The sequence below is a fragment of the Silene latifolia genome, chromosome 5, assembly GCF_048544455.1.
Source record: "Silene latifolia isolate original U9 population chromosome 5, ASM4854445v1, whole genome shotgun sequence".
In the NCBI taxonomy this organism is placed as follows: domain Eukaryota; kingdom Viridiplantae; phylum Streptophyta; class Magnoliopsida; order Caryophyllales; family Caryophyllaceae; genus Silene; species Silene latifolia.
Window position 1 is genome coordinate 7,798,853 of NC_133530.1, and position 60,948 is coordinate 7,859,800.

General features: G+C 35.6%; 6 protein-coding genes and 1 long non-coding RNA gene across 11 annotated transcripts; 2 read left to right on the forward strand and 5 right to left on the reverse strand.

Moving 5' to 3' along the window:
• Positions 1-6,055: 6,055 nt before the first annotated feature.
• Positions 6,056-9,562, reverse strand: LOC141655867 (dehydration-responsive element-binding protein 1E-like). The gene is made up of 2 exons (XM_074462891.1): positions 9,164-9,562; positions 6,056-6,652 (listed from the first exon to the last, which is right to left on the reverse strand). The coding sequence occupies exons 1-2, from the start codon at positions 9,556-9,558 to the stop codon at positions 6,064-6,066; spliced, it is 984 nt and encodes a 327-aa protein (XP_074318992.1). The 5' UTR covers positions 9,559-9,562; the 3' UTR covers positions 6,056-6,063.
• Positions 9,563-16,050: 6,488 nt separating this feature from the next.
• On the reverse strand, positions 16,051-16,659 carry LOC141654753 (dehydration-responsive element-binding protein 1B-like). The gene has a single exon (XM_074461870.1). It carries the CDS (start codon positions 16,630-16,632, stop codon positions 16,051-16,053), a length of 582 nt encoding a protein of 193 aa, XP_074317971.1. The 5' UTR covers positions 16,633-16,659.
• A 3,723-nt stretch (positions 16,660-20,382) lies between these two features.
• LOC141654754 (dehydration-responsive element-binding protein 1B-like) lies at positions 20,383-20,991 on the reverse strand. The gene has a single exon (XM_074461871.1). The coding sequence runs from the start codon at positions 20,962-20,964 to the stop codon at positions 20,383-20,385; it is 582 nt and encodes a 193-aa protein (XP_074317972.1). The 5' UTR covers positions 20,965-20,991.
• Positions 20,992-26,980: 5,989 nt separating this feature from the next.
• LOC141654755 (dehydration-responsive element-binding protein 1A-like) lies at positions 26,981-27,592 on the reverse strand. The gene has a single exon (XM_074461872.1). The coding sequence runs from the start codon at positions 27,563-27,565 to the stop codon at positions 26,981-26,983; it is 585 nt and encodes a 194-aa protein (XP_074317973.1). The 5' UTR covers positions 27,566-27,592.
• Positions 27,593-29,313: 1,721 nt separating this feature from the next.
• Positions 29,314-32,991, forward strand: LOC141656592 (uncharacterized). 2 transcript variants are annotated; one of them, XM_074463540.1, is made up of 7 exons: positions 29,314-29,821; positions 30,966-31,107; positions 31,224-31,312; positions 31,663-31,737; positions 31,817-31,924; positions 32,054-32,149; positions 32,619-32,991. In XM_074463540.1, the coding sequence occupies exons 2-7, from the start codon at positions 30,990-30,992 to the stop codon at positions 32,886-32,888; spliced, it is 756 nt and encodes a 251-aa protein (XP_074319641.1). In that variant the 5' UTR covers positions 29,314-29,821; positions 30,966-30,989; the 3' UTR covers positions 32,889-32,991. The 2 variants fall into 2 exon arrangements, with proteins under 2 accessions (XP_074319641.1, XP_074319640.1); XM_074463539.1 differs by having other exon boundaries at positions 30,980-31,107.
• Positions 32,992-35,524: 2,533 nt separating this feature from the next.
• LOC141656593 (serine/arginine-rich splicing factor RS41) lies at positions 35,525-40,694 on the forward strand. 3 transcript variants are annotated; one of them, XM_074463543.1, is made up of 8 exons: positions 35,586-35,639; positions 37,480-37,596; positions 38,517-38,607; positions 38,719-38,815; positions 39,023-39,135; positions 39,244-39,473; positions 39,568-40,167; positions 40,426-40,694. In XM_074463543.1, the coding sequence occupies exons 5-8, from the start codon at positions 39,040-39,042 to the stop codon at positions 40,460-40,462; spliced, it is 963 nt and encodes a 320-aa protein (XP_074319644.1). In that variant the 5' UTR covers positions 35,586-35,639; positions 37,480-37,596; positions 38,517-38,607; positions 38,719-38,815; positions 39,023-39,039; the 3' UTR covers positions 40,463-40,694. The 3 variants fall into 3 exon arrangements, with proteins under 3 accessions (XP_074319642.1, XP_074319644.1, XP_074319643.1); XM_074463541.1 differs by lacking the exons at positions 38,517-38,607; positions 38,719-38,815 and having other exon boundaries at positions 35,525-35,639; XM_074463542.1 differs by lacking the exons at positions 35,586-35,639; positions 37,480-37,596; positions 38,517-38,607 and having other exon boundaries at positions 38,633-38,807.
• Positions 40,695-48,074: 7,380 nt separating this feature from the next.
• LOC141656594 (uncharacterized) lies at positions 48,075-50,330 on the reverse strand. Of its 2 annotated transcripts, XR_012548538.1 has the most exons (5): positions 50,113-50,330; positions 49,879-50,015; positions 49,481-49,568; positions 49,286-49,363; positions 48,075-48,160 (listed from the first exon to the last, which is right to left on the reverse strand). It is a non-coding gene; the product is annotated as an uncharacterized LOC141656594 (long non-coding RNA). The 2 variants fall into 2 exon arrangements; XR_012548537.1 differs by having other exon boundaries at positions 48,081-49,363; positions 50,113-50,320.
• Between the last annotated feature and the right edge of the window lie 10,618 nt (positions 50,331-60,948).

Here is a 60,948-nt window from a genome sequence, read left to right on the forward strand (position 1 = left end):
TCACCTTATGATACTATTATATTCACGTTGAGTTAAATGAATATGATAGTGTAATTTGATGAACGTGTGTTATGTAATGTGATATTCATTTTATGACACTATTATATTCACTTTGAATTAAGCGAATATCGGTCTAATTTGATGATTATGAACTGTAAATTTGATAAAACGTGAATACAAATAGATGAAAGAAAACTACGAATTTAATAAATTCAATAGGATTTTAAATTTGATAAATTGAGTAATTTAGAAAAGAAAAAGAAAAAGGTACTGTGAGAGATGTAGTGGGTAGTTTTTTTTTGTTTTTTTTTTTATTTTTTTTTCCCATAACTACCATGGGTGTATCTTTCTCCCTACTCCTGGGAGTAGGATATAATTTGCCGTGAAATGGTCTTTTTTCTATTCTACTACTCTCTCCTATTCACTCATTTCCTCCTTCTTTCCGTTTTCATGATAGTCGGATTTTCTTCCTTCTTTCTTTTTTTGGAAGGTTTTGACTTAGGGGTGTTCATTGGTCCGGGACCGGACCGGACCGGACCAAACTCTCTGGACCGAAGACCAAACAAGGGTTAAGAGGTGGACCGAGGACCGGACCATATTAATAATGGTCTGGTCCAGTCTGGACCATAAAAATACGTGGACCGGACCGGACCGGACCAGGCTAAATGGACCAAAGTGGACCAAATATTATTGTCATTGACATGTTTTAACATATAAAACTAGAACTCGAGAAGTTCGTAACGATCAAAATAAACAACATTATTTTCTTACTAGATTTAACTACATAATTACACATCTTATAATACGTGTAAACAAAGTAGAAAAAAAATCAATAATATTACAAATTTAAAAATTCTTTTATTACATAACTTCGGTCCATGGTCCGGTCCGCGGTCTATTCGATTTGGTCCGGGACCGGACCGAAGACCAAAGTAGAGTAAATAGGTGGACCGTGGACCGGACCAAACAAAATTAGGTCCGGTCCGGTCCGGTCTGGTCTTTGGTCCGGACCACTGAGTGAACAGCCCTAGGTTTTGTGTGGTACAAAATCAATTGTGTGTGGGATAGAGTGTTTTGTGTGGTCCAAAATCATTTTCTTTTTTCTTGTGCAAAATGAAAGGGGAAGAAATGAGTGAATAGAAAGGAGTATATAAAAATAGAAAATCATTTATTTATTGCTAATTATAACACAAATTCTCCCTTATTACGGAGGGTATCCGTCACAAACTTGTGACGGGTACCATATTGTCTCACAAAAAATCCATAGGGGTGAGAGAAAGAGCACATGGAGTGGGTGCCCACCTTGTCCCCTCTACCCATTTCCACTCACAAAATAACCGTCGCAAGATCCGACCCGTCACAAGGGAGACCTACTGTAATTATAAAAGAGCAATCTCTATAAAGTGAGGTCTTAAAATTTAAACCGACTATCCGTTTCACACTATAGTTTTAAACTTCAATTGGTCTCCCTTGTGACGGGTTACCATTTGTGGCGGATATTTTGTGAGTGAAAATGGTAACAAAATGGGTTAGTGGAGAAAGGGGACCACGTGAATAGTGTTGCAGAGAGAGAAAAAGTGGGTACTTTATGAGGTAAAATGATATCCGTCACTCAAGAGTGGCGGATATGTGCCGTCACAAACAAGAATTTGTGTTTAAACTTTTGAAGATACCCCATATAGTTACTGATTACTCAAATACAGTATTTGAGTATGACACTTTGTCCCAATTTTGTAAAACCGTGCATTGTTTACGATAAAATAAATCACAAAATATTATTTAAGTCGGAGATATCTACTTTATAATTAAAAAGAGTCTAGTAATAATCATTTGTACGGATGAAGATAGAAGAAAATATTTAGAAAATAACAAAACTTTATCCCATCTATCTAAATAGTGTATTACTAGTTTAGATCCCGCGCATAAATGCGCGGTATTTATAGAGTTTTTACTTTTATATTACTTAATAATGCTAAATTAATACCTCACTAATTTTTTATATTTCATGTAATTATTTTTTGATATGAGAAAAAAAAATTGAACTGTAAAATTATTCAAGAAAACCGAGTAAAATTGAACTGCAAAATAATAATGGTATTTAATTAATTGTTCATTTTCTCGTTATTATATATTTTTTCGAGAAAAAAAAATTAAAACTGAAAATTAGTCAAAGAGAATTGAGTAACGTCCTGAAATGTATTTTTTAAAAACTATTTTTTTTATACCACAAAACTAATGATTTCAATTTATTAATTCTCTTATTTGTTTTTGTCATGTAAGTAATCAAAACGATTTATAGTTTTGTTTATACATAGTATTAGTCAAATCATTCTCAAATAATAGCATCAATAAAAGATTTAATAGTTTATAGCTTTATATTATTTATATTTTAATTAAAATATTATAGTTTAGTGTTTAGTAAAAATTATAAAATTTGATGAAAAACTTAATATTAAATGAAAAAAATTATATAATAAAATACATTATAATTATTAATTACCTTATTTAGTGAATACAATTAAATTATCAATACTTTCCTTATTTATAAAGATGCTTTTTGGAGGGAAAATTTTGGAGTTCACATATTCATTTAGTAAATAGGGGATGTGATCCATTTTAGTTATAAAATGAATGTTTACCCTTATATACGAAGTATTACATGAAATTGTTTACGACAGACTAATAAAAATGATCACATTTGACGATAAAATAAGGTTTTGGTTATGCTGAATAAGAAAAACAAATTTTAAAATTATTACCGGCACAAAGTTAAAGAAAATCGACCATAATGAGTAATTCTACCGTCCTCCCGGAGGACGGTAATCCTCACACACAAGCCATTATAATATTTCACTTGGGTGGATTGCATTTGTGTGTGAGAAGTACCGTCCTCCCGGAGGACGGTAGAATTTTTGAGTGATCAAATATCCAAAATACGGATATTACTTTAAGAGGAATATGCCAAAATCACGTTCCGTTAAAATCTCTTTATCAGCCATAGGATGATAGGAGTAGCAAATATCTAACCAATCACTATCACACTATATTTCAAATCTTCCCAATTCTCAACAAATCTTACATCATCGTTGGTTATTTGGTTCAATGCCACGTGTCGTGTGGCAATCAACCAGTGCGAGGCCACTAGTACTCCACTGAAAAGGCATATGGCTCCTTTAGTCCTTTGTGATGATAGGAAATTGAATAAGTCCATTTTTAGTTGTCAATCTGTGGGGGTAACCGAGTCGAGTTGAGTCGAATTCGAGCTCACTTAAGATCAAGCTCGACTTATATATATAAATATATTTGAGTCTGAATTAGAATCCGAATTCTTGAATTTATGATTCGGAATTGGCACATATGATATTTTACGAGTTTGAACCAAAACTCGAGGTTTGATCATTTTTTTTTCAAGCATTATTGACTTATTGTACTTTTAATGTAATTTTAAGTTACAAATTCCAATTAAAACTAGTATTTTTTTTTCTATTTATTAGCTTAAAATAAGATTTCCTATATTATTTCCTTTTCTAAACAATATCTTAATTAATTTATTATAAAATTGATACGGATCGTGTAACACCCCACGTTTATTTTAATTAAACTAGTGTGTTTGGGCTGAGCTTGGATCGTGTAACTAAGTAATATAAAAATTAAGTAACTAAGTAATAGAAAAAATAACGACCTCAAATGAGCTTTCGAGTCGAGTCTTAGTGTGTTTGGGCCGTAGTGTGTTTGGGCTGAGCTTGGATCGTGTAACACCCCACGTTTATTGAAAAGATGCATGAATAAGCTTAAATAACTAGTGTTAAAGAGATTGAAATTACTATTTATGTCAACAAAATGTACTATCTTTTGTAAAAGCCCATAATAAGAACTCCAGTTAAGCCCATGATTGAAATTCCTACTCATATCATAAAAGTTAGATTAATTGTTTACATGTATCTATAGAGTATGTTTATTATAATTATATAATTTTTTTATGGACAAAAATCGACTCTTTTAATGAAAAAATTTCGAATAATAATAATAATTTATTTAAAAAAGTAGTTTAGTCCACGATTTAACACCGGTTGGATCATAGATCGGAACAAAAGAAACATAAACGGTCTACTCGATCCGAACTAATTATGTCCAATTTGATTTTTGTTTTTGATTTGGACCATTAAAGTGATGAGCCCCCTAAACAAGGCCAACAAGTCCTTATACCACAACCACTTAAATTATCGGTTCCCCTTTCTACATCATCCAACAGTTAAAAGCGTATGGGCCATCTTTGTGTATGATTAAACAGTGAAAGTTTACCCTTTTCCATCATCCAATACTAGAACACTAGAAGCCTCTATGTTGACACTTATTTCAGATATTTTTCTTAGTATTCACCAATCACATTCCCATGTTTTCCATGGAAAATTCCATTTCCCTTTTGTTTATTTCATTGTTTATGAGTGCAAATGTAGACTTGTGATTTGTGAATAATAAATGGGTTGTTCCTAAATTTATTAAACAAAATTGGAAAACAAAAAATGGATCAGGGTGTTCTTTAAAGCCTTGAACGGTTATATTTCAATAGTTCGTTAAAAGTGAAAAATGATGCGATTTTAAAGCCTTGGACGGTTATATGTAATCAGTTGGTGTTCTTTAAGACAGCCATGCCTGTTTTAAGGGTAAAAGAGGTCAAGGATTACCCCATTTACCCTCAGCTCCAAATAAACTATGATCCGAAATCACCTAGAACTGATTTTGACCCGACTAGAACCGTACTCGACTCGAAATAGCACAAATCGATAAAAGTGGTCACAGAAATGAAGTAAGTGGATATCAAACGAAAACCGAAACTAAGATCTATCCGACTAAAACTGAATCGATTTCACCCGAATCAAAACCGAATTGAATAACCCATTTACCAGGTCTAATTATAATAAAGAGAAATGTGCAAAAAGTGTACCATATTTTGTGAATGAAAAAGAAATGTGCAAAAGTGTACCATATTTTGTGAATGAAAAAGAAATGTGCAAAAAGTGTACTATGTTTTGTAAATGAATGTGTTCCATTAAAAAGGAATAAAAAAAATGAACAATGAATTTAGCCAAAAATATCCCATTGAATCCAAAATAATAATAGAAGTGGGGTAGTGGGGTTACTAAATAAGACCCATCTAGAAAAAGCACCATAAACTTTGGTCTTAGATTGAGACATCAAGGAGTCAAACATTTGACACCCACACAATTAGTTATATTAGACTCATTTAAGTCATCACTTGTTAGTTGTTACTAAAAAAGGATAAGACTAATCCACACTCTTTACTCCACTCATACACTTGACACTTCTATATATTGACAAAAATGCTAAAAGTATAAAAGTGGGACCCCCATAAAAAACCTTAACCAATCAATGTCTTAATCATTCATCAATAGTGAAAAGTGTTGGCTAAAATGTAAAAACATCAATACTTTGTTTAGATATTTAGATATTTCTCTTCCTCTGTTTTTATTTCCCCCCAAAAAACAGAGTATTATGGTTTCACTTAGTACTCGGTAATGTTCGTGATCTGAGTTTGAAACCCTTCAGCATCAATTTGCGAAATAAAACACACACATAAGACTTTCAATTTAAGAATTGAAGAAAGAATTGGAGTGAATTTCAATATTTATTTAATGAAAAATAAATACTTACACCAACAAAAAGAAATACTCCCTCCGTTCCGGTCAATTGTTGTCCTTTGGTTTTGGTACAAAGACCAAGGAAAGTAGAGGGGACCAATTACTAAATGACAAGTGGAACAAATTGAGTGTGAATGATCAAATTGTTCATTAAGTTCATTCTTAAAATAGAAAGGACAATAATTGACTGAAACACCCCCAAAATGAAATAGGACAACAAATGACCGGGACAGAGGGAGTAAACAATTTGATAATTTGATCATTGTTTGATTCTTACCACACAACACCAACTCATTAATAAAAGAATTAATGAAACCAAAACTTTTTTTTTTGTTGTACACACATAACAATTAACAAACTCCAATAATAATAATAATAAAATTACAAAGTGAACAAACTTTCCTTAAAAAGAGTGGCTCCAAAGTGACATGTCAGCAGCTTCAAAATCCACATCATCAAGATTATAACTGTAGTTAGTTGAACTACTTGGCTGATGTGGCGGTAACATACCGAGTCCCTCGTACATGTCAGCCATCAAACCCGGCATATTAAACACCATATCCTCATCCATATAATCCATACTCTGATCCACCTGTTCCACATTCTTGTCATTCTCCGGCTGCGGTTGAGGCGGCGCATTGAGCAGCTCCACCGTGGGACGAAACGCCTGCGCCGCCTCAGCCGCAGCTTTCTGAATGTCTTTGAGATCAGAGGAAGCCGGAACAGGAAGTCGCCACACAGAGTCAGCAAAGTTAAGACAAGCACCTTCTTTGCCACGTAACGCTATGGCTGCCACGTCATGAGCACGTGCAGCCATTTCAGGTGTCAGGTACGTTCCTAACCATAATCGGTTCTTACTATTAGGCAATCGGACCTCACTGACCCATTTAGTAGACCTCCGTTGTCGGACGCCACGGTAAATTGGGTGGCGAGTTTCCTTAAACTTTTTCCTACCTGCCCTTTTTTTTGGGTTGGCTGATGCTAACATCAGCCCACTCGAGTCCTCGTCATCAGACGAGGGACTCGAATTGTAATTGTAACTCATTATGTTTGGATGATGTATGGCAGTTGGTTATTTGTTTAATTTTAGTTGTGGAAAGTTGGAGAGTAAAGTGAGTATATTTATAGGAAAATAAAATAAAATAATCCAAAATAAGTAAAGAGTGTTAAGTAACGGAAAAAGGGAAAGAACGCGCGGCGGTTGAAACAGCTGGGAACAAGAGTATGATGTGGAGGAGAGAGGAACTTTGTTTGTGGTTCTTGTGAGCTTTCTCAGGTTGAGTGGGTCCCTCTTTATACAATTATGCAATTTTTGAGTTTTACACGCTGTACTGTTTTCTTCGTACATCTTCTCATTTGTACTGCAAGTAAAATTGTAAAATTGTTTCTAGATTCCTCTTCAATGGTTTAACTTTCTACTTTCTTGATGGGGCATGCCCACGCGACCTGACCCGACAGTTTTATAGCCACTGGGGAAAAACAATCCTAGTTACTTGCGACCAGGGCCGTCTCGGGATTTTGGAGGCTCGTGTGCGAACTCTAGATATAGTCCCCTATATAACATTTTAAGAAACGAAAGAAAAAATAGTACATAAATGTGTATTTAGTGTACCGTACTTATTTATTTTTACTTTTACTTTGATTTCTGACACAAAAAATTAGGGGTCCTGTGCAGCCGCACGGGCCCACAAACGGCCCTGCTTGCGACAAATAAAATGACTGGGACACCGGGAAAAACAACCTTAGCTACCTTAGCAATGTGAATGCTGGATTGACTCGTCTACGTCAATAAAAAAAACAAGGATAAATTATTACCAAGGAGTAACCTTTCGAGATCTGGGTGCGGAATCCAAGGATATAACGAAAATATACTTACCTCACTGCGGAGAGGCCAGAGAGACGAAGAAAATGATGCAAAAATCATCCAATTCCGTTAAGAAATGAAGGAGATATATAGATATTTGAAGTCAGGTATTCGAAAAGGTTCATTTCCAGCGAAGACGAAGAAGAATGAGATTTAATTGATCAAACACGCCTTTTATTGTAAAAGTGTCACCAAGAGACAACGGGTCTGGGCCGCACCCAAATGAAGGAGAAAGAGTCCACAACGTAGGTCCAAGAGGGCTCCACACTAAAACCAATTGGCGATAGATGGAGTAACCCTTGTCTTATAAAGTGGTAATTCTTCTCCTCTTTTCACACAGTCTGGACAAATTCAACTGAGCAATTTTGCTCGTCCGACTGCAAACTTTGGCCCATGAAAACCCAGGTCTTTAGCCATGGGCTCTGATTTTTTTTTTTGATTAAAGACGGGTAGAAACCCGAGACCTACAGAGAGTAGGGTCTCAAAACAAAATACAACAATAAGACCAAAGAAAACAACTATCAAACAACCAAATATGACGGTCGGTTTCATTCCTAAATGGTTCCATTCTTTCCACCCGGCCAATCTTCAAAATCATACATTCCAGCATTAATATTTTGCTTCCTTGGCCTTTCCCCTGGTTTTCTTCATTGTTTGGATTATTCTGCTTTGACTGTGTTGTCCTCCGTTGAATCACAAGGCTTTTCCAGGATTTTTGCATCATATTCTGACGAACCAATAGTTCAATTTCTGATTTTGCAAATGTGTCTCCATTGACTTCGGAGGTTTCGTCTTGAAGTCTTTATCTTTTTCTTCTGGTTTTACAGAAACTCAGCAGAATCCCTCTTTTTCTGACTCTTGACTATTTAGAGGAGTTTTCGGGTTCATAACAGTGACTTGATCTTCTAGTTTTTCAGAACTGTCTGTAAACCCTTGATCCACGGCTATGTTCAGATTCTCCATAGAATTTTGACTTTCAGAATTCTCAAGAGTAACAATATTATCTTTGGCACTATCAGTTGGGCATACCCATGCCACACCCCCGTATTTGCCAAATTTAAACCACAGACTTCATGAGAACTGACAGTGTAGGCGCAGGTGGTTTGCCGTCTCCATGTAGACCCCTAGAAAGGGGTACCTCATCTCCTCCCAAGTTGGTATCAACCACTTTAGAGTTATATCCCTGCCAATCCACTCAATTCAAACAAAATCCCAGGAGCTTATTATTGAACCACTGCCAACTGTACCATACAACCTTGTTTCGACACATTCCACGCCACTCACCTCACTTTCCCTAAAAAAAAATTATAATAATAGGTCTTCAATGGAGAGCTTATCTCCAACACCCAACCCCAATGACCTGCCGATCTCCTTGGATTTTATTTCTTCCAATTCTGGATCTGACTCAAAATCATCATCAGAACTTAGTTCTTTTACACCTCTATCCACTTCAAAAACGTCTTCAGACCAACACTCAATACTATCGTTAAATTGTGCATCTGCAATTTCATCACTGGAGTCTTTCACCTTCTTCTTCGATTTCTTGGTAGCACCTCCAGGATTTTTATAGTTCCCAAATTTCTTAAGCTTTCTTTTGGACTTCTTGGTATTTATGATTTTTTGGAAGCCCGGAGGGCAGTCATCATCAGACAATATCGTGTTGTTTGAATTTCCTAGACTAGCATTAAAAACCTTCTTATTTGAAATTAATTCAAACTCCTCATTAATGTCATAGTTGACATTTCCAATACAAGTAATAGTCCTTTCAGAACCATTTGGCTCTTCCCTTCCTACTGGAGATTCTTCCACAACAGTCCCTGACACCCTGGCACACCCCTCCACAGGCGCAAGCTGTCCAGACTGAGGTTCATGTCTTACGGACAAGGTATCATCCCACTGATCAAAAGACACAAGATTGCGCACTGGTTGATTGATGTAGCATGTAGTTAGGTTTGTCCCCTCCCTAACAAATATAGATTTCCCGATAAAATGCTCATTGATATTAATGTACAACACTTCAGCAATATAAGACATGATATTGGTATCAATCATCAAACGGCAAGTCACAAAAGCCTGCGGATTTTTCGCAGTTCACATCACAACACACAAGCACACCAAATTTGGCCGCAATTAACTCAAAAGTTTTTCTGGACCAAACCTGAGGAGGGATCCCCATTACCTCAATCCAAATTCTTCTAGTATCTCCTTGTTGATAAATATCCCAAGGAAAGACTTGACTAAAGTATTGCATAAGAAGTGATTCTCTCTGATACCATGTTAAATTGCACACGGGCCTGAGCCGCACCCGTCGAGAAGGAGATAGTGTCCAGTTTACAAGGCCAAGGAGGTTCCATCCCAAAACCAATTGCCGATAGAGGGAGTAGCCCCTTGCCTTATAGAGTGATAATTCTTCTCCTCTTTTATCAATGTGGACAACCCTCACATATGGAACTTTTTGTACATGAAACAAGACTTGGACGATGCAGGGAGGTGCTTCACCCAACTAACAAGGTGGGCAAGCTGAGTGCTAAACCGGTCTACTATTCGGCCCAAAAACCGTTTTGTGATTAAATCGGAACATCTCGTGTCACAGTCTATTACTTTACGATGATTAAATTCCGTCTCTATTCGAGCTAAAGCGGCAATTATAAAAAAATTCGGGTCAATTTATATACGGTCTTAGACTAAAAAGCACGTTATTTTAGTTTTCTAAAATAAAGTGTCTGAAGTCTAAGATGGATATTCCAATCTTAAACAAGAATTTATGTTAACTTCATGGGTTTTGGAAAACTAAGGGAGATGGGCTATTGAAAGCCAACTTGGGTCCAAATTTCGGGTTTCACAAAAGGAAAATGAGTTAGCGTCACCCTCTCACAAGCAATAAATGTGGACTCCCAAAATAATGGATAAATCACATAGTATAAGTGGGGACCCCAATAATAAGGGGTGGCGCCGAGATTGGGCGCCACCCAGTGGCGCCGTATCATTTCCTTCACAAAACATCTTACAATTGACTCGATATTTAATGTATAAGATTGGTTTTAAGGATTTTATAACGAAGATGATTGTATTTTTGAAATCGAAAATATAATATAAATTTTAAACCGAAATACTCCCTTCTAGTCTGAGTGTTGGTTTCTCTTTCCATTTTCATGCTAGTAGGGTGTTGGTTCCTCTTTTCTTTTTTGGTAAGTTTTGTGTGGTCCAAATTCAATTTCATGTGGGGTAGGGTGTTTTGTGTGGTCCAAATTCATTTCCTTAATTTTGGTCCCCAAAAGAAAGGGAATCAACACTCAAACTAGGAGGGAGTAGTTTTTGTAATATTAATGGTGTAATTACACAATATGACTCGATTGCTTGAATAACTAAGGTTACGTATGAGGCGATAATAAGCGTGTAATAATATAATGAATAACATATTAAAGTCCTATAAAATATTACTTTAAGATTTGAAAAAGGAGGAGTGTTACTGTTTACCTTATACAATTACGAATTACTTGATTCTCTTACTGAATTTTTTTGCCCCAGCTAAACGCAAATCCAAATTGTTACAAAAGAAGCAAGAAAAGACAAAAGAAAAACGTAACGAGAACAACACGCGAATTTAAGCGGTTTAATAATGGTGTGTAACTATATATGTCTACATGCAGAAAGGAGCAAAGTTTATTTGAAGGAGAAATTACTGATTTCAGAGTTTGGATTCAGAATAATTATGATATTATTATTGTAGGAGTGAAACTTATAGACCAGTACAAAATGCCCAAACAAAAACCCTAATCCATTCAAAATATTATATTAGAAAAACCTTAATCAAATACAATTTAGGTTTCCCCCGAATCCTTATCATGAGGTTTTTGGACCTAAAAATGGAAGTTGGGTCGTGTCTCGTGCAAGTTTATCCCATCTGGATAATAAATGGCACGGGAAGGTAGGTTTTGTGTCGTGTCGTGCGGTGAAAATGATGGCCCACTCACAGCCTATGATATGGTGTGTTGACCCGTTTCTTGCATGGGAGTGCCAAAACAATCCCCCCTACTTCAACCTTATTTCTTTGTATTTTGAACGTGCCCAAGCGTGTTGTGCTGAGGTGGGCCTTGATCCTGCTCTGCCTGGATTAGGCACAACTTTATTTTAAAACTTCGGACCATGCACACCCCCGAGCTCATGGCGCATCATGTCGTGCCGCGCTGGGCCTTATTAATCAATCTCATGTCGTGCTAAAATGGCAATGAGGGCATGTCGGCCCAAAGGCCCACGTGCCCAATTGCCTTTCTAAAGAGTATAGTTGCCCAATGAATATTCTAGAGGGAAGGTGAATGAATAGAGGTAAATAACATGAAATTTTTAACGTGATTCAGCCCAATTCAAAAGCCTACGTCCACCCCTTCTTTTATTAATCAATTACCAAGATCGTCTAATCGGGCCTAGCTTACAATAATCGATTAAACCCCCGCGACTAATCCTAATCATGCTATGAGAGTTGTTAAGCTCTCAAGTAAGGCATGTTATGTTAGGTTCATATACCTATTATTAGACTCCTCTAATAGTGAACTAATTAACTTGTTAATTATATGTTCTTTAGATCTAGTGCATGCATAACAAAATGAAAGATTTATAAGAAAAACAATGTTCCTTACATTGTTGGTTGGTTCGAAAATTTGGGCACAAGTAAGGTCACCTTCCTTCACTTGTTCTTGAGCTTATAATGATGGATGATCCTCCTAAGACTCCAAGTTTAGAAGCCACTCCAATAAATTGCACCCAAGATGAATCCCAAAAGTCTCTACTAATATTAACTAGATATATAGTAGAAATATTACCTTAATAATACTAATATTCTTATATTACTACTTCTAGTAATAGATTTTGTGTATTAGTATTTATTGAGAGCTTTTTATGAATTTTGCATGTGAGAAAGCTAGAGAGATATAAGCATTTACTAGCAAAAACAAGAAGTGATAAAATGAGCAACCAAATGCCCATTTTATCAAGCCAAAACCGGTGGCCTTGGGACAAAAGAGGAATCTTTTGTCTTTTGTTTTTACTCTTTGTTTTGTGTAGGTAGTGTGTAGGGTTTAAGCTTTGTAAGATATGTCATGGATAAGTCACTATCACACATTGTTATAACAAAAAGAACAAGACAAAACAAGAGCATCTCTTGCTCTCATTTGGCCGAAATAATGGACCCTTTATGGTCTATTTTTGCCTTTTGTCATTTGTCCCACAAATGCTTATAAGTCATATGTTCAACTATCTTACATTTTTAATTATTAATGTAATCATTTAACACTTAAATATTTCCATTAATAATATAATATACACTCCACTTTTTGAGTAGTATACTACCATTATATCAATATATAATGGGTCCCATAATTACTAGTTAGTTAAAATTACAACTTCTTGTAACTTTAAATAACTAATTATCTCTACCTCAAAACTTATATTAATATCTCAACTAATTTAGTAATATAACACTTAATTACTAAATTTAATCTTTATTTAATCACATTAAAATAAGACGCAAAATTGCACTCCCATAATTAAGGAATTAATTAATCTGTATCGCATACAATTAATTAAATATCTATTTGGGCCTCATCCTATAGGTGTGACCTAAAGGGATCAACTGACCACCACCGTCACACGACAGTAATGTCAAACTCTAGTTAGCCAATCATTACCGATTAATGACGGTCAGTCGACTGTATAAAGAATCATCCCTCACGTATTCTTAATTTGAGATTTAATTATGATATTTAAATCATGTGATCGCACTATTGTTGAGGACACATTTCCCAACATGTTAAGCCTCGATTTGTAGGATGTTAAGCCTACAATATGTGAGAGATATTAAGCCCACGTGTGTTAAAGATGTTAAACATTCGGGGTGAATGATGCTAGGCTCTCGTGAGTGTAAGATGTTAAGCTCACGGTTTGATTTTTCTACGTATTTCAATTGACTCTTAAAGTTAAATAAAATTCAATTGTTTAAAGGGAATGTGTATTACTCCTCTAATAATTACTCGTATCTAAAATGATCTTAAAAATAACCTTAGACCATTCACAAGCAAAGGTCAAGCTAATTGGGTCACCACCCATTTTCACTCTTAATTCTACCTTAGTTATCTTGACCCATTTTCACACTCTCAAGCAAAAGATCGATCACCACATAAGTCTTCAACCCAATCATTTTTCACTTTCAAACTCCAATCATTTCCTACATTTTCTACCCTTGACAAATTCATGAGATTTTTTTTATTAATTTTTTAGTGTAACCAATTAAAAAAAGACACATATAAGCCAAGTAGTGTTAGTCTAATGGTAGCCGGGTTAAACTTTGAAGCTTGCAGAAATGCAGGAGTTGAGAGGACCCGGGTTCGACTACCAGCTGGGGCGATGATCACTTGGCCACTGCAGCCCCCGAAGGGGGTGACTTACATAGTCTGTTTGGTGGTGCGGGAATGCATGGGTCCGGGGGGGATTCAACCCCCTCGTCATCAAAAAAAAAATGTGCAAATGATAGAATTTCTTTTAACACAATTCTAATTATATTATTTAAACGTAGTATATTTACCACACCTACATTATTTTTCAATGTGGGACATTTAAATTTTATAGGTAGAAAATATAATGATATAAACTTTGAGCTCTCCAAGACAATACTTAAGACACTCAAAAGATTTTGGGTTATGACTTCTATTTATATTCATAAGATCACCTTGCCTTATGTTAATCTTCCGATGTGGGACAATTCTAATATTTATACATAGTATATTCACCACACTTATATTATTTTTCAATGTAGGACAAATAACATACTAAGTACACCTTTTTTGCACCTACTTTGACATCAACCCGATTTAATAATGAGAAAATACAATGCAATCTACACTGTAATGATATCATTTTTTTTGTCACAATCTAATTATATAATTTTCATACGATACTTTTTTTTTCAAATGAAATATAAAGTTTTTATATCAAAATTATAAACATCACTTTAATATAATATAGAAAATGTATATATATGGGACAGTTCTATTATTTATACATAATATATTCACCATACCTACATTATTTTTCAATGTGGGACTTATAACATACTAAAAAATACATATCTTTTATATAAAAAAAATTGGGTTAATACCTAAATTTCAAGGATGCCTCATATGTATATTTATAGAATCACCCTACCGTATACTATTCTTACGATGTGAGATACATAATCTAATTATTTAGACGTAGTATGTTCATCATGCCTACATTATTTTTCAATGTGAAAGATATAACATAACAAGAAGTACATGTCTCTTCTTAAAAAAAAAATGTTTCACTTAGTCTCGATCATTAGATATGGATCTCTATATCGTACATATAACGACTCATTAACGCTCTATTACTGCTTAGTAAAATCTTTAATTTTGTACTGTGTCAGGAGGCTAACATTAGTAAAACTTTTAGTTTTGTATTTTTTGATTTTCTTGTTCATGTTCTTAACTCTTTCCCGGGTAGTACCCAACGATTTCCTTATTTTTTGTATCATATCCTAGATAATGATAGAATATATTAAGAGCTCTTTAAAACAATATTTATGAGACTCAAAAAAATATTGGGTAGATACATAAGTTCCAAATATGCCTCTTATTTATAATCATACGATCATATCACCTTATACTAATCTTTCGATGTGGGACAATTCTACTATTTATGTGTAGTATATTTACCACACCTACGTTATTTTTTCAATGTGGGACAAAACATACTCAAAATTACACAATTTTACATACTAAGAAGTTTTATATATGCAAATAATATAAAATCTATATTACTTTTAACAATTATTTTAATGATCCAACAAAGTCATGACTTGCTTGGACATGGTTGAAGCAAAACAAAATTTTCCACTAAAAGCCAAATGAAATAAAATTGGGGCCATTAAATGAGAGCCGTCTAGAAAAGGAAAAGTCCCATAACTTAGTACATGAGATTGAGACAGCAAGAGTGTCAAACGTCACTTATTAATTTTAACGAAAAAGGAGAGACTAATACACACTAACACACCCATATATATTGACAAAAATTGTAAAATTTTAATCATAAAATAGTCAAAGTATTGGCTCAATATATCAACACAATTAATTCCTTGTTTAGATATTTCTCTTCTCCTCTGTTTTCCCCCCAAAAAAAACAGAGTATTAAGTTATTGGATTGCGAATTGATACAGACTGTTTAAAACCCGTCAACATGATCAAATATGTTCGACCAGTCTCCATTTACACTGAGAATTGAATAAAATATTAGTGAACTTCACCATTAATGGCCCCAAACAAAAGAAACAATCAAAATGATTGTTGTTTGATTCTTACATATGCTATTTCTATCTTGTTTCTATACCTATTAATTAATTAATTAATCAATAAAAGAATCATCCATTGACTATACTAAATACTCCGTACTTTATTACTTTTTTTTGCAGCAAACTAAAAAAAATGCCAAGAATTTGCAAACATGAATAAACTTTCCTTAAAAAGAATAGTCCCAAAGTGACATGTCAGCACCTTCAAAATCCACATCATCAAGATTATAACCGTAATTGCTTGAACTTGGCTGATGTGGCGGTAACATACCAAGTCCCTGGTACATGTCAGCCATTAAACCCGGCATATTGAACAACATATCCTCATCCATATACTCCACACTCTGCTCCTCCGGTTCCACATTCTTTTCATTCTTTTCCTGCGGCGGAGGCGGCGGATTGAGCAGCTCCACCGTAGGACGAAACGCCTGCGCCGCCTCAGCCGCAGCTTTCTGAATGTCTTTGAGATCAGAGGAGGCCGGAACAGGGAGTCGCCACACAGAGTCAGCAAAGTTAAGACAAGCACCTTCTTTGCCACGTAACGCAATGGCTGCCACGTCATGAGCACGTGCAGCCATTTCGGCGGTAAGGTATGTTCCTAACCATAGTCGGGTTTTACTATTGGGCAGGCGGACCTCGCTCACCCATTTACTGGACCTCCGTAGTCGGATGCCCCTGTAAATTGGGTGACGAGTTTCCTGAAACTTTTTCCTACCTGCCCGTTTTTTCGGGTGGGCTGATGCTAACATCAGCCCACCCGAGTCCTCTTCAGTCGAGGGACTGGAATTATCGGGTCGTAGTAATTGTCCGTTGTTGTCGTAGTTGTAACTCATTATCTTTCTATGAAGTATGGCAGTTAGTTAGTTGTAATAAAGTTCGAGTGATGGTATATTTGTTTTATTAATTTTAGTTGTGAAAAGTTGGAGAGTAAAGTGAGTATATTTATAGTAAGATAGAATAGAATCTTCAATAAAAACGCGCGGAAATTGAAACAGCTGGGAATTACTGAATTAGAGCATGAGGTGGAGGAGAGAGAAACTTTGTTTGGTTCGTGTGACCTTTCTCGGGTTTGGTAATGGTGGATCCCTCGTAATACAATTATGCAATAGAGTGTACACGCTAGGTGTGGTCACGCACCGGTTTTGGACCGGGCTCTGGTGGGTTTGTGTAGGTAGACCCTGAACCGGCTCGGAGTAGGGCCGGATTGGATTTGATTGAGGCTCGGAATTTGCCTGGTTCGGTTCGAGGACTGATTTTGTCGCGTCTGGTGATTTAGTTTAACATTATTATTATTATTTTCTTAAAGAAGCTGGAATTTACGACTTTCGATATTAGATAAAACCGGACTAGTTTAAATAATTTCAATTATATAAATTTGATGATAACATCGAAAGTATAATAATTAGGGAGCCAACGTATCTCGAAAGAACCAAAAATCACGTAGGTCTTTATTTTTTTTCAAAAAAATAAACGTATGATAAAAATCATTACAATTCTTTTGAATAATATCAAAGTAAATAATTTCATATAAATTTCGAAATTATAATAATGAAGGTGCCTACGTATTTCTAAAGAATCAAATTTCACGTAGTTTTCTATTTACCTGACTTACCGTAATCATTAGGTTGGTGATGAAAACTCCAACATTGCAATCCTCATTGTTACGATTGTTGACTTCTTCGAATTCAATTATAAGTAAGGGGTCTTCTTCAAGTTGGTTTTGGGGATATTGTCAAGCCTTGTAATCGTAACTCGTCCAAATTACAATTTTTTTTAACATACGCACATCTTTAATGTGTCAGTGACTAAGTGTGATCTTGTTTCATCAAAATTTCATCCACCAACACTAAAGCAAACTCGGGCCCCGCTGTTGACGCCAAAACAATTAAACAATCCATAATAATTTTTGACAACAATGAAAATTGGATCGAATGGATACTCCATCACCTAAGGATGTTAAAATCGTTATAACTAGGCACGAGTCCGTTAGAAAAGTAGTAGGGGGTGAGGGATGGTGCTTAAGAGAGTCGTTGTCCAACGTCTACAACATGGGCCAGCGGTCGAGTTAGATCTGGTTAACAGGTTAGTCGGGCCAGGTGCGAATCGAGCCAGTTCAAGTTGGGTCAATTCAGGTGCTTTAGTTTTATGGTTAATTCGGGTCGGGTCGGGTCATTTTATGCAGTAACAAGTTGAGTTGGAATCATTCGAGACCCTAGTTTCGGATAAGTCGGGCCAGGCTGCTCATGGGTCACGTGGGTCTAGTAAAAATCGACCTGGGGGCATGTCGAGTCTCGATGGGCCGGGTCGGCCCTAATGTTTGACCTGGGTTACTACATGTTGTACGATTCTTCTTTCGTCTACTTATTTTTACTGGTGTGTAAATTGTGGCTAATTTCCTCTTGGATGGTTAATTCTCCCTCCATTGAAATCAATTATCCCCCTTTGCCTTTTCACGTTTAGCAATGCATATTTTGTATCTTTTATATCTTTCATTGTATATCGGTTAAATTATAGATGTTTGATATTAATAATGTATTCCTAAAGACGAATCAAACAAAGTTCCACATTAATATATTAACCCTTATTGATGGTTGAGAATATTGGAGATTTTCCTTAACTATGAATAGTGTCCAAAAGAGAAAGTGAAAGAGTGGATTCAAAGGCGGAGAGTAACTTTCTACGTACTTCGTTTTAAATATATTCTGTATTTGTCATTAGAGTTCCAAATATTGGTGGTGATTATGGAAATAAGATAACGAGGAGGAAAATTAAACAAGCTCTGTAGCTGAGGTTCCTCTTAGAAGGGCACTCTTTACTAAAGTGTCCATAACCCTGACACTTTTTAGAGCGTATAAGGAGAGGTCGAATTCCCAGCCTTTTCTCTCGAGTATACTCATTACCAAACAATGGAAGTCACTTTAGACAAATTTTTATAGCCGCCCCGAAAAAGTAAGCCAAATAAGCTCAAACTCCTTTTTTTAGTTCCGCTGAGAAAGCCGAGTCTGAGAATGAGGCTCCTTGCGGGGCAGAAGACAAGGATCGAATCCAACTTTGTCTAGTTGGAAGCGAGCATAGAAGCAGATGTTGGTTGCAGCGTTGAAAGGATTCATCCTGATCATCAAGTACGCGCGTTAAGTCAGATAAAAGATAAGGAAGTTCGGGGCTATGATGGACCTTTCTTTGGCAAAGAGCAAAGAGTTGTAGGTTGTGGCCCTCCCTTCGAGCATAATAGGGATTGGTTTCACGTGTGCGTGTCTTGCATTCGAGCCAACTTTCTTTCGAAGACCTTTGGGACCCTTATGTCGTGGAAATGTAAGTGACGAACATAAAATTTTGATAATAGAGTTCTAATTTATGCAAAATACTGGTTTTGTATAAATGCGTAATATATGAATAATAATTTGTTAGATGATTTTACAATACGAGTATGGGATTATACGAGCAACACAAAAGAAATACTCCCTCAATTTCGATTATTTATTTATTTTTTTGTTTTTGACACAATATCTATGAGAGAGAAGGGAAATATTTGTGTTGTCAACAAGGCGGGGTGTCACTAGGGTGGATTGCGAGGGTTTCGCCCCACACCCAACCTAGTTGGCCTAGTATAGATGCAGGTATTAGAAGTATCATCCATCGCGGATCGTGAGACAGATGCTGATACCATGACACTGGGATAGTAAATGATCTTAGCTCTCGGAATCAACTCGCAAAAAGCTCGGCTCGTATCTTATATGAGCTTGAAAATAACCGGAAGAAAAGAAAAAATATTCCCTTGGGAACCCATCTAGAAAAAGCACCATATCTTCGTACATGAGATTAAGACAAGAAGTTAGTTTTTTTACCAAAAAAACGGAGAGACTAATCCACACTTCTTAATTCCTCTCATCCACTCATATATTGACAAAGATGGTAAAAAGTAGAATGTGGGACATCATCAAAACATCCTGAACCAATCAAAATCTTAATTATAAAACAGTCAAAGTGTTGCCTAAAATCAAACACTAGTGCATACTGGATTGTTTAGATATTTCCCTTCTCCTCTGTTTTTTTCCCAGAAAACAGAGTATCATGCTTCGAATTCGATTTAAGTTATTGGATTGCTAACATTGATTGAAATTTAGATCATACTAACTATTGGTTGACCATATTCATTATCCGTGTCTAAAACTCTTCAACATCGATCAAATACATTCGACGTGTCTCCATTTACTGATTTACATCGAGAAATTAAGTAGTACCGCTTAGCCAAAAAAAAACACACAATTTGAGAATTGAAGAAAAAAGACTATATCCTTACACCAATAAACTCAAAGAAACCTATCCTATATCTATCTTGTTTCGACTTCGAATAATAACCTAGTAATATACCTATTGATAATTAAATTAAGTAATCATTAAAAGAATTATCCATACTAATACTTTATTACTTTTTTTTTGCAGCAAACCCAACAAACTAAAATAAATGCCAAGAAATTTGCAAAATGAATAAACTTTCCTTAAAAAGAGTAGTTCCAAAGTGACATGTCAGCACCTTCAAAATCCACATCATCAAGATTGTAACTGTAATTACTTGAACTTGGCTGATGTGGCGGTAACATACCGAGTCCCTGGTACATGTCAGCCATCAAAGCCGGCATATTGAACAACATATCCTCATCCATATACTCTACACTCTGCTCCACTTGTTCCGAATTCTTTCCATTCTCCGGCTGCGGTTGAGGCGGCGCATTGAGTAGCTCCACCGTAGGACGAAACGCCTGCGCCGCCTCAGCCGCAGCTTTCTGAATGTCTTTGAGATCAGAGGAAGCCGGAACAGGGAGTCGCCACACAGAGTCAGCAAAGTTAAGACAAGCACCTTCTTTGCCACGTAACGCAATGGCTGCCACGTCATGAGCACGTGCAGCCATTTCGGCGGTAAGGTATGTTCCTAACCATAGTCGGGTTTTACTATTGGGCAGGCGGACCTCGCTCACCCATTTACTGGACCTCCGTAGTCGGATGCCTCGGTAAATTGGGTGGCGAGTTTCCTGAAACTTTTTCCTACCTGCCCGTTTTTTCGGGTGGGCTGATGCTAACATCAGCCCACCTGAGTCCTCTTCAGTCGACGGACTGGAATTATCGGGTCCTAGTAATTGTCCGTTGTTGTCGTAGTAGTTATAACTCATTATCTTTGGATAACTTGAAGTAGTAGTGGCACCAAGTTTGTTGGTAGTTATGAGTACAAAGTTGGTATATTGTTATAAATAGTAAGTTCTATATGTTTTATTTGTTTTAGTTGTGGAAAGTTGAAGAGTAAAGTGAGTCTATTTATAGTAAGATAAAATAGAATCTCCAATAAAATATCCTTAGTGGAGAGTGTTAAGTAACGGAATAACAAGAAGTGAAAAAACGCGCGGTTATTAAAACAGCTGGGAATTTGATGAGGTGGAGGAGAGACAAATTTTGTTTGGTTCGTTGTGACCTTTCTCAGGTTTGGTAATGGTGGATCCCTCGTAATACAATTATTACGCAATAGAGTGTTACGCGCTATAGGGCTGAGCAAAACCGTATACCCGATACGGTTTTGAAAACCGTATCGGGTATACGGTTTTTAAATTCACAATTTTGTCGATACGGTTTCGACCCGGTTTAACCGTATACCCGGTTTTCGTATACCCGGTTTTTCCGTATATCCGGTTTTCGTATACCCGGATACGGTTTTCAGTTGTTTGTTGTTCAATTTATTGCATACACGATAAAACCGATACACCCTAACTTAAATTTAATAATAGGTTACATACTAAAATAATCTAAATTTCAATATTCATTATACAAATGCATTAGGGAAAAAGAAAGTGGACAAGTTAAAGTGATTTTGGTTAAATTATTTAGTTTTTGTAAGATATTTTTGGTTTTTTTATTTCTTTTCAAAAACCGTATCAGAAACCGTATACCCGGTTTTGTTTTTGCCCGACCCGGATACGGTACGGTTTTTTGAAAACCGTATCGTATATACGGAAATCTGTATCGTATATACGGAAATTCGTTTAATTGAAACCGTATACCGTATCGTATCCGTATATTAAAACCGTTTCGTATATTTTTGCTCACCCCTAATGTCGCGCTAGGTGTGGTCACGGATCTGTTTTGGGCCTGGCCAGGGTGGGCTTGGCTAGGTAGACCCTGAATCGGCCTGGGGTAAGGGCGGACCGGTTTTGATTGAGGCTCGGAATATGCCCGATCCGGTTTGAGGGTTGGTCTTGTCAGGCCGGGTGATCTAGTTCAACGTTATTATTATTTTCTTAAAGAAGTTGGAATTTTACAACTTTCGATATTAGATAAAACCGATCTAGATCAAAATTAGCATAATTTTCAAATAATTTCAAATTATATAAATTTGATGATAACATCGAAAGTATACTAATTACACTGCCAATGTATCTCGACATAAACAAAGTTCGTTCACTTAGGTCTTTATTTTTTTTTTTCAAAAAAAAAGTATGATCAAAGTTATTATAACTCTTTCAAATAATATCATATTAATTTCGAAATTACAATAACTAAGATGCCTACGTATTTCGAAGAATCAAAATTCACGTAATTTTCTACATACCTGACTTACCGTATAGATTGGTGATCAAAACTCTAACCTTGCAGTATTGTTTGTTGCGATTGTTGGACTTCTTCGCGTTCAATTATAAGCAAGGGGTCTTTTAAAAGTTGGTTTGGGGGATATTGTCAGCCTTGTAATCGTAACTCGTCCAAATTACATTTTTTTTTACACACGCACATTTTTGTTATGTCAATGACTAAGTGTGATCTTGTTTAATCTAAATCTCAACCACCTACACTAAAACAAAATCGGGCGCCACTATTGACGCCAAAACAACGAAATTATCCATAATAATTTTTGAAAACAATGGAAATTGGATCGAATGGATACTCCATCACTCAAGGATATGAAAATCGTTATTACTAGGCATGACTCCGTTACGAAAGTACTAGTATTTGTTAAATAACCCTTAAAAGTAATATGGGTGAGGGATGATGCTTAAAAGAGTCGATGTCAAACGTCTAGAACATGGGCCGACGTCCAGTTAGACCTGGTAAACAGGCAAGTCGGGTCAGGTTCGAATCAGGCCAGTTCAGGTGCTTCATTTTTTATGGTTAATTCAGGCTGGGTCCATTTTAGGCAGTAACAGGTTCGGTTGGAATCATTGGATCCGAGACCGGCCCTAGTTTCGGGCAGGTCGGGTCGGGATGCTCACGGGTCACGAGGGTCTTGTAAAAATCGACCGGAGGGGTAGGTCGGGTATGGATGGGCCGGGTCGGTCCTAATGTTTGACCAGGGTTACTACACGTACCATTTTTTTCCGCCTTCTTATTTTTACTGATGTGTAAATTGTTGCTATTTTTCCTCTTGAATGGTTAATTCTCCCTCAATTCAAATAAACTATCCCCTTTCTTTTTTCACGTTTACCAATGCGTATTTTGTGTCTTTTATATCCTTCATTGTATATCAGTTTTTTTTTTTTTTTTTTTTTTTTTTTTTTTTTTTTGTGAAGAGAAGCGGGAAACAAGGCCAAACATAAAGGGAAGAAACAAAAGTACGATATTACGAAACTACAAAAACACAAAAACTAAACAACATGAGTCGGGACAATACGAGGCCACACAACCACTCCGACATCTTGCTGAGACAATTTGAACAATTAGTTCGGCACATTCGATAGATCAAATCGAATCAACTGCTCCATTTGAGTCACCCCATAATTCGCGCGCCAATCCGCACAAGCATTAGCTTCCCGATACGTATGGTGCATCTCCACCCTCCATGGGGAATCACGAATAAGTGATTGGCATATTTTAATCATATGAATATGGGCCGTCGGAACATTGAACTCGAATTCCATGAAATCAATAATTACCTCTGAGTCAGATTGAATAATGAAACGAGGTATTTGACGCTCCAAAGTATCATCAACCCCCTCTTTAAGGCCATAATCTTAGCCCGTGTTACCGTTGCTTCACCCAGCCTCTCCGCGAATGCGTCTATGATCTGACCCGAAAAGTCCCGTATGATTCCCCCAGACCACGCAGCCCCCGGTTGCCTGCCGAAGGGCCATCGATATTCAAGGCCAACCAACCCTCCGGAGGAGCTAGCCACCTAATAAAAATCTCCTTCTTTCGGATTTCCTTCGTCCCAATGCCAGCATCCCGAACCTCTTTTGCATTGATATTAATAATGTAATCCTTCAAAGCTTATTTATATTATAGATGTTTGATATTAATAATGTAATCCTAAAGACGAATCAAACAAAATTTCACATTAATATTAAAATAGAGTAAATTGATAAACAGTACCAATATAAGGACCCATTTTTATAAACAGTACCAACACAATCAATAATTCGTAATCAATACCAAAATATTAACTTTTATCTATGAATAGTACCAAGTCGCCTAAAAATCTCATCTTAACCTACTATATAAAGTCTAAGAAACCATCGTTTAAGTACAAAACTTGACTCATTCATTTCCAAACTCCCTCTGTTAGATGAAAGCATAAGCAAAGCAGGAAAAAAAATGGAGTAAAAAGGCGACTTGGTACTATTTGTAGATAAAAGTTACTCCCTCCTATTCTACATAAACCTCCCTATTCATGGGGGGCACTAGAATTAAGGAGAGAGATTAAAATAAGGTAAAGTATTGTAGTGGGGTTAGGTAATTGGAGAAAGGGAAGGTATTGTGAGGTATTATTGTGGGTGAGGTGATTAAAATAAGTATTGTTGTGGGGTAAGTTGATTAAAATAAGTATTGTTGTGGGTGAGGTGGGGTATTGTTGTAGGGTAAGGTGATTAAAATAAGTATAAAAGTTTACTAAATAAGGAAATAGGGAAGGTATTGTGAATAGATGAAAAAAGAAAGAGGGAAGTTTATGTAGAATAGGAGGGAGTATTATTTTGGTATTGTTTACTAATTATTGATTATGTTGGTACTGTTTATAGAAAAGGGTCTTTATATTGGTATTGTTTATTAATTTACTCTTAATATTATAACACCCCACGTTAATTGAAGAGGTCCAGTAATAAGCTTAAATGACTAAAGTTTAAAGGGATTAGAAGTACTACTCATATCAGCAAAGTGCACTTTCATTTATGGTCATCCATGCAAAAGAACTCCACAGTTAAGCGTGCTTGACTGGGTGTAGTCTTAGGATGGGTGACCTATTTGAAAGGTTCTCGGGATGCGCATGAGTGAGGACAAAATGCGCTATCATAAGTGTAATACTCCGTATTTATAAGTCTTGGGGTACTCTATCGAGTAGGCCTTACTCTGTCGAGTAAGAGTAAGTTGCGTTTTAGAAAAGTTTCTGACCTGTTGGGTACTCGATCGAGTAGCTGGGGCACTCGATCGAGTAAGGGGGTACTCAATCGAGTACCTCGGGTACTTGATCGAGTAGCCGGTTTTACGGGGAGTTTTCTCGGGTTTTGTTAATTATGCGATTAAGGTATATAAGCTTTGTCGTCATTATTCTAAATCACTTTTGCAAAACCTAAATTACTGTTTAAGAGAGAAAGCAAGCAAGTTCTTCATCCTAATCGCATTATTAGCAATACCCGGAGTTTGGAAGGTCAGTTCTTAGCGTTGATTATACCGTTGAGTTCCTTGCGTCGAGGGTAAGATCTATGTACCCTTTTTATTGTATTTCCTTTGATTTGGTTAAACCCTAATTTAGAGATTTGGGGGTTCTACAATACGAGTATTATACGAGCAACTCAAAAAAAATACTCCCTTAATCTCGGTTATTTTTTTTTTTGTTGGCACAACGACCTATGAGAGAGAAGGAAAATATTGGTGTTGTCAACAAGTAGGGGTGTCACTAAGGTGGATTGCGATGGGTTTCACCCCACACCCCCTTGATTGGGACAGATGCAGGAACTAGAAATATCATCCATCATGGGTCGTGGGGCGGGTGTAAATATTAGTGCTCTAAATGATCTTAGCTCTCGGAATCAATCAACTTGGTAAATGCCTGGCTCCTATATGAGCTTAAAAATAACCGGAAGCAAAGCAAAAATATTCTCTTGCTAACCCATCTAGAAACAATTGGTCTCCCTTGTGACGGGTTACTATTTGTGGCGGATATTTTGTGAGTTAAAATGATAACAAAATAGGTTAGTGGAGAAAGGGGACCACATGAATAGTGTTGCAGAGAGAGAAAAAGTTGGTACTTTGTGAGGTAAAATGGTATCCGTCACTCAAGAGTGACGGATATGTACCGTCATAAACAAGAATTTGTGATCTAGAAAAAGCACCATATCTTCGTACATGAGATTAAGACAAGAAGTTGGTTTTTTTTTACCAAAAACAAGGATAGACTAATCCACACTTCATAATTCCTCTCATGAGTCTCATCCACTAATATAGTCATATATTGACAAAAAATGGTAAAAAGTAGATTGTGGGACATCATCAAAAACCCTCAACCAATCAAAATCTTAATCATAAAACAGTCAAAGTGTTGGCTAAAATCAAACACGAGTGCATTCTTTAGATACTATTTCTCTTCTCCTCTGTTTTTCCCCCAAAAAACAGAGTATCATGCTTCGAATTCGATTTTTAATACGGAGTACAAAATAATGTGTATTTTAGTTATTGGATTGCTAATATTGATTGAAATTTAGAACACACTAACTTAATTGATATAATTATTGGTTGACCATATTCATGATCTGTGTCTAAAACCCTTCAACATCAATCAAATACATTCGACGTGTCTCCATTTGCTGATTTACCTCGAGAAATTAAGTAGTTCCGCTTAGCGAAAAAACACACATATAAGTATATAAAGTTTACAATTTGAGAATTGAAGAAAAAATTGTGAATTTCACCAGTTACTTAGCAAAGAATATATCCTTACACCAATAAACTCAAAGAAACACTTGTTTCGACTTCAAATAATAACCTAGTAATATACCTATTAATTAAATTAACTAATCAATTAAAGAATCATTCGTACTAATACTTTATTACTTTTTTTGTTTTTTTTTGCAGCAAACCCAACAAACTAAAATAAATGCCAAGAAATTTGCAAACAAGAATAAACTTTCCTTAAAAAGAGTAGTTCCAAAGTGACATGTCAGCACCTCCAAAATCCACATCATCAAGATTGTAACTGTAATTACTTGAACTTGGCTGATGTGGCGGTAACATACCGAGTCCCTCGTACATGTCAGCCATCAAAGCCGGCATATTGAACAACATATCCTCATCCATATACTCCACATTCTGCTCCTCCTGTTCCACATTCCGTTCATTCTCTTGCGGCGGCTGTGAAGCCGGCGCATTGAGCAGCTCCACCGTAGGACGAAACGCTTGCGCCGCCTCAGCCGCCGCTTTCTGAATGTCTTTGAGATCAGAGGAAGCCGGAACAGGTAGTCGCCACACAGAGTCAGCAAAGTTAAGACAAGCACCTTCTTTGCCACGTAACGCAATAGCAGCCACGTCATGAGCACGTGCAGCCATTTCGGCGGTAAGGTATGTTCCTAACCATAGTCGGGTTTTACTATTGGGCAGGCGGACCTCGCTCACCCATTTACTGGACCTCCGTAGTCGGATGCCCCTGTAAATTGGGTGACGAGTTTCCTGAAACTTTTTCCTACCTGCCTTTTTTTTCGGGTGGGCTGATGCTAACATCAGCCCACCTGAGTCCTCTTCAGTCGACGGACTGGAATTATCGGGTCGTAGTAATTGTCCGTTGTTGTCGTAGTTGTAACTCATTATGTTTCGATCAAGTAGTAGTAGTTGCACGACAGTTTGTTGGTAGTTATGAGTACAAAATTGGAGTGATGGTATATTGATATATATAGTAAGTTCTATGTTTTATTAATTTTAGTTGTGGGAAGTTGGAGAGTAAAGTGAGTATATTTATAGTAAGATAAAATAGAATCTTCAATAAAATATCCTATGTTGAGAGGGTTAAGTAACGGAATAACAATAAGTGAAAAAACGCGCGGAAATTGAACCAGCTGTGAATTAGATGAGGTGGAGGAGAGAGAATGTTGTTGGTGGCTCTTGTGAGCTTACTCAGGTTTGGTGGGTCCCACGCAATATAATTCTGCAATTTTAGAGTTTCACACGTTGTTCGGTTTTTACTCTGGCGTAAAATCATTGCTAGTTTCCTCTTCAATGGTTAGTGATTTAACTTTCTACCTACTTCCTTGTAAATATGAGATTATTAGAGCAACTTAAACGAAAAATGTAATTCAAAGTTCAAATCCCGGTTTGGGTAATACTTCCTTCATTCAACTCCACTCTATCATAGTACAATTTGCACAAATGTTAAGAAAATAATAAAGTAGTAATAAAAGTACAATGGGAAATGAGATCGATGATTAATTTGTCCATAAAGTGGGTAATTATGTGGGCCAACTAGTGGCATTTTGTGTAAATAATTGTTTGCCATGAGGATAAAATAGTCATTTTACTTGCTTTTTATGGAAAGTGGTAGAGTGGAGTTGAATGGATGAAAAAGGAAATATGGTAGAGTGAAGTTGAATGGAGGAAGTACTTTACTAATGCCACAACGAGATCTGTCGAAGCTCACTCAGTCTGAATAACCCGATTCGATAAGGCTGACATGAAACTTGAAAGTGGCAAATGTTGTCTGATCTGAATATGACCGGAATCCAAATTAACCTGACCCGACTCAGACCTGCCCCAATCTTGATTGACCCTTAGGTTGACACCCCAAACCATGAGGTGACCCAATTCAAAACAACTTGATCCAAAATTAATTCGATACAAAATGACAGAAATTACCCCGAAATCACTAACATTCATATTAATTGAAGTACATCAAAATAAGTCCATTGGTTTGTAAATAAATAATTTTCTAAAATACTCTTTGCTAATTAAATTAGTACTTGTAAAAGTTAAGTCACTTGTACTTCCTCGTTAATTCATTGCAAGAATTGATAATAACATGAATGTGTCAATTGTCGAGTAAAATGTAAATCGAAAAATGTTAGAAACCAGTGTTAGACCCGACAAACGGGTCATTAGTTCGGTTTCTAATTTAATAAATAAATGAAAACACTCCTACCATTGAATTGTTTTTATGAGATAATAATAAAATTTTTAGAGTACGTCACACGATTCAGTTTTTATCAGTTCAAATGCATTCAAGTTCCCATATCATTCCGTTAAATTCGGTTCAAATTTGGATACTCTTTAGATTACTCATGTCCAGTGTTCAAACGGTTTATCAATTCAGATGTATTTAATCGATTTTTTGAGTTCGGTTTTATTTTGTAAGCTCTCATGACAAACAAAATAAAATACACCAAGGTGTGAACGTAATTGTAAGACTTCGTTCGAAAATGTACTACGTAGTAGTGTAGTACTACTATAGTTTAAGTGGTGGTCAGTAAACTCTCGTCGGCAGTGTGAACTATGAAACGTAATCCACATATACAAAACTGCAAAATCAATCCAATCCACACACACACAAAAAAACACACATTTTTCATCCATGGCAACTCTGTCATCTCCTTCGTCACCACACAATTCCCTCTTCAAATCAAACAACCACAATTCCCTCTCTCCTCGCCGTCACAACCACCGAAAACCCACCCTCACCACCATCGTCGCCACCGTAAAACCGCCGCCACCCGGTTACGACTTCCGGTCGACCGAAATTTCCAACCTTTCCCGTGACGCAATTTCGAAAACTCACCCGCAACTACTGGACTTGGTTGACATGGGCTGTTTGGTTCGGGTTCAGAAGGATCAGTTTGGGCCGGTTCCACTTTGGCGGACCGAGTTTGTTGAACCGGATGAGATATGGTTGGTAAGTACTACTCATGTTGATCCGGCCTCGAAAGATCATGTGGACCGGGTTGTTAGGGCTCTTCGGCCTGATAATGTTGTTGTTGAGCTTTGTCGTAGCAGGCAAGTTTTTTATTTGCTTCTCCGTTCCAATCATTTCTTTACGTTTTTCTTACTTGGTTGTTTCCGTCAATTTTTAATTTATTACTCCCTATATGTTTCCTCATTCTCTTGGTGTTAGACATTTAGACTCATTAAGCACAAAAAATTGCGAGAGACGTCTTTCACTAAGTGTTTGAAACAATCGTAAATAAAAGAGATGTATTTCGTTTTACAATTTTTTGTTGATATCCATTGGTTATTGTCACGGGTACAAATGGACAACAGCTAGTCTTGCTTGTGACGGCTAATTCCGTCAGAAACTTGTGACCTCTCACAAAAAGGGAGAGGGGACAAGGTGGAGTATCCGCATGTGCTTCCCACTCACCTCTCAATGGGCATTTTGTGAGAGGAAACGGTATCCGTCACAAGCTTGTGACGGATATCGCCCGTCTTCAATGAGATTTTGTGAATGTTGAGCAATTGTGGGGTTGTGGCAACGACGGATTCAGAAAAATTTCTTTCCACGGTCATGATGAAAATATTAAGGTTGTTTTTGCATAGTTATAAATTTTTTTTCATTTTCATCTACAAATTGACATAAATACACAAAAAAATTCGTCTTCCGGTGTCCTTTAGGATGGTTTTTATGGATAATTCGTGTTAGTAAATGACAAATTATCTTGGTACTTAGGCTTTAATGTTATTGTTGTAAAGTACATCAAAAGAATTGATAAATCAAGGTTAATTACTAAATTGAGAATTGGATTATTCCTACTCTTATGCATGATTTGGTGTAATTCCAATTTATTGTTATAGTTCAATGGTTGTTTTTGTACACTTATATACACTTAAATCAGCAAAATGAGAAAAATTTCAGATCTTAGGTTGTCAAAGAGGGCAATTCTAAAACTCGGGATATCAAAGTGTAACTCGATCAACCTAGTCGAGTAGCTTACGTTGTTGTTGGTAGAACATTGTAAGTCATCATAATTTCATTAGTATCGCTACTATTAAGTTGAAAAACTAAAAGTACCTGTTGCTGTTCATTTGTCACCTTATTTTTCCTAAATGTGATTCATTGGTACACTATGTTAGTGAATACATTACTGGGATAGTGTTTAAGTTAATCATCAATCCATGGTTTGTTTAACTTCAATTATTACAGACTTAAATCTTCAGAGCCGGGATTATGTACACTCCCAGCAGTAGCAGTACTCGTACTCAACCTCGACAAGATATGAAGTCCAACATGTTTTCCTTAAGTGGTGTTGAATTTTTCGGAGCTGTTGGTCGCAGTATAAACTTAGGTACATTATTCTCACTCCAAATCCACCCTGCCATTCATATCGTCTTAAACTTGTACTTCTCCGCTTCATCTCATTGTTCTCTTAGGCTGTAATAGTTACTCCTTCCTAACTGACAGGAGGGCAAACTGCTTTGGCATTGCGGATTTTGTTAGCAGCATTTTCATCCAAAATTTCGTCTGATATTGATCGGCCATTTGGGGATGAGGTCAGTACTCAGTACCTCCAGAGTTTGTTTGCTTTGTTTTATTGGCTCTACGATTCTTTTTATCACTAATTTGTTTGTTTGAGTTGTGTGTGTTGTGAGTCTTGTAACCAGTTCGCCTCAATTGTTGTTTCAATGTGTTCTTTTTTGTATTACGCGTTTTATTTTTATGTTGTTATCGCGCTGTACACTTGGGTATGCATACAGACAGTCTGCAGTTCATTTTACGCCAAAAGTATGAACATCTTTCCAAAATTGTGAGTCTGGTAGTGTCTGACATTTGCAGTCACGTTTGTGCGATCTTCTCTCTGTGGCTGAATGCCTAACTACAAATTCTCTCCTTTTCCCTGCAGTTTCGAGTAGCTAGAATAGTATCTGAAGAAATCGGAGCTCAGTTGGTATTGGGTGATCGGCCCATTGAGATTACAGTAAGTCTTATGTGACATAAAGCTTGTCAATCTTAGCAATCAAAGTCATTTTTCTGATATAATTTTGATTTTTCTGCAGCTTGAGAGGGCATGGAAGTCTCTGAAGTGGACTGAAAAAATGAGCCTAGTAAGTTCAGTAATTCGCGGTATCACATCTTCATCGGATACATCCAGAGACAATGTCAAGGTCTATCTTTCCCGACTTCTGGTTTTTGTGAAAGTTGCATAAGATAAAAGGCCCTTTCTAATAAATTTATGATACTTTGTACGAAGTACATGATTATCTCAAGCTTCAGTCTGTTGCAATATGTTTCAGAAGTCCGACAGTGCTGATAACCCGTACCAGCTCTATGAGAAACTTAGCTGCTCTTACCCGTCTCTTCTACAACCGCTTATTCATGAACGTGACACGGTATTACCCTCATTTCTCTGCTCTCAAAAAACTACCACCAAGTACTTAGGCATTGTTTGGTAAACGTCATATTGGCCAATTTTTAGCATATTCAAGGGTTTTAGCATGTTTGACCAATCAATATGCTAATTTTAGTGTTTGATAAACAACATATTTGGGGTTAATATGTTGTTTTACAATATGCTGCTTACCCCAGCATATTGGTTAGCATATTGTAAAATAGGAAATTTTTCTTCATTTTACAAAGAAAACTAACAATCTACTAATCGTAATTTGTCAATTACCAAACACTCAACTTAATTCTGCTAATTATAATATGCTAGTCAAAACTTCTGATAAAATCTGCCATTTATAATCTGCTTATGCTGAAATTAATCCGCTGTTAATTGCGTTGTTGTAAACTGTTCACATAATTTTCATTAGCTGCTAATTTGCACATGTTTTTATTTTGATCTTTTCAACTTTGCAGTATTTAGCATGGTCTCTGAAGCGAAGCAAAGCGGTAAATAACTGTAAGACGGTGGTAGGAGTAATAGGGAAGGGACACTTGAATGGAGTGATCTTTGCACTTGTCTCAGACCTCGGAGATCTGCGTTTCCGGGACCTTGCTGGATACCGTTCTTCAACTGGTAATTCCAATTGGATTAATAAATTTCTTCGAGATTTGGTGAGAGATACCGTGATTGGGATTTTGTTGTGGGCGTTGTATGAACAACTCAAGTCTGGATTTCAAGTCTAAATATATGACTTGCGTAAACTAACGTGTATAAATTGTTGTGGAGAATGAATCTCTCTCATATGTAAAGGTTCGAACATTGGTACTTTCCTCGTTCTTTCGAGATTGAAACGTTCGATACTGGCTCTCTTCTCTACCCCGAGTCTCAAGGACATTGACGATTGAACCTAAAAAAGAGTGTAACACAAGAAGAGAAATTAACCACCCTACCACAAACGAAACATGCAAACAAGGCCAGAAAGTCAAGAAACCATCTCAACCAAAAACATAAAGCTTAAGTTGATCGTTGAAGTTCCAAGATCGGTTTTATACTCTAACACGCTCTCTCATACGAATGTCATTGGGCTTGAAAAGTGGATGTAATTACAATCATCTCAACCAAAAGTTTAAGTTGGATGGTTGGAGTTCATAGACGTTACTTGGAGCCATTTTATCAAAGACGTTACTTGGACTGGAGCCACTTTATTATGCTATATACTCATTGATCAAGCCTCAAATCTTCAAGCACCAACTTTAACTTTCAGCTAAGATAATCTTCTCACATGATACCAGAGTTTGAGATCCATTGAAAAAATTATGCTATATACTCCTTGAAAAAATTGTTTTAGCTAACTAGCTAGTGTACGATGCTATAAATCATATGGCTAAAAAGGTTCTAAAAGCCCAGCCTTTAGGCCCATTGATATCTTGTATTTGTTGAAGGAAAAAAGCCCATCATATTTTTCACATTCATAAGATATTTTTTAATTTTTTTTTGAGGGAAAAAGAATCATTTATTAATTAAACGCCTCCGCAAGGTCGGACGATAAAATGTAAGTAATACAATCCGGGTAAGACTCCACCCAAACACAGGAAGAATAATCAAACGGAAAATAATGCGCTATAGTATTAGCAGCTTGATAACCGCTCCTCAGAAAACTAAACTCCATCGACGTGAAACCATCAACCACTTTAAGAATATCTTGCACCGTATTTTAAGTAATTCGAGCTAACATTACGAACTTTAACATATCAATCAGCTGTAACGAGTCAGATTCAAGCGCCACCTAAGAGGTCTGAAAATCCTTTCAATTCTCGCATTAGGTCCCACGATAACTCCTTGTTAGCCTGGTCAGCCCATCCATAGAATCAAGTCAATCCCTACAACTTCTTAAGATTTATAACTATCGGGTCGTTGCCTAACCCTTGATAATTGTAGCTTAAGGGTGTGTTTGGATTGAGTGATTCGGAGGGAAAAGAAAGGGAGGGAGAGTAGGGGATTTAAAATCCCTTATTTGGATAATAAATAAAAGTAGAGGGAAATGGAGGGGAAATTGTATTCAACAACTCACTCGCCATTTGCCCTCCCCTTCCCTTACCTCCCTTTCTCTTCCCTCCTTCCCCCTCTCCTCCCTTTCCCTCCACTTTCGCTATCCAAACACACCCTAAGGGTCCGTTTGGATTGAATGAATTGGAGAGAAGAGGAGGGATTTAATTTGTTTTGTTTGGATAAAAAATATGGGAGAAAGGAAATGGAAGGGGAGAGAAATGAGAGGACTTATTTTCCCTCCTATAGAACAAACTATAATCTTTCCAAGAGTGGCAAGATTTGGAAAGAAAACATTATTTGGACTCTAATTATACCACTAAAGATCCTTCAATCCTCCATCCATTCTTCATCTCCCTCCTTCCTCCCCTTCCATTTCCCTTCATAATTTTTGTTATCCAAACACCCACATCCCATTTGCCCTCCCCTTCTCTCCCCTCCCTTCACCTCCCCTCACTCCCCCTCCCCTCCCCTTCTAAAATTGTATCCAAACGGACCCTAAGAGATTTATTGTGCCGGCGAAATTGCCTTTCCGCAACCCTCGCAGATAAGGCAGGTTTGTTAAAGAATGGTGAGGCATTAGCATCCTTATCTACCTAGTACCTATCCATTATCATCCAACAACCTTATGAATGAATATATACATCCATAAGATATTTTCATTCTTCTGACAAAAAAGAAAAAAGATATTTTCATTCAGCTTAAGACTAATCATAAATTCATAATCACTATCACTACTCAGAAGTTAGAACATGGGTTGTTGGTCTACCTAGTACCTATCCATTATCCAACAACCTTCTAACAAAATACAACCAAATTCATAATCACTATCACTATTCAGAAGTCTGACCCGATTCGAACCCGAGCAAACTCGGCCCGAGAATATTGCAACCCGAAACCGGCCTAATCCGATGACGACCCGTAACCCGACATGACCCCATGATCAGTGACCCGAACCCGACCCAGATCCGTCCTAATATTGACCCGACTAGATACTGACCCGATTAAATTGATAATCTAACAATTATTAGACTTAATATTGATCAAAATAAAAGTAATTTTGTGTTTAGATTAATACTTTTGACTTAATAATAAAGTAATTAAACCAAATAATGGTTAAAAACTAAATTTAATGGTCAAAAATTGAAGTAATGTGATAAAGTAACCGGACCCAATGATAACCTCACCTGAGAACAACGCAAACCCCACCCTATCCGACCCAATATGACTCAAACTTGATACTACGACCCAACCCGATTTGACCCGACTTAAACCAACCCGACTGACCCGATAAGAAAATAAATAGTGTCAAAAATAATAGGGGATAAATGCTTCAAAATACGACACAATCAGATATTTTTATATAACACCAGTCTTTCTCCTCGAACAAATTTACAACTGAATTTCACCTTCTCAATTTCTAGGGTTTCTCTAATATTTTTCTCAAGGTAAATTCACCATTTAAGCTAATCAATTATGTTAATTATAATCTAATTTCAATTATCTTTTGTTTTTGTTGATGGAATCCTGTAGATTTGTTGTTAATATTCTTGAATTTTATTCAATGCGTTGTAGATCTAGTTTTTCTGTACAGTTCTGTTTCTTGATTGCGTGATTGTTTATTTCAATTGCGATTTCTGAAGTAGCAGTCATTCGATGCAGTTCTCGATGAAATTTTTATCTTGGGTCATTCGGAAACAGACTTTATATTGCTAAACAATGGGTAAGGCTGCGTACGTACGACTCCTTTATCCCGCAATTTATGGGATCCCTTGAAGCATTTGGGTTATTTTGTTGAGAGGAATTCTGTTGAATTAAATGGATTTTATGTGATTGTGTACTTTGTATGAGAGATTTCATTAAATGTTGTACTTATTAAGCAATCAGTGATCATTATTAGGTTTAATTGAATTGTTGTTTGGGGATAATCTCTACTGTTAGTGACCGGTGAAGAATATGTTTAGAGAATATCAGATTACCCTGAGCAGAAATTTAATGTCTTTGGTAAAGCTATCTTGTGTGATGTCTTGATATGCCAATGTATTTAGGGTGTGTTTGGATTGAGGGATTTGGAGGGAAAGGAAAGGGAGGGAGAGTGGGGGATTTAAAATTTCTTGTTTGGATAGCAAATGAGGGTGGAGGGAAATGGAGGGTGAGTGATTTGGAGGGATTCAATTTCCCTCCTCCAAGTCTAATCAAAATCTCTCCACAATAGGCAAGATTTGGGGGGAAATTGTATCCAAATACTCACACCCCATTCCCCCTTCCTTTCCCTTCTCTCCCTTTCCCTTCCCTCCTTTCCCCTCCCCTCCCTTTCCCTCCACTTTTGCTATCCAAACTCACCCTAAAAATGGAGGGAAAGGGAGGGGAGGGAGAAGGAGGGAAGAGAAAGGGATGGAAGGGAAGGGGAGGGAGAATGGAGAAGGTCATTTTCCCTCCAAATCTTGCCTTTGTTGGAGAGGAAATAATTTGGCTTGGAGGGGGGAAGTGGAGGGATTCATTTTCCCTCCCCTCAAAATCCCTCCACCTCCATTTTGCTAACCAAACAAAAGATTTATCATCCCTTCCTTTCCCTCCCCTCTCCTTTCCTCCAATCCTCCTATCCAAACAGACCCATAGTGTGCGAATGCTTAGTTATAAAAATCACGCCTTGAGTGGGTGCTATCTATAATGCTTAGGGATGATTGATAAGGCGCTTCAGATTCAGCTAGCTTGGTGGGATTGAGAATTTAAGACGCATTTTTTTTCCAGTTTTTTTTGCTGTACCCTTTTGAATGCCCATTGTCCCTAGCCTTTTCAATCTAGATAAGTACATCCCGCCATCCCAGTGCTCTTTAGAAAATAAATTAAGGCTTTTGTTTCACGTAATATTGTTTTTTTCAAATATGGAGTATAATTTTTGTTTACAAAAACTGTGCGCCTCATCCTCATGTGCATGAGCCACACGCCTTTGCTCGCTCGTGGTATCATGGAAATTCGTGCATTTCCAAACTAATAATTCATATATTGAAGTACATGATGAATAGCACATCTTTTTGGTAGAGTTTCATTTGTTATCAGTGTTCATGTGTTGGTATCAATGTATGACGGATGTTTGATGTCAAGAAAAATTAGAGACATGCTGTGTGTAGATCAGAACCCTGGTTTAACTTGTTTTTTGTTCTTTTTTTCTTTTTAATGTAATGGGCCCTACAAAATTAAGCTTCACATCTAACAAATATTTTATTGAAATACCTGATCATCATCCTGCATATTGGTTGTTTGTATAATTTGTGTGGGAATTGTCAGGTTTCAGAATGATGAGGCCAATCTTTTGTGGGAATTTCGACTTTGAAGCTCGTTCGTCAGATTTGGAACGTCTTTTTAAGCGTTATGGCACGGTTGATAGAGTTGATATGAAATCTGGTAATTATCTCGGTTTGATTGTCTGACATCCACTGGTGCATTAACATTGTTCAGTTGCACTCTAAAGTTTGTTGAAACAATTTTTGTTTTTTTAATTCTTGCGTTTTTTTGGGGGTGAACAGATAGCAGTTGTCCAACTATAAAACGAGATATGACAGTTTTCTGCCTGTGACAGATAAATAAAGTGGGATGTTGTCTGTGTATAAATAGGATTGATAAACACTAAACAATCTGATCTTCTTTTATCTGTTGTTAGCAACAGAGCATTTAAATTGTTCTGGTGCACTTTTAAGTTCTATGAAACATTTTTTTTAGGAGTGTAAGACCTGTAACTCTTTGGTTTCTTTGAGGTAAATAATTTAGGAGTATTTGGTCTCGTTTTCATATGCAGCCTGCTGTACTCTAAAGTAAAATTGTCACTTCAGCGTCTAGCTTCACTTTTTTTGGGTTTATTGAATTCCTGCAAAAGGAAATTAGCAATATAATTAAATTCAATCTGCATTGTTCTTCGAAATGTGAAAAAAGACATGGCGGTTGTCTGCCAGTCCAAGGTAAATAATGTTGGATAACTTGCATTGTGGGCCTGCGGCTTTTCCGAATTATAAAGATGATTATATTCTGGGGCAAATCTGGCAATCAAGTGGACCCTACATTTCCTTCCTGCTAACTTCAGCCATCTGGGAGCTACTATGTTTCAGACGTTCATAACTTTTGATTATGGTCCTGCAAAGATAGAGCAACAGATTTTACCTCCTCGGCTTCTTATTCATGGAGGAATTTGAATAATGTCCACTGGGCCTTATCTGCGATTTTCTCTCGGATGGATAGCATGCCCAGTGTTGCTATAGGGGCTCAAGACTATTTAAAAAGTGGTTTTATTAAAGTTTAAACCACCGTACTCAATGATTTCTTTGACGCAGGATTGTCTTGTATTTCTGGCCTGTCTGTCTTTCCTCTCCTTCCTCAAAGGAGAGCCCGTCTGATCCATTCCGATGGCACTCCTATCATATAGTTGCACCAGACACCATTGTCTTCCGTTCCATTCCTTGTGACATTTGTCCAGGGTCTAATCTCAGACATGTTTCACGGTACTTAATGCCGGCCTCACAATGGAGGCAGCAGCATACTCGGAGATGCCCTCCTTATCCCTGACATACCATGACATTCACTTTTGGAATTTGTCCTTGACATCATTTAGTCCATTACAGAAGGTCTGTTGGTAAATACACATAGCTTTCTAAATTCCAGTGGTTTATAGAACTTTGGTTAAGGATTGTTTCTATTATATACTTGATATCTAAAACTTTTGGCAGGGATATGCTACAATTTCAATGGGGTAGTTCTAAAGGTGTTGATCAAGCTTAATTGAGCCTTAACTTGCAGTTCCATCAACTGATATCTCTTTCTGTATTTTTTGTTTTTATAGGATTCGCATTCATATATATGGAGGACGAGAGAGATGCTGAATATGCCATTAAAGAACTTGACCGTACTGAATATGGTAGGAAAGGGCGGAGACTTCGTGTCGAGTGGACAAAGGTAATTTCTGAAGATACATAAAATTCTTTTCATAAAAATCAAGATATTCTCTCTGGTATGCTCCGTTGTCTTTTTTTCATTTTGTTCTATTTTGCTTTATTGATGTAGCATGAACGAGGTGACAGAAAACCAGTCAGCACAAAAAAGTCAGCTAATCTGAGGCCTTCAAAAACGCTGTTTGTGATTAATTTCCCGTATCAAACTCAAACAAGAGACTTGGAAAGACACTTTGATCCCTACGGGAAGATTGCAAATGTTAGGATCCGGAAAAATTTCGCATTTGTTCAGTATGAATTCCTCGAAGATGCCATTAAGGCTCTGGAAGCCACAAACATGAGGTCAGTGTTATGCACAACACAATTGTTGTTAAATCTATTAAAAGTTTAAAACCCCTTGGTGGGCTAAATGAAATTTTCTCTCTTCATTGTGCAGCAAATTTCTTGATCGAGTCATCACTGTGGAATATTCTGCTCGTGGTGATGATGATGACAATAGAAGGAATGGCCATAGCCCTGACAGGAGAGATCGTGATAGATCACGACGCTCACCAAGTCCTTACAAGAGAGTGCGAAGAAGTCCTGACTATGGAGCCGGCTCGAGCCCTCTTGCCCATAGAAGAGAGAGAGCTAGCCCTGTATATGGGAATCAATCAAGCCGTAGTCCTCGTCGAGTAGAAAGAGGCAGTCCTGATTACAACCGTAAAAGGAGTCTTAGCCCTCGTAGGGACAGAAGAGCATCTCCCGTGTACCGTGGTCGTGGCCGAAGTAGGAGTCGTAGCCCTCGCAGAGTAGAGAAAAATGGGGATGCTTATGGTCGTCGCCCAAGCTTGAACACGAGTGATGCAGAAGAAGGGGCCATTCTTGAGGACAGAAATGGGAATGGCTATGGTCGCCAGCCAAGCTTGGACACCAGTGATAGGGAAGAAGGGGCCATTCTTGACGATGATCCAGAACCGGCCAGCCCTATTAGAAAATCTATTTCAAGAGACAGACCTATTCGTGAATCGAGAAGCCCTGTTGATGAGAGATATAGGTAAATCTGGCTTAGTTATAGTCACATATATCGTTTAATCCTCAACAATACTTATTCTGAACAAAATTCATTCACTTATCAGCTAATCTAATAGGCCAAGGTAGGGCGCTCATGACTTTGGTTCAAAATCCATCTCCATCAAAACTACCCTAGTCATTTGCGTTCTGGTAGCATCAAAACTGTTTTGGTTCCCTCTACACAAATCATATTACTCAGTGATGCTGTTTTCTTTGCTTATATGTGCTTTGATGATTGCAGTCGGTCGCCTCTGACTAGGGAAAGATCACAGTCTTGATCTTTCGATGGCAGTTTGACGTTCTGCTGCTGCTGTGGAGCTATATGCTTGTCCGTTGGCTACCTCCTATGACGAGCTTCTTGTTATCTGTCAGACTGTTAGTAGCTTGTAGTGAATGTCTGTATTCATGTGTTTGTAAGACAAAACGGTTACTTTGCTCGTCATTTACGTACACTAGCTGCTGAATGCTGTAATCTTTTTGCTTTGGTTATTGCTTATTAGCTTCATGATATTTGTCGGAGTTAAGGGGGCGTTTGGTTGGAGGTCTATAAGAAAGAGAAAGGGAAACAAAGTTATTGATTTCCTTTGTTGGTGTTTGTTTGACACAAACAAAGAGAATGCCTTACCACCCCACATAAACTACCATCACAACCACCATGATGCCACCACCACCACCAAAACCACTCCACAAAAACCACCACCACCACATCACCGCCACAACCACCATCACTACCACGACAACTACCCCAGATAACCAACACCGCCACAACCACCATGACGCCACCACTACCACAGCCAACCTATTGCCACCACAACCACAACTACAACCACCCCACCTAAACCATCACCTGCACACCAAAACAAACCACAACCCACCACATTTCATTTTCTTGATGTAACCAAACAACTAGTTAAGTTTTAGGTAATCTCTTACCTTTCCCCTTCTTACCCTTTCTAATATCCTTTCCCTTTCCCTTTCTCTAACCAAACGCCCCCTAAGTGGTAACAAAAATAACAGTTTCAGCTTTTTCCTCATTCTCTCTCCTATTGATCCATATTCTTCGTAAAATTCCTCCGGTCATTTGATTCTTTACGCTTGACTAAAATACTCGTGAAATGGTAATTATTAAAGAATCAAATAGATTTGGGGAGAGTACGAGTGCTTTATTACCTTCCATTAGACAAATTTGAGGGTGTTGACAAAGTTTGGCCAGTATCCAAATAGTTTGCTCGTTGGCTGATGTTGATTCTGGATCATCTTCATTCAATTAAGGCGTAAATTAAGAGGAGCAATTCTTGCGTAAAATGATTTTACAATAAAATATTATAAAATCACTCATAAAAGACGTTATGCCCTTATTGTAAAACGTAGTAGTGGGGGATCTTAATATCAATAAGATTATTTAAGTAATTATACCTTGTTTTTACGATCACTTATATAAAACGATTTTAAACATTAGTGTGTTAAATGAGAAAGTAGTAAGTGGATTATACATCTGATGTAGTACATCAGATGTTATAGTTTTTGAGTATTAAGATAAAATTTTTGAGTTTTAATCTAAATTTTTGAGTTTTATTATAAAGTTTTTGAGTTTATTTACTTAAACTTTAATCTCAAAAAATTACATTATAACTCAAAAAAATTACATTATAATTCAAAAAAATTACATATAAGCTTTAAAAAATTTGATTTTTGACATCATAAAACTAAAATATAATTCATAAACTCTATAGTTCTCGAAAAAAATACACAAAAACTCAAAAAGTCATTAAGTATGATGTAGTACATCCGATGTACAATCATTTTTCTCATGAGAAGGGTTGTTCACCCCTTTTTTTAAGTGGTAGATTCGGTATATAAAAGTTCACTTGTAAATGAAGAACCAATTTGTCTAGTAATAAAGTTATAAATAAGAATACTTTTGATTTGATTTTGATTTTAAATCTCCTAATCTAACTTCTCTTATATGCATAATAAAACACCTCTAGGTAAAACGATAATAAGTCGTATGACTCATAACTCGTACTATTTAGCACAAAATAGAAAAAACTTGAAATTCGATGGGTTAACGTCCCCTAGAAATTTGTCGTACGTGTCTATCAACAATTCAACATAGCAGATGTTATTTCCATTTAATTTAATAGTTTATTTATCCTACAAAAAATTATAACAAGATATTTTAATGTTTCAAAATTCAGTCACTATCACACTTTGATAAAACCCAACAAATTTTATCAAAAAAAAGTCACACATTAATTTTCAAAATAATAATTTTGACCCGTCATTGCAAGTGACCCATAGGCCCATGGGTCTTACTCAAGAAAAGACAAGTATACTGTGTGCTACACCTAATTTAAGGTGACAATTTCTTTGTAATAAGCAACCAAATATCACAGGCTTGTTACAGCTATTGGTGGTCACATTTTTGCTTCCCAATTGTATTACAGCCTGAATATTTCCGACTAGTATGCCATCTATTTCGGAAGATAATAATAATTTTGTGGGTCATCTTTACTCTCTCTCTCTCTCTTTTTCATGCTTTTCAAGACTTCATCTCCTCTTCATGTTTCATGATAATTGATAAGGACTTTCATTGCCTAATTGGTCAAGGTATAATCAGTTTGCCATAGAGTAAGGGACACTTGTTTGTAATTAAAGCGGTTTTACTGGTTAAAGATGTTTTGACGTAGTGATTAAAACAGATATGTTGTATATATTGGGTCGAAAAAGATAATAGGTAGTCATGCCAAGACTCAAGAGCTTGAAGATTCGGTTCATCATTCATGTTGATTGAAATAGTTCTCTCAAATAAATATTTTCATGTCTCAACCGATACTTTACTTTTGATTAAAACAGATATACTATTGACATTAATTAGGTTAAAAACGATAAAGTTGTCATGCCAAGAGCTCGGAGATTCGGTTTCATGTTGATAACAACGATTTAGAATCGCATAATTTTATTCAAATAACTTAAAATGATTAAGTATTCTCATGTCTTAACTGGGGCTTTATTCTTTTTGGCTGAAAATAGCTGAGCTGAACTAAACTAAACTATACTTAATGGAGTTGAATTGAACTGAATTGAACTTAATAGAGTTGAACTGAATTGAATGAAACTAAACTGAAGTGAACCGGGCTGAATAGAACTGAACTGAACTAAAATGAGTTGAAGTTAAGTCCAACAAAACAGAGCCTCGTATTTACAATTAATTGAAATAATCTGCACAAAACATTAAAAACTCAAATAATATAGAGGCATAGAGAATATGAGATTAATTGCTTTAGGGATTTGTTTTGAGCCAACTTATTTAAGGTAATATTTAAAAAAATGTTTTATAACTTTTACAATAATGATTGTGTAACATTGTTATATGGTGTACAATAGGACAAGGTTCTTTGTATGTCAAATATCTAATTTATCGATACTGATAAATGAGTGTTGAACTAATTAAAAACTCATATTAAACCATGAAAAACAATCTAATTTGTTTTTTTATTTATTTGGATTTTATAGGCTAAAAACATCTCATAACATTTTATCTATGTTAAATTTCCAAGCTCATTTTCATGCACCCTTGAAAAGGAACAATGACACACAAGGAATTGAAGGTTCTTGGAGTGATTTATATGACTCCCATTAAAAAAATTCACAAGAATCCTACCTAAGGTATCAAAAATTGACACGTTACTAAAGTTTTATCTTATGTTCATATTCAACCTACAAAAACAATACAAAAAATGCATTAATAATGAATAATCTAAACAAACAAAAAAACAACTGTCAAAATAAATTATTAATTCTTTTTGTCTTTCATTGAATGTATCACGTAATGACGTAAATGTCATAAAATTCAAATAAATCTCTTAGAAAAAAGTTAACTTTATTGACAATATATAATTAAATTCGAATTGCATGCATGAGTGTTAGCCGAAAGAAAAAAATTCAAGATGCTTTGCTTAGAGCAAGTCCAATGGTGTAGCTTAGGGACTTGCTTGCAATTTCTTAAAATTGCAAGCTAGTTGCTACACCATTGGAGATGTCCAACTAGATTAGCTTGCCTTAAGCAACAAGCCTCATTAAGCTAATTGCTTAAATGGTCCCACAATATCATATCAACCAATGACAAATTAGTTTATTTTCATAATTTTAATTTTATTAAAATTTAATTAGGTTTGATTTTTTTCATAAACTAGCTAAACCATTGGAATGAATTTGTCAAGCTACAAAATTATTGCTTAAAATGTGATGTGGATTTGTCAAGCTACAAGGTAATTGCTTACCATTGTACTTGCTCTTATTCACAGTCGCTTAATAAAGATGGTGTTTGTCAATGTTAATTTCTAACCGCAACTTTTAACTTTTCACCTTTTTTATTACTCCGTATCTTTTATCTTGACTAATTGATTTCTTTTTTTCTCGTGCGATGTACTAATGTATAAACAGTATAATGTGTCTATGTAAAATGTTAGAATCGAAAGAGGAAAGAATGCATAAAGGTAATCATTGTATTATTGATACTAGTTTGTGTCTGAAACAATTACAATGATATCGTATTTATACTACTCCAAAGATATGAAGATAATAATCGTATCTTCTAATAGTAGTAGCATAATATTCTTATTCTATAATACTAATATTAATCCGATTACGGTATATTGTAATATACCGTAATATCTTCAACATAAAAAAAGTATGCGGAATTGAGCATTAAAACTGTCGTTTTGATGTCTGTTTATAACAATAATATACATTATTTAAGATCAGTTATAATTAGATAATACATGCACAAAAAAGCGTTAAATGTAAAACTGAACACGTATCAAGTATTTCGATAAAATGCTACTATATCATTGTGGTACGGAGTACAAGATTTACCAAATGTTTTGATGTTCATGATAAATTGAAAATGCTATTTAATTATATCACTTTACAACATTATCATACACCCTAGTTAAGAGCAGTAGCTCTCTATTTTGCTTAGTTATTTATAAAAAATACTTTTAAATTCAGTATTTTTATTAGTTTGGTGTACGATGACGTATTACACCCAATTTACCCAAAATTCAACTACATATTCCACTTTATGGACTTACAAATGATTGAAATGTAGTACCAAAAGTAATCGATAAGAATATAGATGTCTATATGAAATAATAGAGTACACTAGCTAGCTTTTATTGGAACCCTTTTCCCTCGTTTAATTTGCATCCAAATGTTTGCTAGATGTATCAAAGTTGTCTAGCTAGTTTGCAATTTGTATACTTAATAAATTTTCTGAGTGCAATCTCTAATAGTGCGTCTTGCTTTAAACGGACTTTTTTGGTCTGAAGTAATAAGACGGAATTTTATAACCATTTTATAGTTAAATGTGATTACTATTGAAAAATCAGTTACCATAAGCTGTAACACTTCCTATACCATTCTGATTATATTTAACTATAAAATGGTCACATATACCCGTCTGGAAAATAAGACGAAAAGTGTGTATCTGAAATAAGAATTTGTGAATCTCTAATTCCATTATGAGTCCTCCAAAGTTTTCAGAGCCACAGTAATGTTACATGCATTGCACTAGATCGCTTTTCATACGGGAGCATGTGATTCATTGACAGTGGAAAGGTAGACTCGTCAAATCTGATCCGAATTATATTCGTGTTGTATTCTAATAAAAAAATTGAATTAACCTATAATTTAAATTGACCTAATCTGACAAACTGATCGACTTAATCATTCAATGCTACTCGAATGATGATTATTGACGCGTAATAACCCTTATCCCTATATAATTTGATAACAATACATCTGAAACAACATCATACACGGAGCGACCTAGACTGATCTCCAGTTAACCTGATTAACCCGTTTACCCGCCTATGTAAAATACCATAATAACTTACATTAACCTAATTAGTTGCATGTCATTGTAACAAAAAGAAAATATTGTGAATATTGTGACATGCATGCATGTTAGTTGACATGGTAAGATGAGTAGTAAGTAGTACAAGTTGATAAGTTCAATCTATGGTTGCTAATAGGGCAGAGTACGGATCGGGTATTTGATCCAAAGTGCTAGTTCGGATCGGATATCCATATTAAAAATCCTGAAATTAGATATCCAATATCCAAACCAAATGTTTCGGATATCCAATGTTCGGGTATCCAAAATATTCGGATCGGATGCGGATATCCCACTACTACAAATCCCTTGCGTTTTCGACGCTTTTTTAGGCAAATTTCGACGCTTAAAAGCGTCGCCAATTTATTTCTCGACGCTTCTATAAGCGTGGTTTTTTGGGGTGTCAGGATTTTTCGACGCTTTTTAGTGTCAACCTTGTCTACGCTTTTTTGCGTCAGTGCCTTTAAAATTGCCGACGCTTTATTACGTCATGAACACTCCCTACACTTTTCTCTGTCAGTTCTTTTTGCGCCAATTCATCTACATCATTACATATTCAAGCAAATTAAAAGAAACAATCTAAAAGAGCAAAATGATACTAAATTACATACTTAAGATCCGTGAAAAATAACACTCAAATTTTATTATTGATTAAAATAGCGGAATCTTGTGCAAAGTAGATGTACAAAGTAGATGAACATTTATAAGAGTACAAAACTAGGATTACAGTATATTAAACTATTAATCTACACTCTTCCGAAAAAACAAGAAATATACACACTACACTATGATATGGTAGGAAACAAGCAACATTTACAATACTCCACTTCGAACTTCTCAATGCAACTGTAACAATAATAAAAACTCGCATATGATCTCAAAAGTTGACTCAATGTGCTTCACTTGAAAGTTGAAACCTTCTATTAATCACTAACAAAACCTTTGTCGTCTAGAGCTGCATTTGAAGCCAATGTCACCTTCGATTTGACGGTCTTCCAAACAAAGTCATCCCGAAAAAGAGTTGATTATACATTGAAATATATTGACTAGGTTCTTGGCCACCACCACATTTATAAGAAAGGAGTACGAACATAAATGATTATTACCAAAGAGTATGATGAACACCCTTAAACTGCTAGAAGGCCAGTACTCGAGACACATTATATCAACTGACTGGCCGATCAGAAGGGTTCTCACCTTCTAAAATACCACTTGAGAGTGGTAAGCTCCATGATTTCAACCGAAAAATAAAATGGCAATAAATGAGAAATCTAAATGGGTAAAATTTCCACTGTTAAGAATCCTAGCTTAAGACGCATAGAAAACAAATTCTCAAATTGCCAAATATTTGAAATAAATTAGATCTACATGCATTAATCATGAAACTATAATTAGAATTTCATGAAAGGAGAAATAAAATAAGGGAGAAAGTCGACCTAATCAAAGAAGACATACCTCACGCATTGAATTCACATGGACAATATCTTTCACATCTTATACCATCTACAATCTGAACAAAAAAAACGTGTACAAGATAAGCAAAAGCTTGGGGAAGCTAAACAAAATATAATTGAGTTGCTTTATCAGAAATCTACATACAATCCTGCAAAATATCAAATCGAAACATTGAAATCAATTATATTGGCCTAAGAACATCTCACGCCAGTACTAACTAGGTTTAGCGGCCAGGTTTTATACCACGAACAATATCCCGAGCCTCTCATACAAATGTTATTTCTCTAAAAGCAGGTAAGGTGCACGTAATTATCTCAACTAAGTAGCTAATAAGAGTCAATTTACATAATTAAGTAGACAATCTTTAACTCATAGAAGAGCATCAGAAGATATAAATGACAATTTTACAGCAGGCGGAAAACAGTAGGGGTGTATATTAGTCATGCAAAAAATAATCTGGCTGCCACAAACATCGATAAAATAGAAATGCTCAAGCACATGGAAGCTAATTAACAAACAATAAAAAAAATATAATACCTCAAGATGTAAAAATGTTCCTATTTTTACAAGATTTCCCCAACGAGTGATCCACATTCAAGCTTTTCAAACTTGCAGCACATTCCTGTAAATGAAAACTAAGCAGTTACTCCTTTTCATGGAACACACATGACTAGTAATGTTTACGGATCACATACAGTATTACATTTGTAGTTTTAAAGAGAATATGGCCAAATAAAATCGAATTGCTTAAAATAGAACGGAACCAATTGTAGCCATAGTAAGGTAGGGGTTCAAATTTCAAACCAATATTTGTAGAAATTAAAAAACTGTGGTAGTCAATCTACCTAATTTGTGTCATATTAAGAACACCCATTTAGAAAAATCCAAATGTTCAGTCTGCTTCGCCCTTCCCCTTGTAAACTTTGCACAAATACAATGTTCAATTAACATTAGAGAAGTCATAATCCAAAACTAAAGGTAACATCCTATATCTAGAAATTTTTAATCATGATCTCGATTTTAAAAGCCCTTAAAATGGGACCCCAATTCAAAGCAGTTAGAACATAATCTTAATTTAATGCCCAGAAGTTAGTTAAGAAATCAAACACGAGATTCTTATTAAGTTTACTCCATAACTTAGATGAAAAGATGATACTTGCCAACACAGCCAATTCATCAAAAAGCACCGAATAAATCAGTTAAGTGGAAAGAGTCACAAAATTACATCAGAAAACCAAGTCATTGATTAAGAACACCAAGGTAATGAACAACCCAACCAATCAACTAAAAAATACGCAAGCAACAATTCAAATTGGAGAAACTTAAAAAAATTAAACAATCCACTAAAGGGATACAGATCGAACATATTTACCCTGTTTAAGCCATCCTACTAGCTACAAGATACTTCAAATGGGATCCTCAATCTTAGCTTTGTGATTTAGCATGGATCTATCAACATTTTTAAGATACACATACTGGCATACCTCTCTTTCAATATATTATCTTTATCTCTTAGCACGGGTCAAGAGGATAGAGAGAGCAGTTTGTGTTTGACAGTCAGTAATTTTTACAACTTTAACTCTAAAAAAGTGTTAGAGAAGTAAGATATGTGTATTTTAATAAGACAATAATTATTTACTTGCTTCCATTCGCAAACTAATATAAACATATACACATAAACTAGAAAGCCCATTAGATAAAGAGTAAAGACAAAAGAGAAATAGGCACACATAAAAAACACGTAAACCTTTTTCAGTTGTTCTTCTAATTCGTCATTTTGCTTCTTAAGTGCAGCTACATGGCTCCTATCTCCTGGCGAGACCAACTAGCATTTAGATATTTAAGTACAAAATTAGCCAAACTGGAAGAAATTGCACATGGCCAAAGAAAATTAGATTATCAGCACTTAACAAGTGATTATTTATTGAACTATAAGAATTACCTTCTCCGTTCCACTAACTTCAAACTCTTTAGACACAAGGAATGTTAGAGCCTCATCATGTTCAGTTCTGTTAAGATGAAACAATACACTGCAACCAACGATATATGCATTTAGCGATAAGAGAATAAGTATCCTTGTTTTCCACTTACAAGTATCCAATGGTGGGCTCAAATCTAAATAAGTTCCAGCAAACTATATACCCAAATCGTCTAATTTAACATCAAATCAAATAATCCAAGAATCCCTAAATATTACAAACCCTACTTAATCTGTATTTTGACATTAGAGAATCTATTACTAAACATTATAGCAACAAAACAAGTCTAATTTAAGTAGAAAGGAGTAATTTAACCATTAAATAACAACAACTAACCATAAAAATTGAATTTAAACCAAACCTTGTAAAATTAAAGAATGGGAAATAGGAATTGACATTCAATGAAGCACGGTTGGCTGCAAATAATGGCGTAGGTAGATTGGTAACGACGACGTGAAACTCAGATGGCGGCAAGTAGCGATGGCGTCATGTATAGATCTGGAAAAAAATGGTTAAAATCGAAACTCAAAGTTAAGAACTTTATTTGAATCTAATATGAAGATCCCCAATTAAATGTCAAAATAAGAACAATTACACGGGGAGATAAGAAAGAGAGCAGGAAAGACGGAATCAGAAGGGAGAGAGAAGAAGACGTTTCGAGATCCGACATCTGTTTCCCTTACTTTAGAAGATGAAGCTAAGATTTGGTGGTTTAAAACTTTTATTGCTCTCATTAGGTTATTTTTTTTGTCTTAATTATGAGCGGGTCTCTTAAAATTTCACCCCTCTAAATATTTAATAATTCATTTTACCCAATAAGATGGCTCGACGCTTTTGGAAGCGTCGGCACCGAAGCGTCATGATAGCAAGGGATTTGTAGTAGTGATCCATCGGATATCCATACTTTTAAATTTACTTTAAAATTAAGTTTGAAACACGATTATATTCATAGTCTTACATGATGATTTTCTTTAGTATTCTGTCATAAAATTTAAGTATCACCTAGATATTTCTCTAATATTTTAAACGTTAATTAAGTTGTTATATCAAATAAAATTTTATTTTCTCCAAATTATACTAGAAAACTATAGTTTCGGATCGGATCGGATATCCAAATGTTTTAATTCTAATATCCATATCCAAACCAAAACCAAAGATTTCGGATCAGATATCCAAACCAAACTTAACTTTTGGATCGGATATCCAAACATTCGGATCGGATACGGATCGGATATCGGATCAGTTTGGATAATCGGATTTTTTGCTCTGCCCTAATTGCTAAGATATGAGACAAAAATGTTACGTTAATAATAAGCTACTAATGTGTAATAAGCCTTTAACTTTTCACAAATTCTTATTTCAGACCGTTATATCCGTCTAAAATGGTCAGACGAATACCATTTTCTCTCACAAAAAACCCATTTAAGGTGTGAGTGAGAAAGCACATGGGGGTGTCACACCACTCATGTGCTTCTCACTTGTTAGAGGTCTTATTGCGGTCTAAAATAAGGCCGTCTTAAGCAAGACGGACTGTAAACTTTTGGAGGTTATCCTTTTCACATGTTGTACCTTATCTTCATAATTAAATACAATATCACATACATACATACTATTATTAGATTTGACTACTTAAGTGAGTGATCATATATAGTGACAATTTGCAAATTATTAATACATAATTAACTCAATTTAATATTGTTTTGAAGCATCTACTTTAAGAGTTTAGATTGAGTAGGGGCAATTAAAAATGAATGGAAATAAATAAAGAAGGATGACAAAGGATCCTCATCATAGTCATCAAGGTCTTTCCACGTGAATGTCGGCCGGCGGCACGTCGACGGATTAGTGGAGAATTTTGAACTAATCCAACTCATTTGGTTCGTGTACATGCTTATTTTAAATAAATTAAATTGACGTTCTCTATATGTCGGAGTCAATTTTATACTACGTCTGTTCTGTATATATATATAAATTGTATTTTAAGCAAATGTATAAAATTGACTTGAATGGAATGAATACTCTCTTTCGAACTTTATAAGATTTTATTTCTTCCCTTTTAGTCTAGGTAACGAGTTATTTTTTAAAAAATCGTCATTGATAATTTACTCTAAAATTATCATTTTATTATTTTTTTCACCTAAAAATGGCATTGGGTGCAAATCATAACCTGAGCTATTAATTTGGGTGTAATTTTAAAAAAAAAAAAATTGAGGTGGGAGTAAGTGTAAAAAAGTGGATTAAGTGGGTGTAATTGATCATTTACTCTAAAATTAATAATTATATACTCTCTTTAACCCTAGATAACGAAAATACATATTTTCTTTTCTTTTTTAGTTACATTCTATTCTATTTAATTATATATTACTAAAGAATAATACTGTATAAGAGTTCTATATTAATTGTCGGTTAAAATGTACGATAACATGGTATCAAAGAATTTAGTGAGAGAGAACTCCTTATTGAGGCTTCTATTTAAAGCTTTTTGATTATTATGTTGTAATATCCTCAACATAAATTAAACCCTATTTTGACCCTTTGAAAATAAACAAGGTGCACGTGCCGCCCAAAAAGTACGACGACGGATGCCGGCTGCTTGATATTTATCGTTGAAAGGCGAAGAAACTACGTACAATACACAAATATGAGATAACCTACAAATTAAGAGTCAATAAAATGCGTTTTGAAAAGTTGTAAGATCCTCTCATGCAACAAACTTCCTTCCTAATTTAATTGACTAGTAATTTTGACACATTTTATGACCAAATACAAACGGAATGAATGACTCCTCATCAAAAGTTCATACTCCGTACTTTATTTGTCATCATCCAATATATATACTATTACAAATAACGTTTTGTTTATGCTCTAAAGAAGAAGTGTTTTGAGTTAGTCCAACCAGACTAACCAAGCCATGATCTGAGCGAGTTTTTTGAAAAACAATTTTACAAAATAACTGTTTAAAAAAAAATATAGGTAATATTACCGTTTCGGCCCTAATTAGAATTTGATCCTACCTTTGTCCTTAGTCCAAAGTAATAATTGAAGATTGAATTATGTAGTAGATCCAAGTAGTTTTATTAACACGGTTTGGAACAAAGCCGTTACTTTTGCCAACGACTTACAGTTAGAGTCATTGCATGAAACATCATCCTTAACCCTTTACTTGATATTTGCAGAAGTCGCTATTTCAAACAACGGCTTTGCTCTATGTTGTGGTGACAGCCAAAGGCTTACGACCTGGCCTTGATTTGTTTGAAAAAATAAAAAACAAAATCAAAGCTTTATAAAACCCTTTTCCAACTTAGGTTTTGTTTGGCAAAACTACGCGAAAAAGAAATTTGAATCCTTGAAAAGGTAGCTAAAAACGAAAAATGGCGAATCGAACCCGAAAAGGTGAATCGATAAGGAAATTTGAAAATTATGGTGATAAGGAATCGATTATATAAAAATGTGTTTGGCAAACTAATTGAAAAAGGTAGGAAATGATTTTGGTAAAATGACGTAAAAAGGATATGAAAATTATTTAATATTATAGAATAAAGGGGTAAAAAATGGAAAATAAGTCATTTAGTGCGACTGATTTCTCAAATGCTACCCGAGGAGAAGATTTCATTTCAGTGCGACCTTATTTCACCAAATAAGCTACTTGCCAAACACTTGCAAAAAAATCAGGTAGCTGAAATTTTGGTCAAATAAGCTACTTTGGTCAAATAAACTACCTAAAATATCGTGTTAAACAAAGCCTTACTTTAAATCTCCAAAAGCTCATTACTTTGATTTGGTACATCGTCAAACAAAAAAAAAGTTGTAGGACAAAAGCAAATAAATATATTTATCAATCATCACATGGAAGATGTTCATTTGTCTCATGTATATATTACCTAGAATACTATTAGTCTTATTTCATTCGTAGGACAATTTAGTTTTTTTTTTTTTTTTTTTTTTTCACATGTATTATTTGTAGACAAATTGTTAAGATAGAGCATAAGAGAGTATTTCATAAGGCAATTGTATTATTGATAGTTGTGATCTCATGAGAATACATGGACGATATATATAATAGACGACGATAATCTAAACCTAGACGGTAGCCGTCGTAACTTGTAACCTAACCCTAATGATAGTCGGCCCTAATGGGCCTTATATCCTAATACCCTCCCGCAATCGTAAAGGCAGTACATAGTATGAACTTTACGATTGGAGAATTACAATAAAATCATAATCAATAAAAAAAACGTCTTCATCTCGATCTTTCTTCATAAAACTTCTCATCTTCACAAGGTGGTAAGGGGTACGTATAGGACTCGTCAGACAACTTTCATTGCGTATAGGACTCGCCAGACAATTTTTATTGCGTAACTCGCCAGTTTTTCAGTGCGTAACTCGCCAGTATTTTTCAAGTGCGTAACTCGCCAGTTTTTCAGTGCGTAACTCGCCAGTTTTTTTCTTTTGTACCACCTCGATCAAAATTGAAGAATTTGATTAAATTCAAAGAAGAAGAGTTATTTGGTAGATTAATTTGGTTTTTCCCTATTTTGTCATAGGTTGTAGGTAATTATAAGATGGATGATTGGATGTGGATGTCAATGACTTCTGGAAACTATCAACGAAGTTTATGAGGGAGGATGAACATTTTTTTTTTGATTGAGAAAATCATTCTACGGTGCCATCGTGAAAATCCCCTACTGGTGGGTGTAAATTTTCGGTCACCCACCGGTAAGAAAGCAGAAGCGGTTTTTTTTAGAGTCCTCAAGAAAGAGGCTCTGATACCATGTTAAGATAGAGCATAAGAGAGTATTTCATAAGGCAATTGTATTATTGATAGTTGTGATCTCATGAGAATACATGGACGATATATATAATAGACGACGATAATCTAAACCTAGACGGTAGCCGTCGTAACTTGTAACCTAACCCTAATGATAGTCGGCCCTAATGGGCCTTATATCCTAATACAAATATATATTGAGAAGCTTCTTAAAAAATTAAAAAAATAATGAAAAATCTTATCCACAAAAGACCATTGATCCTTAAAAACTGCATACCAAAAGCATAACCCTAATGTTACTAAATACAATTAAGGTCTTAATCACCGGATTACTTTCAACATAAACAAGTTGTAAAAATAGAATATAAAAAGGTTGGCCAACATTATTTAATTAGTAGAATTAGTTAAAGTGTTTGGTAATTAATAGGATAAGGCTCGGTTTACCAAACGGTAAAAGCAAATTTATAATAATAACGGATAATGTTAGCAGAATACACTTAATTAGCAGATTTAAGTAGTAGGTTTGACTGTTTGAATATCAAATTGAATTAGCAGAAGTCAGTTAGGGTGTATGGTAAATATGTAATACCCCGAATAAAATTAATTTTAAGATATATATAATAATAGGACCATTAGAGACTTTATAGACTAAGCTCGTATATTTTTCTGTATACAGGTAGACGGCTCCATTTTAGTATATTTGTCTAAAAGTATATGAGTCGGAACCGTTACGATTTTTCTACTTTATTAGATAGTTATGAAAAAAGAAAAAAAAAATTCTATACAAACTACACGTGGGGTGGGGAGGGGATGACTCACCTACACTAAGGGGTCGTTTGGTTGCATGTAGGAAGTTGCATTGCCTAGGAAGTGATAAATCACATGATTTTAAAATTCATGTGAATTAGGAAAAGTTGTTTGGTTGCATAAAGGAAATGCAATTCATGTAGGCATTCCCACTTACCTAGGGGGACCTAGGTAAGCAACTTCCTCCATTATGGAGGAATTAGAGTTCCTAGGCAATTCTATTTCATGTGAATTGGGGTAACCAAACAAGTTACCCATTTTGCAATTCACATGAATTAGAATTCCTGTGTTATTTAATGGGTAACCAAACAACCTCTAAGCATCCTTACCCATTAAATTTAAGACCACACAGGAAAATTGTGTTTTGCTCTGGACGCACAAAAAGAAAGAATATGAAAGAAACGCAATAGTTGGCATCCCGATCATTCCTCACAAAGAACCAATTTAATTTATATATATATATATATATATATATATATATATATATATATATATATATATATATATATATATATATATATATATATATATATATATATATATATATATATATATATATATATATATATATATATATATATATATATATATATATATATATATATATATATATATACGGTATGATTTTAGGACCCTTCGTCGATATAAGTAATTGTTTACATTTGAAATAAGAGATTAGAAATAATTGGTTATATTAGTTTTACGGTTAGTTTCGTCTTATGATTGTTATACTGCTCACATGTTATATTAGTTACCGTCTTATGGATATGTGACTGTGATAGAGTGGTTGTTGTTGTCATATTGTATAATTGTCCAATTGTAGCATTCGAGATACGATTATTGATTTGAGGTGACATTATTATATAACTTGTGTACACATGAGGGGCGTTGGCCCCAGGGGTAGTAGCTCCAGAAGCGTTGGTTCCATATATATAAACCGAGGGACATTGGCCCTACGAGCGTTGGCTCAATATATAAACTGAGGGGCGTTGGCCCATGGGAAATAATTATTACCTTGTGTACATGGAGGTGGGTCTTAGACCCGGTGGGAGTTTTACTCCGTAATGTCTATATATCTTCAGTAATGGTATACCGACATTAGTGTCATATGAATATATATATATCCTGTTGGTATGGTAGTCATATAATGTTTTTGGGATATCGGGTTGGTCCCTGACAAGTAATACTTGTATTCTGGTAAGTATTGTATTGGGTAATATGGTAAAAAAGGAGAATTTATGAATATAATAATTACATAAGGCCGGTGGAGGGAACTGGAGTCATACTCAGCCTGTGGTTGGCTGATTCCGTTATTTTCACTCTTTTTCAAGTACAAGTATCGGGGAATGTCAAGTGTGAGGATTTGACATTATAGAAGATAATAAGTATAAGTTGTAAATAGTTTTAAGCTTTAATAGTTTATTTATTTTAATTGTTTAGCCTTGTATTCTTCGAAGGGGGAATACAACGGTGACGCCCTTGTAATTCCGCTGTTGTCTATTGTTAATAAAAGAGTTATTATGAGCTGCCTGCTTGTGTTTCGGGGCGTTGCAAAATACTATTGTAGATTATATGATAATTAGATTGTTTTCATGCATAAATTGAATATGCTGTTATTAGCAGCATATTCAAAAATAGTAGATTTCGACCAAATATGTTATCGCCTTATCGAAATATATCGTTTATCAAACACTTGAAATTAATAGATCAACTAGTTTGAATGCTCGTGCGTTGCAACTGGGTAATTAACTTATTTATAATGTAAAAAAAAAAGTTTTATAAGGGTTTAATGTTTACATTCTATGTCTAATGATTTGTTTACATATTATTAAAATATCTCTTTCAAAAAAAATAAAAGATTAATATATAAGTGGGCTAACTCTTATTTATAATCATATAATCACCCCACCTTATACTAATCTTTCGATGTGGGACAATTTTACTATTTATAAGTTATATATTCACCAAACTTGGATTATTTTTCTGACGTGGGATAATTCTACTATTTATACGTAGTATATATTCATCAAATCTGCATTATTTTTCAATGTGTTTCATGTATCTCAGCTGCGCAAGTATGTGAGTGATCCGTCACATGTGTTAGAGGCAGAGAGCATAGAGCTAGATGAGTCATTGTCTTACCTTGAGGTGCCTAAGCAGATTCTTGACCGGAAGGTTAGGAAGACTAGACATGGCGAGACAGTCTTGTTTAAGATCCTTTGGTCCAATCATGAGGTTGAGGAAGCTACATGGGAGGCAGAGGAGGCCATGAGAGAGCGTTACCCGTTCCTTTTTGATCAGGTATGTATGGTTACGGGGACGTAACCTTGTTTCTTTTAGGGGGGTAGGAGATGATCGCGAAGAGTTTTTGCATCTTTCTTAAGTTGTTTTGGTATAGTTAGTAGTGGTTGAGTCGGGTTGAGTTTGGTTGGTAGTATGTGTCGGAGTTTTTATGTTGCATTTTGTTTTGGTTGTTGTGTCGGGAGTGTGGTAGTATGTTTTTATTTTCTTGTTATTTGAATTTCGGGGACGAAGTTCTTTTTAAGAATGGAACACTGTAATACTACGGCTTTATGAGTCTCTGGGTACTCTATCGAGTGGGCCTTACTCTGTCGAGTAAGGATGTTTTAATTTTAGAAACAGTATTCTGTCTGTAGGGTACTCGATCGAGTAGCCTGGGTACTCGATCGAGTAAGTGGCACTCAATCGAGTACGTCAGTTACTCGATCGAGTAGCTCGGTTAGCGGGTGATAATTCGACGGGTTTTGTTAATAACACGGATTAATATATAAATCTTTCTGTCACCTTCATAATACACTTTTACAAACCTAATAACTTTAAAAAGGAGATTCAACCTACGTTTTTCGCATCATCCGTGTTATTGACAAATCCCGGAGCTTGAGAGGTCGGATTTCATCGTTCTTTACATCCTTGTGATCCTTGCGTCGAGGGTAAGATCTACGTACCAATTTTATAGTAATTAGTTAAGTTTGTTTAAACCCTAATTTGGGGGATTGGGGGTTTTTGTTGGTTATTGTATTGTTAGTAATTATATGATTGTATGTTAGGAGGAGGATTCGTAGAAGAGAGATTTTGATATAGCTGTTGAGATCGTCTGCTTGTGTTGCATTCCAGGTAGGGTTTCCCTACTCAGTATTAGTCACATAATGTGTTGGTTGTTGGTTGTGGTTGTTGTATAGTATCATACTCGTATTGTGACGGTCGTTGGAATTGGTTACTGTTGATGATTGTGATTGTTTGTATTTATCTGTGTTTTTCGGGGTGCGTCCCTGGCTGAGTGAAGTCACTTGCGGGAGTGGCTTCACGCCCATTATTCGCCTTCTGTGGAACCCGCCACATAAGGGATGTTCACATTAATTTATTTGAGTTTATCGCTCAATGGAGATGAGCGTGGCTTAGGTGGGAACGGATGCGGTCCCCCACTGGCGGTGTGGAGTAACCTGTTGCGATGGGTACTCTGGCAGGGCTACACACTTTAGTGTGTAGTCAGTGATGAGGAGTTGATTTTGGAGTTTGGGTTATGTGACGATTGAGCTGTGTTGGTTTCTGGCTTTTTGTTATTATATATATATATATATTTGTGTGATTAGTACTGACCCCGTCTTTGTTTTGAAAAACTGTGGTGATCCATTCGGGGATGGTGAGTAGGTATGAGTCGAGACATATGGGCTGGCTGGGATGTGTCACCACGAGATGATAGAGTCTTCCGCTGTAGTTTTGAGTAGTTGTTAGACATTTGGTTTTGAGAACATGTATACATATTTTATTACTTTGGTTTTTGGATTGTAATTACCTAAACTTTATACTATCTAAGTATTGTTTCTTTATCGTCTTTTGATGATCATTGCCTCGGAAAACCGAGATGGTAAGATTCTTATACCTGAGTGGTCCTGGTAAGGTACTTGAAGTATGGGGTGTCACAATTTGACATTATAGAAGATAATAAGTATAAGTTGTAAATAGTTTTAAGCTTTAATAGTTTATTTATTTTAATTGTTTAGCCTTGTATTCTCCGAAGGGGGAATACGGCGGTGACACCCTTGTAATTCCGCTGCTGTCTATTGTTTATAAAAGAGTCATTATGAGCTGCCTGCTTGGGTTTCGGGGCGTTACAAAATACTACTGTAGCTTATTTTATAATTAGATTGTTATCATGCATAAATTGAATATGCTGTTATTAGCAGCATTGTAACACCCCGTAAATTTGAAGACCTTTATTATATTTTAAAAGTAATATTTTAATCTATTTTAATTTAACGGAAAATTCACATGCTACCCTCGAACTTTGTCATTTTGTATGTGGTATCCAACCTTTTAAGTTTGTATACATAATACCCTTCATGTTTGATTTTCATACACAACATACCCTTTTTGTCGCTATAAAAAAAAATCAATTGCGTATAAGTCCTAGACCGTAATTCAGAATCAACCAATTTTTTTTTCTAAAATGATTATCTCGTCATAATGTACGATTTAAGGAAAAAAAATTATCGGATGACATTTTATAGGGATTTTTTTAACGAAAATCTCAAATCAACCATATCTTCGATCTTAAATTTCCGAATGACCATTTTCGTTTTATCAATTTTTAGATCTCAAAAAGCTAATCAATTTGAAAAAAAATTAGCCAATTCAGATTTCTGGTATTCTCCGAAGGGGGAATACAACGGTGACGCCCTTGTAATTCCGCTGCTGTCTATTGTTAATAAAAGAGTTATTGTGAGCTGCCTGCTTGTGTTTCGGGGCGTTGCAAAATACTATTGTAGATTATATGATAATTAGATTGTTTTCATGCATAAATTGAATATGCTGTTATTAGCAGCATATTCAAAAATAGTAGATTTCGACCAAATATGTTATCGCCTTATCGAAATATATCGTTTATCAAACACTTGAAATTAATAGATCAACTAGTTTGAATGCCCGTGCGTTGCAACTGGGTAATTAACTTATTTATAATGTAAAAAAAAAGCTTTATAAGGGTTTAATGTTTACATTCTATGTCTAATGATTTGTTTACATATTATTAAAATATCTCTTTAAAAAAAAATAAAAGATTAATATATACGTGGGCTAACTCTTATTTATAATCATATAATCACCCCACCTTATACTAATCATTCGATGTGAGACAATTCTACTATTTATAAGTAATATATTCACCAAACTTGGATTATTTTTCTGACGTGGGGACAATTCAACTATTTATACGTAGTATATATATTCATCAAATCTGCATTATTTTTCAATGTGTGACAAATAACATACTCAGAATTACACCATATTTTTTGCACTTAGTTCGACATCTAACCAGATCCCGAATACCAAATACGAACAATTGTTACTCACTATTGTTGGATTTGGACTTTCATTAGTCGGTTTTCTTGTTTATGAAAACGGGTTGAATGTGACCAGTAAAGCCCACAACAGTTATATGATCCATTGGGCCTAGATCTGTCTCAGTCAGTACGGTTAAGTACATAGTGTGATGGTAATGAGAAGTGTAGGGCCTGTTTATTATACAGTGGGCAGCCTGATGGGCGAGGGGGGGGGGGGGCAAATACAGTTATATTATTATGGCTAAGTCTCTCTTCCTGTCTAGAATACCTCTAACCTATATAAATAGGTTATTGAGTTGACATGCCCCATTGATTGTCATCATAAGGAAACCTAGAAGAGGGAGGAGAAGATCCTAGTATACTAATCATCTTATTACTTATTATTATTGTACGCTCCAGACGATCTGACTGTTGTTTCCACTAAAGGTATGTACCCTATACAATATGCACTACTACAGATACAGGCTATAACAACGGTTAAAACTCGTTGCTATAT

Excerpts from the sequence above, each read along its gene's own strand:
- LOC141656593 (XM_074463541.1), top strand. The coding sequence starts at position 37,488 with ATGATGAGGCCAATCTTTTGTGGGAATTTCGACTTTGAAGCTCGTTCG. Across the intron at positions 39,136-39,243 it reads TTCGTGTCGAGTGGACAAAG|CATGAACGAGGTGACAGAAA; the intron begins GTAATTTCTGAA and ends TTATTGATGTAG. Across the intron at positions 40,168-40,425 it reads CCTGTTGATGAGAGATATAG|TCGGTCGCCTCTGACTAGGG; the intron begins GTAAATCTGGCT and ends TGATGATTGCAG.
- LOC141654755 (XM_074461872.1), bottom strand. The coding sequence starts at position 27,565 with ATGTTAGCATCAGCCCACCCGAAAAAAAAGGCAGGTAGGAAAAAGTTT.
- LOC141654753 (XM_074461870.1), bottom strand. The coding sequence starts at position 16,632 with ATGTTAGCATCAGCCCACCCGAAAAAACGGGCAGGTAGGAAAAAGTTT.
- LOC141654754 (XM_074461871.1), bottom strand. The coding sequence starts at position 20,964 with ATGTTAGCATCAGCCCACCCGAAAAAACGGGCAGGTAGGAAAAAGTTT.
- LOC141655867 (XM_074462891.1), bottom strand. The coding sequence starts at position 9,558 with ATGTCTTATATTGCTGAAGTGTTGTACATTAATATCAATGAGCATTTT. Across the intron at positions 6,653-9,163 it reads ACGATATTGTCTGATGATGA|GCTGATGTTAGCATCAGCCA; the intron begins CTGCCCTCCGGG and ends GGACTCGAGTGG.
- LOC141656592 (XM_074463539.1), top strand. The coding sequence starts at position 29,403 with ATGGCAACTCTGTCATCTCCTTCGTCACCACACAATTCCCTCTTCAAA. Across the intron at positions 29,822-30,979 it reads GTTGAGCTTTGTCGTAGCAG|AGCCGGGATTATGTACACTC; the intron begins GCAAGTTTTTTA and ends TTAAATCTTCAG. Across the intron at positions 31,313-31,662 it reads ATCGGCCATTTGGGGATGAG|TTTCGAGTAGCTAGAATAGT; the intron begins GTCAGTACTCAG and ends TTTTCCCTGCAG.